Here is a 72089-nt window from a genome sequence, read left to right as displayed (position 1 = left end):
CATGATGTTTGTGCAGGAATAGAAACCTTGACTAAGACAGACCCCCTAGCCATAAAATTATGTCATTGCTACTTTATAGCTGTAATTCTGCTTTGATTTTAATTCATAATGTAAATATTGGATATGCAGAACATCTGACATGGGACCCAAAGGTGTTGTGACCCCCAGGTTGAGAACCAATGCCTTAGGGCATTGTTAAGCACAGGAGATATACCAGTTTGGAGGTAGCAAAAGTTTATATTGTCTTTAGATCTTTCCATTTGTTCAAATACTTGCAAGTTAGTCAGCAACTATCACGCATAAGCCACTGGAGTACCAGACAGCAGTTTCATCTCCAAACACATCCCTATGCATTTGAAGAGGAGAGTCAGGAGACAAAGGCCAAAAGACAATAAATCAATGCATGTCAAAGACAAAGAAAACTAAGACAAACTTTTTAAAAACCAAAATGTCTTTAAAGTTCCAAAAGCAAACAAAATCTGAAAAATGAGTTAAACAGCCAGAATCTAAACTGTCTCTGGAGATTCAAAAGCAAGCAAGTAAACAAGCCAAACTAAATGTCTAGAACAGTTTTTCTAGAGCAAACATTTCAAAGCAAATAAACAAACTAGATCCATTAAACCCCATGCTTAGAGAGCAGATCTAAAGGGGGTCCTACTTAACCAGCTCAGAAACTCCAAAATGGATAGTCAACCAAACCAATGGATGTCTGGAGACCCAGGAAGTACTTACCAACATCAGCGGAGAAGGTAACATCAGGCTGTCTGGACTCCAAGAATGGGTCCTTGCTGGAACCTGGCTTCCATTCGTGTGATTCCTCCAAAAGAAAGATCATTCTCAGAACCCAGATTGGGATCCCTAATTGTCAATGCAAAAACCACAGCTCTAATCTTAAAGGGAATAAGAGATAGTTTATTCTGGAGTAGGTATGAGTGACCGTTATTGGCTTACAGACAATTCCACTCGGCTCCTCCTGGGAGCCTAGCAACAGTGACTTAGCAACAGCTTACATCATCACCTGCTTCCGGGAACAAGCCAGGTGCCTCAGCTTATAAGAAGACTGCTACCCCACACTCTCTCTCCTTCACTCTCTCTTTCTTGTCCCCACATGTTCCTGGCTTGCCTCTCCCTCCTCTCCTTCTCTTTTTATCTTTCTCCCCTCCTTTTTTTGCCCCTTTCCAGCCCTCCCCCTGCCCCTAACAGATCTTCTTTATACGAGGCCTGTTGGATGGTGTGATTCCTCAGAGGGATACCTTGTCTAGGCTCACTAACTGTCCCGTCACTGCCACCACAATCATACCGCAGTATGAAACATAACAACTGTGGTGGTTTGAATATGCTTGTCCTAGGGAGTGGCACTGTTAGGAGATATGGCTTTGTTGGAGGAAGTGTGTTACTGTGGGGGTGGACAATGAGACCCTCCTCCTAGCTGCCTGGGAGACAGTCTCTCCTGGATGCACAGTCAGTTCAAGATGCAGAACTCTCAGCTCCTTCTCCAGCACCTTGTCTGCCTGGATTCTGCCGTGCTTCCTGCTGTGATGGTAATGGACTGAACCTCTGAAACTGTAAGCTACCCCCAATCAAATGTTTGTCTTTATAAGAGTGGCTTTGGTCATGGTGTCTCTTTACAGCAATGGAAACCCTAACTAAGAAAACACAGCTCAGGAACACAGAATTAGGTTAATCAGGGCACGTTTAAAATACATTGTCTATAAGCCTTAGATGCTGTTTGGTGACACTCCTTAGCTTTGGGGTTGATAGGTGCTAGTGGTTTGCTAAATTAATAAACTCTAAAGTGTTTTTATCTCTTAGTCACAGGGCATTAATTCAGACGCAGAGGTAGACAAAGGGTGTCTGTTTTGGAAGCTAGAACTAGCTCAACATAAGCTAATTACCCTTTGGGACTGGAACATTCCAATCTTCCCTCAGTACTAAAATTCTAGTCAGTCAATCTCTGGAGACACAGCTGCTAAAGTTAACATTCACAGGATGAAGTTTATTGGTTCACCCAGTTTTCTGGAGCATCCTTATATATGTACAAACATGTAGAAGACAGTCTCAGGGTAAAAGCTGAGAAAGTCAATCCGGAAAGTAAAACATGAAACTGATTCTAAACAAGTTTCCTTCCTAGCATCTCCAGGCGATTTTTCAGGAGAAAAGAAAAAAAAAGTGTGTATTTGTGTGTGTGTGTGTGAACATTTAAGAATGAATATTGTTATATTAGTCTGGATTTCCTAGAGTAACAATTTATAGAATGACTCTCTCTCTCTCTCTCTCTCTCTCTCTCTCTCTCTCTCTCTCTCTCTCTCTCTCTCTCACACACACACACACACACACACGATTTATTAGAAGGACTGACAGGTTGTAGTCCATCTAGCCCAACAATGGCTCTATGTGTATGTCTGTATACTGAAGGTCTAAGAATTCAGTAGTTGCTCAGTCCATGAGACTGGATATCTCAGCTGGTCCTCAGTATATACCATAATCCTGAAGAAGTGGGCTCTAATGCCAATGAAGGAGTGGATTTGCTAGGAAGGGAGGTAAGAAACAGGGATACATACGTACATACATACATAAATACATACAGAGAGAGAGAGAGAGAAAGAGAGAGAGAGCGCTTCCTTCTTCTATGTCCTTTATACAGACTGTCAACAGAAGGTGTGGTCTAAATTAAAGGTGGGTCTTTCCACCACAAAGATTTGACCTTCTCACTTCAAATGATCCAATTAAGCAAAACAAAACAAGACAAAACAAAACAAAGCAAAGCAAAGCAAAACAAAACAAAAATCCCTCTCAATTGTATCCAGACATTTTGAGTTTTAGTTAATTCCAGATGTAGACAGGTTGATAACCAAGAATAACCATCACAGAAGGTGTTCAAAAGGAAGGAAATATTTAAAGATAAACCACATTCTGGTATTCTAGCCAGTTTTATGTGTAATAATTACTAACTTGCAAGTATTTGGGAAAACTGGAGAAACATTTACTCCTCCAAACTGTTTTACTATACTTGCTAAAGAAAGCCGTGCTTATTTATTTTTCATAATATACTTAGTACCAAATTGGCTTATAAGTAAGTGCTCATGTAAACTAAAGTTGTAAACTTGACCCAGATTTATTTTGGCTCCTAATAAAACTGAAATTTAAAAGAACAAAATAATGGTAAATGAGAAAAAGTCTATTTAATTAATGCAACCACATAGGTAAAATAGAGACAGCTAATGGCTCTAAATCTCTTTGAGGAACAATTAACTTGAGTTTTTAAGTTAGAATTTTAAATCTACTTTTAGGGACAAGATATACATACTCACATAGTTCTGGTCTAGATGCTATCTCCTTGATCCTTATTTTAGTTCTGGTTCTACCACATGGCCCAAATTGCTTGAGACATATATGAACTTTAAGAGGTGTTTGCTCCTGCTGCAGGATATGTTCTTCCTATGAACAATTGCACTTCCTTGAAATACTTAACTCTACTCCAAACATCAAGAAGACAATTTATGTCTGTGCTTTTGTATATGTTTCATATGTGTATGAAAGTGTATGTGAATACAAACATTAAATTATTCTAAGAAAAATTTTTACCTAACAGTTTTTTTAAGACCCTGATTTTAACAACGCCAATATAAATGCCACCTCTTAAGTATTTTTTTAATTGTCATTTCAAAAACCTACTTGGAGGCTTACTAATACATCTTTAGAGTTTAAATAACCTTAATGTTAAGTAGCCTAATTAACCCCACAATGATATATTTAAAATTTTTTCTCCTGTTTTTAGGTTAAAAGTGAAAATGATAGTCATAAATGATAAACTTTATCCTACTTTGGATGCTTTATAAACACTAATAAAAGCAAATACTTTTTCTAATAAAAAGTGTTTCAAGGTACTAATCATAATAATTGAAACATTTAACAAGTAATTAACTTAAATTTATTTAAGAAAACAAAAACTACAAATATAATTTACCTGTGTTTATAATTGTTACATATCTAAGATATGATGTGTGTGTGTGTCTATGTGTGTGTATGTGGTTTAGAAAAAGCCCCCTGAACTTTCATTTTTAAATGACCTTATTAAAATTGTTATCTGCATTTTACTGTTTTGGTATATGGATTTTAAAAACCTATGATTAAGTTTTAGGGTTTTTTCCCCCTCATTGGACAAAGCCTTTTCTTTTTGGAGGGTCACTGCTTTAACAACAACAAACAACAACAACAACAAGATCTGTTTAGAGAATGATACATACGGTAAATGACAGTTTCTGAAAAAAGGTCTGTGTCTGGCTATGAATGACAAATTCCTGAAAAAGTCTGGATTTGCAGAGAAACTGATGTTCCAATTGAAATTTCAATACTGTGGAGAGACTGGAATCTTGCAGTTTTACAGGCTGTTTATCTGAGATAGTTTTAGCCTTCCTGAAGAGCCTTCTGTTGCCCTACTCAGACTCTGACATCTTTTGATTATAAATAAGACCGTTTAAAATTATTGACTTAGTATATCATTAGCTCCCACCAACCCCAGAACTAAGCGTGATATCAGATAGCATCTTGGCCAGTAGATTAAGCTCCCCCATCTCCTTGTACCTGCCTCTTTGAACCCACTAATGTGTTTTAAACTTGCTTTGATGTATGACTGTCTTTGTCTTGTAAAACTATAAAAATGTCATGAAACTACTTCTCCATTGGAACAGTTTGTAATGACACAGATCTGTTCTCTGGAGACATAGCCACTCAAATGGATCCAAAATAAACTATTACTTATTCCTTTTAAGATAAGAGCTGTAGGGTCTTATAAAAAATTATTTTATGTCTATAAGTACACTGTAGCTGTCTTCAGACACACAGAAGGCATTAGATCCTATTACAGATGGCTGTAAGCCACCATGTGGTTGCTAGGAATTGAACTCAGAACCTTTGGAAGAGCAGTCAGTGCTCTTAACCGCTGAGCCATTTCTATAGCTGTAGTTTTTATGTCAACACTACTTAGAAAACTCCTCGTGAATTAAACTTGTAAAACTTGTTTTAATGGACAAATATTTAAATTTGTTTATAAGACTTGGTCTATTAAATAAACTAATAATGTAAACTAATATTGTAAAAGACTTTTAACTTTGGTTACTAAAATTCAAAATTACCTACAGAGTCTTTCTCAAAGGGAGGGAGGGAGGGGGAAGTGGGATGGGGGACAAGGCAGGGAGGCAGGTTGGACAGGAATTCATTACTTAAAAGAAAAATAAAATCACACAGAAGATTAATTCTTATTAAAAGAACTCGAGTGTATCCAGATAATTTTAACCCATTTCCTAGAAGACAGTAAGCTTTCTCTCATCGTCTGAGAGCACAGGCATGTGAACTTAAAGTAGCTGGATGGTACTCCTCTTAGCTGACAATTGAGTACTGAGTACCCCAAGAACCAAATGTTTCTCTCAATGTTTATATTTCTTAGATTTAATTTTTTAATGATATTTAGTTGTTCCAGCAATATATCTTTAAGTGATAAAATAATCTTGGTCTTAGAGAAGTTACAAGTGAAGATATAATGTCCTTTCATTTAATCATGCCTTGTAGTTATGACTGCTAGCTTACCCTAAGCCCATACGTTATTCCAAATCTAACATTTAAGAGATCCAAGGTTTTTACTGTCCTATATACACTCATTACACAGTATAGTTTGGATAAAATTTTAAAATCTAGTTTTTAAATATAACTTTAATTCTCTTTACTCTAGCTGTAGATAACCAAAGGTTTAGAATTAGACAAAAGATAGCAATCTTAAATAACAACCCCTATGTTGATTTATACATTAAGTATTGATGTTTCTAGTTTTAACTATTATCTAAAAAGTTCTATAGTGCAATTATCCAGCCTTTTAAAAAATCATTAAAGAATGTTTGTATTTTACAAATAAAAAGGGAAGACAATACTAAAGTGATTGGAGGTGTCATTTCCAGCCCCTTAAATATGAGTAAGATAGCTCATACAGTACAAATAACTATAAACACAGGGAAATATAGTCAATCTAGGTAAATATGTACATTTTGGTTATTTTAAATACATCTTTCCTTCATTTGTTAGCTTCACTCCATTAGGTCAAATTGTGTCTTTAATTATTTGATTGTAGATATAGTCATCCCAGTTCATGTGCTATGTCAGATAAAGAGCATAAGAAAATCATTCAGATCTGCATCATGAGCAGATGGTTTAACATCATCCAGGATTTTGTTTCTTAGTGGCCTTTACCTGTTACAGGATATTTGATTATTGTATGTAGAAATGCTAATTATTAGCAAGATGTCAAAGCTTAAATAGGTATAGCATTATTCAGTTGCTGTTAGGTGTGTTCTGAAGAGATGCAGTTTAGGCGTGCCTCTAAAAGCCTCCATAGATAAGAATGCTAATGCATGGAAAGTCCCTGTCCATGTTCAGGCAAGTTGCTTAGGAGAAGGCTTGTGTTTCTTGATGTATGACCCCTGACAAAGTCAGCTGGGTGCTCTAGAGCTAACCCACCATAAACTTGAAATGACTTAGCCACTACTGACTTGGCTTGGAGCCTCCCCATCCCCATCCAAGGGTGTAGGGGAGGAGGCAGAGACTTCTTTTATATGTAATTGGACCTTTCATAGTCTGTCTGTCTGTCTGTCTGTCTCTCTCTCTCTCTCTCTCAGAAAAGAGCAACAGAAAAGCAGCTGGCAGGACACAGGCAAAGCACTATTCTAACAAAGAGAACTGAGGAGCCCTTTTGGGTTTGGAGGAGCTCAAGAGAAAGGTAGACTATAGGATAAGGATTGTAAATAGATACTTTGTATGTAATTAAGAAAAGAAAGTTACCTTGCTGAGCCTGCTTTATCCTCAGTTTACACTTCTCCTGTCTTTATTGGTATTAATATCAGATAATTTAAAAGGTTACATTACCTATTACCTATTCTTTCCAGAAGATGCTGTCTTGCTCTACTCAGCCTCTACATCAGATCCTAGCAATGAGTTGCTTAGCTATGTGGGAACTTATGATATTTAATAAATAATATGTGACCCCACTCAAAAAATATTTGGTTGGCTAACAAAGAGGACTGCAAAGGAGAGTTTCCAAAAAGCAGCTTTATTTGCAGAAACTGAGTGACTAGAATTTCAGCACTGTGGAAAGACTGGAATGTGGTAGGTCCAGAAGCTAAATACCTTATCTTGGGCAAGTATTAGTCTTGCCATGGTGTCAGAACTAACACCCTGTGACTAATGGATAAATATTTATTAATTTACCAGACTGCAAGCTTCTACCAACCTCAAAACTAAGCAGGTTATTCAATAGTATCTTGGGCCTATAAAAAAGATTCCTCAATTTCTATGTACCTACTCCTCTGCTATAACTCCACAGTATTTTAAACTTGCTTTGATTTATGACTTTTTGTTCTATAAAGCTATAATACTTCATGAAACTGTTTCTACATTTGAACATGAATTTGAGGTAAAGTCTGTGTTCCTAGGCCATGGTCACCCAAAATGATTTCAGAAAAACTGTCTTTTATTCCCTTAAGGTTAGAGATGTGGTTTTGAGTCAACACTTTTGACCCAAGAAAGAGGAACATTTCTCCAGTTTCCGTGTAAGGCCATTGATCATCATGAGGTATTCTCTCAGACACCTCCACATTAATGGTTGAAAGTAACAAAAGCCTCTCATCTTCAGTGTCTTTCTGATCAGATGCTCATAAATTTCCTATGCTAATGGCCCTGCCCCTTGCTGGCTTCAGCATCTGGGAGAGCAGACCCCGCACCTTGCCTGGGGCAGTGTCTTAGAGCTGGCCCTGGTAGACAAGTTAGTTAGCCTCTAGTCCTCTAGTCCTGTAGCATTCCAATCTCTCCAGAGTATTGGAGTTCTGATATGTCAACCCCTTTCTGTAAGCAATCGTCCTTTTTTGGAGGGGGCTGGGAGTGTTGGTTTTTTTGAGACAGGAATTCTCTGTGTAACCCTGGCTTTCCTGGAACGGGTTCTATAGATGGAGCTGGCATTAAACTCAGAGATCCTCTTGCCTTTGCTTCCCGAATACTCAGTTTAAAGAGGTCTGCCACCACATCCAGGCTCCATCAGTCTTTTCAGGAGCTCTTGTTCACAGGAAGAAAAGTTTAAAAAGGCGTTTGTTGTCAGTTTATAGATGTGAGCTTTAGAGAACGAAGCAAGAGGTCCTGAGAAGCAGGGCACCAGCAAACTGCTGGCCTAGGGTCTTTGTGTAAGACTCATGGCAGGAACTGAAGTGGGGCAATGAGGAGGGGGTGGGTTGGCCACTCCAGTTGTCCCAATCATGACCCTGTCCTATTCTACCTTTTAGTCATGTTCTCATATATAGATTGCAAATATGTTCATTTGAGGGAAGAAAGCAATCAAGAAAGCAGAAATCCTTTCTTAAATCCCTGTCTTCTGGCCCAGGCATTGCCTTTCAGCTGCAGTGTTGAAATTAAGCCAAACATGGTGTCTTGTATATAGCAGCAGTTTCTTGCCCAGAAAAAAAAAATAATCAGATGAAGAAATGGTTGTTCCTATAATAGTTTATATGAAATTAATCATCATGTCTAAGATTCCTTGGATTGATGAGAGAGAGAGAAAGGGAGAGGGAGAGAGAGAGAGAGACAGACATACAGAGACAGACAGACAGACAGAGAGACATAGAGAGACAGACAGACAGAGAGACTGAGAGAGACAGAGAGAGACAGAGATAGAGACAGAGATAGACAGAGACAGAGAGGCAGACAGAGAGGGGAGAGGCTTTCGTTGAGTTTCTGTTGCATCTTGGAGATGAAAGGGTTTACTTCATCTGACAGATTCCAGTCTATCACTGAGGGAAGCCAAGGCCAGACCTTAAGGTAGGAGCTTGAAGCAGACGCCACCAAGGAATGCTGCTTGCTGGTTTGCTCCCAGGCCTGCTGAGCTACCCTTTTATAAAACCCAGGTCATAGTACTTCAAATGGTGGGCCTGGGCCTCCTATGTCAACCAGTAATAAAGACAATGCCCCACATATGCCACAAGCCAATCTGTATAGGCAAATTCTCAATTTATATTCATACTTCCAAGGTGACTGTAGCCTATGTCAAGTTGACAATAAAAACTAGACAGTATACTAATCATTTTCTCCTTTTATTAAAAATACATTTTTCTTACATAATATATCCTGATTATAATTTCTCCTCCCTCTACTCCTCTCAGTTTCTCCCCACCTCTCTTCCCATCCACATTCCTTTTTGTCTTTTTTTTTTTTTGGTTTTGGTTTTGGTTTTTGAGATAGGGTTTCTCTGTGTAGCACTGGCAGTCCTGGAACTCACTCTGTAGACCAGGCTGGCCTCGAACTCAGAAATCTGCCTGCCTCTGCCTCTCGAGTGCTGGGATTAAAGGCGTGCGCCACCACGCCCGGCCTCCTTTTTGTCTTTTAACAGATAACAGTCGTCTAAAGGGTAATAATATTGTACTGCATTGTATTGCATTGTATTGTACTGTACTGTATTGTATTGAATTATTTTAATGATAAAACAAGACTAATGGATAAGAATAGGACAAAACAAACAAGCCAAAAGAAAAAAAATGAGACCAAGAAAAGGCATAGCACAAGAAATAGATATACACACATCACATACTCAGGAATCCCATAAAAACACTAAGCTGGAAGTCATAATAGATGCATAAAAGGACCTAGAGAAGAAACATGGAAAGGCTCCAATACAACTTTATGAGACAAGGAACCTCCAAAGATGCCTTTGAATTTGTTTTCTGCTGGTCATTTACTCCTGGGCATGCAGATTACTCTCAAAGTGTAGTTTGTTTCCCCAGTGAGATTCCCTTGGGGAAAAAAACCAGACTTTCATTTTAAAGTGGTTATCAACTGGAGGTTGCTAGTAGTGGCTTAGGAATGGGGTCATGTGTTCACTTTCTTTTCAGCTCTAGGACCAAATCTGGTACAGACCTCTGCAGGCCCTGTGCATGCTGCCTCAGTTTCTCTGAGTTCATATGTGTGCAGACATTGTTAGTTTACAGGGTCTTGTTTTCTCAATGTCCCTTACCTCCTCTGTCTCTGTCTTTTTCTCTCTTTTGAAAGATTTATTTATTTATTTATTTATTTATTTATTTAATGTTTGTGAATACTCTTTAGCTGTCTTCAGACACATCAGAAGAGGGCATTGGATTCCACTACAGATGGTTGTGAGCCACCATGTAGTTGCTGGGAATTGAACTCAGGATCTTTGGAAGAGCAGTCAGTGCTCTTAACTGCTGTGCCATCTCTCCAGTAGTCCCCCTCTGTTTCTCTTCTTTCTTTCTTTCTTTCTTCCTTTCTTTCTTTCTTTCTTTCTTTCTTTCTTTCTTTCTTTCTTTCTTTCTTTCTTTCTTTTGTTCTTTCTTTCTTTCTTCTTTCTTTCGTTCTTTCTTTCTTTCTTTCTTTCTTTCTTTCTTTTTTTAATACAAACATAGACTCTATTAAATGCTGCTCAATCCCCAGTGAAGATCTCTCATTATAAAACAGTTTTCCATACAACTGCAAGGCAAGTGGCTGGAATGGTACTGGTAACAATAAGTGTGAAAAATACCTGACAGGTAAAAACAGACAAAGCTTCTACATAGTCAACTCTGAGGACACCTGCTGCAGTTCCTTTAAATAAAGCCAGGTAGTGATAGCTAGCAGTCTGCATCACACTGTGGGAGGGACTCAGAGCTCCACCCTGCAGGCAGGCAGGCCTGGGGACTGGCAGGGTGAGGACTGGGAAGGCCCTGCCTCCAGCCTTGGAGGAGAGGAATGAAGGAGGCGAGCCTCGGGTCCACCCATGGCCTGTGCTGCTCCACACACGCTCCGGGGTGCTGCTGCTGAAGCGGGGATTTGGGAACATCAGGATTTTGGCTTACTTCCCCCCCAACTTTAATACTTTGTGCTTCAGAAGCCTGGAAATGTCAGATGTTGTAAAACCCAGAGTATGGCAGTGTCTTTAATGAGGCTGGGCTCTTGTCCCCCGCCCACACCTCTCTAGGAGAGGTGAGGGAAGGGCAAAACCTCTGCTTATCTTACGAGACTCTTTCCTCAACTATACTCAAGGTGTGCAGCACCAAGGTGTGCAGCACGGTGAAAACACATGATAAAGGAAGTGTGCAGAAGACGGCTTCATCTGTGTGTGCAGCACAACTGGGCTCAAGTCGCAACACACGCTTGCCACTCCCACGATCACCTCACTCAACAGAGACAGTGACACAATCCATGATTAGACAGAGTTTACAATATACTGTGGCCGTGATACAGCACAGGGCTATGTTTTAGTCCATAATTGTTTTGCTTTTACGCTTGCCAGGAAAAACTGGCCTCCTAATTATATTATACTGATGAGGTCTGCTCTGAAGTTTGTTTTTTTTTTTTTTTTTTTTTTTTTTGGTTTTTCGAGACAGGGTTTCTCTGTGTAGCCCTGGCTGTCCTGGCACTCACTTTGTAGACCAGGCTAGCCTCGAACTCAGAAATCCACCTGCCTCTGCCTCCCGAGTGCTGGGATTAAAGGCGTGCGCCACCACGCCCGGCTCTGAAGTTTTTATATATTCAAAAAAAAAAAAATGTACAAAACTACCGCCCAGCAGGGGGAGCTGATCTTTATTTGGCACTGGTAGTGCTGCAAATACTGTGCATGTTGTAAGATTATTCTGTTTCTCTAGAGCCTTCTTCAGCTGCAGCTCTTCTAGTTTTTTCCATAACTCTTCCCGTTCCAGTTCTTTCTTCTCTTGTGGGAAGCCACATATGCCATTACAAGGTGGTGCTAGCTACCGCTGGCTACTGCGCATAAGTCTGGGTAAACAACCAATGTGTAAAAGTTTTTCACCAAGTCACTGCCTGGCCCTGGGCATGATAATGAGGCTCAGGTGAGGTACTGAGAGAGAATCACCAATCAGATGAGAGACATGCAAATGAGGTATGATAATGAGGCTCTGTGAGGTACTAAGAGAGTATAACCAATCAGATGAGAGACATGCAAATGAGGTAGAATGCATAACCAATCCGGGTGTGAGACACGCCTCTCCTAGACCTATGTAAGTAGCACCAGTTCTAGGCTCGGGGTCTTCTGGCCTATGCAGTCAATGCTCTCCAAATAAACGTGTTGCAGAAGGATCCTGTTGTGGCCTCTGCTTTGCTTGCAAGTAGGGCGCTCACATTCTCTCTCTGTCTTTCGGCTTTGGCTTTGTAGGAACTAGTAACGTCGTCAAAAAGCTTGCCTTTCATCTCCATGAGGGTTTTCAGCACATTGCACACCAGTGCTACAATAGGCTGATTCCAGTGTTCTTTGGACATTTTATACAAGCTGGCAAACATGATTGGTAGGATTTTATCAATATTTTCTTCAATCAAATTAAGAATATATTCATTATTCCAGAAGTACAGTGCTCTTTCTGCAACCTGGAAATGAGAGCTGGAGACACACTTGGATATCTGCTTAAAAAGCGGCTCTTCCATTTTTTGAATTATGTTGGTTCAATGACATCTAAGATATCTTCAATTTCTCCTAAAACATCACCTCTTTCTGACTGCATGTTTTTGGCCAAAATTTCAGCAGTCCTCTGATCACCGGCTCTGTCAGCGTTGTGTCTTTCTCCAGGAACTGCACAACACAGTACGCCAGCTGTGCGTGAAACAAGGCCAATCCTTTTGCAGTATGCATAGGAATAAGAACCTTCATTAGAAACTGCTTATGCTCTGCTTACACTGGCAATGCAAAGCCATTGATGATACTTTCCAATATTTCAAGGAGCTCACCCACACCATTGAAATGTCCCATTTCATATATAAACCTGAGGAAAATGTTGTTAATCTGCTTTCTGATGAAAGCTCTCAGGCCAAGGAACTTGCCGTAAATCAGGGTTAGGGTTAGGGTTAGGGTTAGGGTTAGGGAGCCTCCTTCCGGGGCTCTTCCATCGCAGGTCAGCCCGAGCTGCCGCCGAGAGCTCGTTCTCCTGTCAGCGATGGCCCCTCATCGCCCGGGGTGGCCACCCGCACCCCGATCCTTGGATCCTTGGAGCGTTGCCCTTGCTCAGCCTCCCGCGCCCACCGGCCGCCCACGGAGCACGCCCGGGAAGCAACTGCTACAACTTGAGAGGGTGGCTGGCTCGGGCGGGGGGTGGGGGTGGGGACTCTGTGCGCGTGCGTGCGCGCTCCCGCGGCCCGGAGGTCCTGGGGGGTGGGGGGTGGTGGAGGAAGGCATTGACTGACAACTTCTGCAGGGTCCCACTAGCCTCCCGAGTCTCCAGGCGCCCCCCTCTGTTTCTTAAACTCTTGCTGTCTCCTCTTTCATGGGGTTTCCTAGTGGACTGTCAGTCAAAGAAGATATTGCTTGGTAATTCCTACAAGTTTTGTGTCACCATTCTACTAGCATATCTTGTAAGCAGGGTACCTTTGTAGACAGTGGTGCTGTGGCTGGCTTGATGCTTACAAATCTCTTTTGACAGATTATAGAGTACTTTCCTGTAGTATAGATGCTGTGTTGATTTGAATATGCTTGGTTCATAGGAAATGGCACTATTAGGAGTTGTGGCCTTGTTGGAGGAAGTGTGTCACTGTGTAGGTGGGCTTTGAGGTCTCCTCCTATGCTCAGGCTCTATCCAGTATGAATGAGACCTGGCTGCCTGCATAGAAGAGTTTCCTTCTGGCTGTTTTTTGGATCAAAATGTAGAATTCTCAGTTCCTTCTTCAGCACCATGTTTGCCTGCAGGCTGCCATGCTTCCTGCCATGGTGATAATGGACTAAACCTCTGTATTTAAATTAAATGTTTTTTTAATTAATAAGACCCAATTAAATGTTTTCCTTGATAAGTCTTGGTCATGGTGTCTCTTTATAGCAATAAAACCTTAACTAAGACAAATGTCAAAAAGTGTAGAGGGTCTTTAAGATCATGCAGTAGTCAAAATTAGGGACATGATACTCAGGGGTCAGTTAGTTTTGGATCCTGTTCTTTTTGTATTGGGTTGTTTTTTGTTTGTTTGTTTACCAGTTGTTATTATCTGTTGAGATGAGTTGGGATCTCGCTGACCATATCACTTTAGAAGCACTGAAGCCATTTCTCCATGTTGACTATCCCCTTTGGAGAATGAATGTTGAATAGAGTCAAACATCAGGGTTTCCACAGCTTCTCTGACCAAGGAGACAGAGCTGCAGGACCTTAGGAGAGATTCCTCATGATTTCCTGGGACCTGGTTGACCTTGCAAGGCAAAGATCAGAATACAGTGACTTCCATTTAGTTCTGCTGTCCACATTGGTACAGACCTCCCTCTTAGTTACTTTTGGTTGCTGTAATAAAAGACCATGACAAAGACAACTTACAGAAAAAGAGTTTATTTTGTTTTATGGTCCAGAACGGTAATGTGATGCTTCAAATGAAAATGGCCCACATAGGCTCATCTATTTGAATGTTTGGTCTCCAGTTTACAGAACTATTTGGGGGGACTAGGAGGTATGGTCACTGGAGGTGTGTCACTAGGGTTAGCCTTTCAAGTATTAAAAGCCCACACTATCATAGTTAGCCCCCCTTCTCTCTGCTTCATGCTGGTGAATAAGGATATAAACTCTCAGCTACTGCTCCAGTGCCATGTTTGCCTGCTGCTGCTGTGTTCTGCACCATGATGGTCATGGACTCACCCTCTGAAACTGTAAGCTCCCAATAAGCTCTCTTATTAGTTGCCTGGGTCATGGTGTGTTTTCACAGCAATAGAAAAGTAACTAAGAAAGTTAAATGTTCATATGATGGTGACAGGCAGGGCAGCAGGAGCAGGAAGCAGAGAGCTCACATCTTGAACAACTGCAAGCACAAAACAGTGAGTGAACCATAAGTAACATGGAGATTTTAAACACTCATATTCTGCCTCCCATGTCATATCTTAGAACTCCCCAAACAGAATCAGTAACCGAGAGTATCCAAACATTTGAGCCTGTGGGGGACACTGCTATTCAAACTACTGTATTCCACTTCCTGGCCATATCATAATATTTTCTAGGAGCAGAACGTTCCTCAACACTTTTTGTTTCACAAGTTGTATGCTTAGCTAAGTGGGATTTTGCTCTGAGGACAGCCTTCCCTTTGTTCCAGGGCAGAGCAGGGGCTTATTTATTTGTTTGTTTATTCATTTCTTATTTTAGGTGCATGGGTGTTTTGCCTGCATATATATCCGTGTGAAGGTGTTAGAGTTACAGTTTGGGAGCTTCTATGTGGTTGGTGAGAATTGAACCCCAGTCCTTTGAAGGACATCCAGTGCTCTTAACGGCTGAGCCATCTCACCAGCCCCAGAGATGCTCTTGTTAATAGCACTTATGCTCAGCTCTTGGCTGTAATGCTTAGTTCAGTGGTGATCATGTTCTCTTCAAAACTACATTTGTATTTCCTTTTATTCCACTTGCTCCTTTTCATTTATTGCTAATAATAACCATATTGCAGACTAAATATTATGCTTTCTTAAATTGTTTCCATAAAAAAAAAACATAGTGTGTTACTTTAAATTTACTCTCAGACAATTTTTAGGAAAAGTGCAAAAGGCAGCCAAATTCTTTGCCAATCTCACAGGTGTTGTCTCTAGCTCTGCTGCTGAACTTGTTCCCTCTGAAACCTCATTGGGCCTCCATAATCCACATTGCTACCAATATTACTGTCTTTCTGTTTCCTATAAGGATGGCCCAATAACCACTGCTTACATCATTCAACTGCTTTTATTTTCCACAGTTCCAAAATTTCTTCATTCCTCCAGAACCTAATATGGTTAGGTTCACTACAGCAACGATCGATTCTCTGGGTTGAATTCCTATATTATATTTCTGTAATCATTTAAAAACTATTTCTTAACAAAATCGGGATTTACTTTAAATGTTTAGTTTTACTTAAGCTTTACCTAAATGGAATACTAAAGTTAAAAATAAAAGATTGATGTAGCCTTCTGGATGTTGAATAAACAGATTTGGAGGCTGTAAGAGTTTGAATGAGGATGGCCTCTGTAGATCAGAGGTTTGAACACTTGGTTCAAACACGTGCCACACCATGACTGTGGCAACTTATCCAAAAACAAATAAATGTTTATTTTGGCTTATGGCCCTCAAGTTTGGAATCCATAATGGTGCGGATGGCATGGCAGCAGCAGGAAGAGGACCATGCACATCTTGAACTGCAACACAAAGCCAAGTGTGGCATGGAATCTTTAAAATCTCAAATCCCTCTCCAGTCTATAGTAACACATTTCCTCCCACAAGGTCGCCATTCCCAAACCTTCCCAAACAGCATCACCAACTGAAGACCAAGTGTTGGAACATCCTTGTTCCGCTTATACAGAAGTCATCCTTGTTCAAACTATTAAAGCCTCCAAGCATGTCTACTCAACACTGAGAACATCAGTTACATCGATCTTGTACTTTCAACTGTAGTGTAACATTTGGATAAAGCTTAAGTAGAACCAAACATTTCAAGTAAATCCTGATTTTGTTAAGAAATAGTTTTTCATTATCTTGATTAGACAGTTTTTAAATTTTTAAATCCTTGTAAACGTTTGTAATTGTATCCTTGTAAAAGAATAGATCATAAGAGAAATATACTGATTTAAATAGAACTTTGTTATTAATAAGTTCAGCTTTGATCTCAGAAAATATTATACATACCATATGTTTCATTATTTATATACCTCATGTAACTTACTAAGACCTTCCATGACGTCTTTAGGCTTCCTAGCTTTTTGATTTTGGACGAACACTTACCATATGAGAAATTGAAGGAGCTAGAGGCAGGTGAATTTCTGAGTTCAAGGCCAGCCTGGTCTACAGAGTGAGTTCTAGGACATCCAAGACTACACAGAGAAACCCTGTTTCAAAAACAAACAAACAAACAAACAACAACCCCCCCAATTTTATACTTATATACTTTTAAACATTTTCTTCTCTTATTTACTGGCAATATAAGCCATGATTTTCTAAATGAAAAGAGTTGATACAATATAGGAAACATGTAATAAAATATAATATAATATCAATACATATTTCCATGTCTGCAATTGAAAGGTCAAACATGCAATATTTGTTCAGTCCCTGAGAGCAGATGTCTCTGCAGTCTCAATCTAGTGCTGGAATCCCAGGGAGGTCCTACAGAGCTGCCAGTTTTCAGTCTGCTCTGGAATCCCAAAGAAGTAGGTTCTAAAACCGGAGACTGAATGGCTCAGGAACAGGATAGATAAACTTGCCAGTGAAAGTGAAGGCCGGCAGGAAAGAGGCAAAGCTTCCCACTTCCATGTTTTAATATGAGCTACCACCAGAAGTTTTATGGTAGGTCTTCTGAATTCAAGTTGTCTGATTAAGGAAATCCCTCATCGGAATCTTGGATTTTAGTTGCTTTCAGATGCAGTCACATTGACATCAAAGATTAGACTTCATGCCAGGCTTGAGTTTAAAAAGAAATAGTGAGAAATGTGGAATAGCCAGGAAAATCAATAGAGCTGAGAATCAGCAGTAGCATACACTCCTCAATTCAAGAACTACTTTGGTTTGTAAGAACCAATTGAAAGCTTCCTGGGAACTAGCATCCTATTCCAGATATACCTTAATGGCAAGGACTCAACTTCCTGACAGGCAAGGTCAGTCCCTCAAAGGATCTAAATCTGGAGAAGTCAAGCTTTACTTTTAAAAAAATGTATTCCTTGACATAACAAAAATAGGATTGTCTATTTCAGATATGGCATCTTTTTTTTTTTTTTTCTGTAAGGATTTGGAGCTATCAAGTGGAGTTCCAAAAGGAAAAAAACTGTCTATTCTGACCTATGACTGATAGATAATCCCCTAAATTTCCCTTAGAGCACAGGAGACATATTAAGTAAAATAATCCATCAAAATCAGAAGCCCTATGCTAAATGTAGTGGTTGAAAAAGAAAGGCCTGATAGGCTCTTAGATTTGAATATTTGATCACCAGGCCGTGGCATTATCTGAAAGGCTTAGGAGGGTGGCTTTGTTGGAGAAAGTGTATTATTGGAGATAGGCTTTGATGTTTTAAAAAAACCTAAGGAAGGCCCATTGGCTCTTTCTACCTACTGCCTACAGAACTGGATAATGAACTCTCAGCTACCATGTTTGCCTGTATGCCACCAGAATCTCTACCATGATAATGTACAAAACCTCTATCTCATTGATTTTCCCAAAGAACCAGTTTCTGGTTTTGTTGATTCTTTGTATAGTTCTTTTTGTTTCTACTTGGTTGATTTTAGCCCTGAATTTGATTATTTCCTGCCTTCTACTCCTCTTGGGTGTATTTGCTTCTTTTTGTTCTAGAACTTTCAGGTGTGCTGTTAAGCTACTAGTGCATGCTCTCTCCAGTTTCTTTTTGGAGGCACTCAGAGCTATGAGTTTTCTTCTTACAACTGCTTTCATTGTGTCCCATAAGTTTTGGGTATGTTGTACCTTCATTTTCATTAAATTGTAAAGTCTTCAATTTCTTTCTTTATTTCTTTCTTGACCAAGTTATCACTGAGTAGAATGTTGTTCAGCTTCTACATGTATGTGGGCTTTCTGTTGTTTTTGTAGCTACTAAAGACCAGCCTTCGTCCATAGTGATCTGATAGGATGCAGGGGATTATTTCAATCTTCTTGGATCTGTTGAGGCCTGTTTTGTGACCGATTATATGGTCATTTATGGAGAAGGTACCATGAGGTGCTGAGGAGAAGGTATATCCTTTTGTTTTAGGATAAAATGTTCTATAGATATCTGTAAAATCCATTTGGTTTATAACTTCTGTTAGATTCACTGTGTATCTGTTTAGTTTGTGTTTCCATGATCTGCCCATTGCTGAGAGTGGGGTGTTGAAGTCTCCCACTATTATTGTGTGAGGTGTAATGTGTGCTTTAGTAAAGTTTATTTTATGAATGTGAGTGCCCTTGCATTTGAAGCATAGATGTTCAGAATTGAGAGTTCATCTTGGTAGATTTTTCCTTTGACAAGTATGAAGTATCCTTCCTTATCTTTTTTGATAACTTTTGGTTGAAAGTTGATTTTATTTGATATTAGAATGGCTACTCCAACTTGTTTCTTGGGGCCATTTGCTTAGAAATTTGTCTTCCAGCCCTTAACTCTGAGCAAGCATCTGTCTTTGACACTGAGGTGACTTTCCTGTATGCAGCAAAATATTGGGTCCTGTTTACATATCCAGTCTGTTATTCTATGTCTTATATTGGGAAGTTGAGTCCAATAATGTCAAGAGATATTAAGGAAAAGTGCTTGTTGCTTCCTGTTATTTTTAATATTTTTTTTGTGTTTGTGTGGCTATCTTCTTATGGGTTTGTTGAAAGGTTGCTTTCTTACTTTTTCTAGGGTGTAGTTTCCCTTCTTGTGTTGGAGTTTTCAATCTTTTATCCTTTGTAGGGCTGGATTTGTGGAAAGGTATTGTGTACATTTGTTTTTGTCATGAAATATCTTGGTTTCTCCACCTATGGTAATTGAGAGTTTTGCTGGGCATAGTAGCCTGGGTTGGTATTTCTGTTCTCTTAGGGACTGTATGACATCAGCCCAGAATATTCTAGCTTTCATAGTCTCTGGTGAGAAGTCTGGTGTAATTCTGATACATCTGCCTTTATGTTACTTGACCTTTTTCCCTTACTGGTTTTAATATTATTTCTTGGTTTTGTACATTTGGTGTTTTGACTATTATGTGATGGGAATTTCTTTTCTGGTTCAATCTATTTGGAGTTCTGTAGGCTTCTTGTATGTTCATGGGCATACATGTCCCTTTCTTTAGGCTAGGGAAGTTTTCTTCTATAATTTTATTGAAGATATTTACTGGCCCTTTAAGTTGGGACTCTTCACTCTCTTCTATACCTATTATCCTTAGGTTTGGTCTTTTCATTGTTTCCTGGGTTTCCAGGATGTTTAGTGTTAGCAGCTTTTTGCTTTTTGCATTTTCTTTTACAGTTGTGTCAATGTTTTCTATGGTGTCATCTACACCTGAGATTCTCTCTTCTATTCTGTTGGTGATGCTTGTATCTATGACTCCTGATTTCTTTCCTAGGTTTTCTAACTCCAAGGTTATCTCCCTTTGTGATTTCTTTATTTTTTCTATTTCCATTTTTAATCCTGGATGGTTTTGTTCAATCCCTTCCCCTGTTTGGTTGTGTTTTCCTGCTATTTTTAAAGGAAATTTTGTGTTTTTTCTTTAAGAGCTTCTACCTGCTAACCTGTGTTCTTCTGTACGTCTTTAAGGTAGTTATTTATATCCTTCTTACAGTCCTCTATCATCATCATGAGATGTGATTTTAAACAGAGCCTTGCTTTTCCTGTGTGTTGGGGTATTCATGGCTCACTGTGGTAGGAGAACTAGGTTCTAATTATGCCAAGTAGCCTTGGTTCTCTGTTGCTTATGTCCTTGCCCTTGCCTCTTGCCATCTGGTTATCTCTAGTGTTAGCTGGTCTTTCTGTCTCTGACTGTGTCTTGTCCCTCCTGCAAGCCTGTGTAACTCCTGGGAGACTAGTTCTCTCTGGGAAAAATTTGGGTAATTGGGGCTATGGCACAGGGTCAGCTCTGGGATGCAGATGGAAACCAGAAGGATCCTGTCCCAGGCTGTGCCTTGGTTCCTGTGTCCTGATCGCTCTGGGTGGGTCGCTCTTGGGCCAGGATTTTGAGCAGACGTTGTGGTCTTCCCTGTGCTCACAGGTGCATTGGCGCTCCTGGGAGTTCAGTTCTTTCCTGACAGTATTTGGGTATGGATCACTGTGGCACAGGATCAGCTCCCAGTGCAGATGGAAAATGGAAGGATCCTGTCCCCGGCTGTTCCTCGGATCCTGTGTCATGAGGGCTCTGGGCTGGTCCCTCTGAGCATAAGTGGTGGTCTTACTTGTGCTCACAGGTGTTTCCACACTCCTGAAAGACCAGTGTTTTCCTGGAGGTATTTGGCTATGGAGCGCTATTGCATCCCTTACATCTTTTAAGATCACCATGGATTAAAGCCTAACTTCAACAACAATAGAAACAACAGAAAATCTATAAATTCATGGAAACTGAATAACTCTCTACTGAATGATTACTGGGTCAAGGAAGAAATAAAGAAGTAAATTAAGCTTTCTAGAATTTAATGAAAATGAGGGCACAGCATATCCAAACTTATAGAGAGCAATGCTAAGAGGAAAGTTCATAGCACTAAATGCTTTCATTTAAAAAGTGGAGAAAGCTCAACTAACAGTGGCAAACCTGAAAGCTGAAAGCTTTAGAACAAAAAGAAGCAAACACACTAAAGAGGAGTAGAAGACAAGAAATAATCAAACTCAGGGCTGAAATCAATCAATTAGTAGCAAAGAATCAACAAAGAAAAGAAAAGTAACAAAGAATCAACATAACTAAGAGATGATTCTTTGAGAAAAATCAACAAGATAGATAAACTCTTAGCCAAACCAACTGTAAGGCAGAGAAGAAACAGTATCCAAATTATCAAGATCAGAAATGAAAAGGGAGATATAACAACAGAAACTGAGGAAAAAAAAAAACACCACAAGGTTCAAAAGCCTGTACTCCACAAAACTGGAAAATCTAAATGAAATGGATGATTTTCTAGACAGGTACCATTTACCAAAGTTAAATCAAGATCAGGTAAACTAACCAGTCCTATAAGCCCTAAGGAAATATAAACAGTCATTAAAAGTTCCACAAGAAAAATAAAAAAATCCCAGGGTTATAGGGTTTTAGCACAGAATTTTACCAGAATTTCAAAGAAGAGCTAATACCAATTCTCCTCAAACAATTCTACAACATGGAAACAAAAGGAACATGGCCAAATTCATTCTATGAGGCAACAGTCACACTGATACCTAAAGCACACAGACTCAATAAAGAAAATTTCAGACAAATTTCTTTTATGAACATGGATGCAATAACTGAAAGAAAAAAATCATGTGATCATCTCATTAGATGCTGAAAAAGGCTGTGACAAAATATAACATGTTAAAAGTCTTGGAGAGCTCATGAACACAAGATATATACTGAAACATAATAAAAGCAAGACACAGGGCTGGAGGGATGGCTTAGTGGTTAAGACCACCGGCTGCTCTTCTGAAGGTCATGAGTTCAAATCCCAGCAACCACATGGTGGCTCACAACCATCCGTAATGAGATCTGACACCCTCTTCTGGTGCATCTGAAGACAGCTACAGTGTACTTAGATATAATAATAAATAAATCTGAAAAAAAAAAGCAAGACACAGCAAGCCAATAGCTAATATCAAATTAAATGGAGAAAACCTTAACGCAATCCCACTAAAATCAGGGACAAGACAAGGCTGCCCACTCACTATCTATTCAATATAGTATTTGATGTTCTAGCTAGAATGATGTTCTAGAATGTAGAATAGAATATAAAATACAGTGTTACTAGTAAGAGTTACTATAACTAATATAATTATATTAATTACATATATATGTTATATTAGACAAAGGACACTACAGTGATAAATAACCTGAATGCATTTTTGTCTCTTTGAAATGCAATAGAAGTAGGTGTGAATATTCAGAGATTGGAAACTCATTTGTGAACCATAAACAGGGGTGTCATAGATATTACTAGATCCGCCATTCTGTACAGTTAGTATAGTTCACAACATGCTAAGCCAGTGAGAGAGAGGTATGAGAAGAGGAAATTGAGTCAATCAAAGAAACAGATAAAAACAAAAGCAAAATTGAAATAAAGGAAATGGGGGGCGGTGCATGGAGAGAAACATTTATCACCAAGAAAACAGGATGGGAAGAAAAGAGGGATTCTGTTTGTTTCTTTTGAGATAGAGACTTTCACTGATCTGGAACTTGGTGTGTAGGTTAGGGGCTGATGATCTGCCTGAGGTTGTTAATATGACCCCAGGCCCTCACGTTTATAAAGAAAGCACTTTACCAACTCCTCATCCCCCATCAAAAGAAGGGCCAAGGAGCATGCTCGGTGATATGGGGTGGGAATGAGGCAGTTATGGAGATATGACTGAGTAATCTGACTTTATACTTTAAAGCACTATGTGCGTTACTCTTATGTAGACATGCCATCACCTAAGAAGATAAGTTCCCATTGTCCTTTAAGACAGTAACAAGCAATTCACACTTCCTGGCCCTGGTATTCCCCTATACTGGGGCATATAATCTTTACAAGACCAAGAGCCTCTTCTCCCACTGGTGGACTACCAGGCCATCTTGAGGGAGTGTTAGATGAATAATTCCATTGACTGAAGCACTGTAGACTGTCAAGGCCATCAGGTTGGAGTGAGGAAGCCTGGTTCTGAAGCCAACAAAAAAGAGATCAGATGCTCCTCCTAGGTCTCTGTATCTTCATGCCTTGGTCTATTTCTCACTGTCCTGAGAAATCTGAGCTCAACATGAACAGCTCCTGGAACCACATAGCTGAAAACCTTGTGTCCTTCACTGTATGGCAACTTCTGACCAGCTACTAGTCTCAGATGCAATGAGAAGTCACTTTGTCTTTTATCTAGACTTGGTTTGGCCCTAAGTTGCTCCTGAGTCCTACTGACTTAGAGAAATACTTAAGGAAGAGAAAGAGGATTAAAAGTTCTTTCATCTGTATCGGAACCTTCAGAACAAGTGAGAGTCAGCAGAACCTTTGTGTGTGATAGGGTTGGCAATGAGGTTGCTAAGGCAGCTGCTTGAATGTGTGACCTGGTGTTTGTCTTATGCATGGAACACTCACTGAACAGTGCAGCTAGCCACAGGTGGACAAGCCAGGAGAGAACGAAAGACTTGGGACTAGAAAGGAGAGGGACAGCATTCTAGAGTCAGGAGAGCTATGAGACTGTCTCCCCCTTCTCCCTGCCTGTGTTTGGCTGGGCTCTTCTTAGTCCTTCACATGCTCCATGATTTCTCAAATATGCTTCCAGCATGCTGCAAATTTATTAATGCTTATTCTAATTATTATATTAATTAAATGAGGCCAGAGGTGGCCAGGGTCATAGTAGACTGTCCATCTCCTGATTATGCACTTCTAAGGGTGAAAATGTGTGGCAAAGAGGTGCTTTCCCCAAATCCAATTCAAAGTGTTATAAAAATGTAAGAAGTCAGCCAGCTAGCCAGCCAGTCAATTAGTCCTCTGAGGCTATGCTTCGATTGCTACAATACCATTCTGAAACAACCTCATACCTTCTCTACAGTCATGGGCAGAACTTTATGTCTTCTTTTTCTCTTTATGATGATCATTAGGAGTCTCCTAAAAACTAGCTCTGGATGTCCAGTGTGAAGAAGGGACAGGTGGGACAGGAGTTAGGGATATCCTCATTTTTGCCACTGAACATCTGTGTGATGTCAACAAGTCACAAAGCCTTCCTAGGCTTTAACTTTCTCATTTGAAGAGTGAAGAGGAAGATGGATGGATGATTCTGTGCATCTCAGGAGCAGTACTCTCCTAGGCTCCTTGATGGCTTTGAGCAGACTTCTGCTGAGACCCAGCTCTGGGATGTCACCTAAATTGTGACCTTTCAGGACACTAGCACTGCAGCCAACCAACAGTGGATAGAGGGTGGGAAGAGGAGTCTACCGCACTAGGCTGCTGTTCTGCACCTCGCAGTTTTGAGATCCAGAGTGTGCATCAAGAGTTGTCTGTGCCATATGCTCCAAATGATCTCAGCAAATTTGATCCCAGCACTAGGGCTTAAGAAGATGCTTCTATCAAGGCCAGGTCCAACCAGGGGTTTTAAAGCAGGGAGGGACCTGAGAGACAGACGTGTAAAGCAGGAGTTGGTGTCCCTGGGAGGACATTAGCAATCTGACCAGTTCCCAGACTGGAAGTGGTCACGTGGCTCTTGGCTTATTACCAAAGTCAGGAAGGACATTCTTTTCCATGAGGCAGAAGACTCCTGGGAGGTGGAGACTTTCAGAGGCAGCTCTTTCTTTGCTATTTGTGTGCATGATTTCTCTTTCAGAAATGCCAGGAGGCTTCATGTACGGCTTGGCTTGATAAGCCATGTTAGAATGAGAGGAATTATAAACGCTCGCCATTGTCACTATGCCATCATTATTATGGTAATGCAATCAGTAAAATATATCTGCCTCTTGAGGTCTAGTGTAATTGGATTCTGCTGAATTGATGCAATTAAAAGAATTAGGGAGCCCATTAGGTGATTTATGTTTTCTATAAAAAATTTCTCTAGTCTAACACTCCACCTCCTGGAGAAACACTACATAGTATTTAAGACTCCAGATAGTTTAAAAACTAAGAAGACTGTCTAGCATCAACAAATCGGTACAATTAAAAAAATTATATCCATAAATGAGAGGAGAAATTCTTACTTTATAGTTGATTTAGTAGCATTTCCTTAATAGCATTAGCTTCAAAGACGTGTGTAGCATGAATGTGCTAAACATTACATAATTGCAAAGAAATTAGTCAGAAAAAAAATAATGAATGCCTTTAGGTTTGTGTCCTTGACTTGCAAATGAAAACTCAGAAGCTATTTACAGAGTTTGAAAGAATGATGTCTGGACCAGTGTCTAATATATTTACTATTTCTTTCTTAGAATTTAAATTAGCTATTGACTGAAGTCATCATACATAAGAAGCATTTTAGACAGTGACTGGCATAAGCATCAATGAATTAATTTCTGTCCTGTTTTCCCTGAAGAGCTCAAGGCAAACCCTTTTTGATGATTTGGAAATAAAAACAAATGTATGAGGGGAAAGGAAACTTAGAAGAGGAATAAAACAAATGTATGAGGGGAAAGGAAACTTAGAAGAGGAATAAAATCTAAAATCAGGTGGTGTGGCTTATGAAAACTGGTACTAGAAGATATACCATTTGTACTGGCTGGTTTTATGTGTCATCTTGACACAAGCTGGAGTTATCACAGAGAAAGGAGCATCAGTTGAGGAACTGCCTCCATGAGATCCAGCTATGGGGCATTTTCTCAATTAGTGATCAAGGGGGAAAGGCCCCTTGTGGGTGGTGCCATCTCTGGGCTTTGTTGTTCAAAATGCTTCTAAAATCTGCCTTCCTCTTCTAAGTTCATGGCTCTTTCAGGGTTCTCATGGCCATCATTCCTCCCTGACTTTCACTGGAATTGTATTCTGTTCTGGGGGAGATTCCCCACCCCCTGCCCTAACAGTAGGACTTGACTACAGCTCACTTCTCTTGTTCTTTTCCCCACCATGGAATGAGCACTAGACCCAAGCCAGGCTCAAATGGATTCTCTGGAGGGTTAAAATAAGAACCAAGAAAATAGGACCCCCTATTTTTTCTGGTAGAAATATTAGGAAGGCATGAGTCTAGGGCTCTACCGCCAACTCTAACCTATAATACATGAAAGACAGCACATGGATTAACCTATACCTCATTGAGAGGTACAACAGCAGAGAGATGAGGAAGGATAGAGTAGGTATGGCTAAGGAAAGTTGGGAAGAGAGAAAAAAAAAGGAGGGAGGAAAAAATAATTAGAGAGACCCAATGACATTTCTATAATTTTAATTTTCCTAAGTGTCTTAGTCAGTGTTCTATTGCTGTGAAGAAACACCACTATCATAACAATTCTTAAAAAGGAAAGCATTTAACTGTGGCTGGCTTACAGTTTTAGAGGTTTAGTTCATTGTCATCATGGCTAGGAAGCCATGATAGCCTATGCAAAGACATTGTGGTACAGGAAAAATGAGAGTTCTATATTCAGATTCACAAGCATCGGGAAAATAGAGAGTCACTGGGCCTGGCTTGGGCTTCTGAAACCCTAATGTCCACCCCTAGTGACACACTTCCTCCAGCAAGGCCATACCTCCTAATCTCTTTAAGTAGTGGCACTCCCTAATGACCAAGCATTCAAATATTTGAGCCTTATGCGGGCCATTACTATTCAAATTACCATACTGTTTTGGTTTTTTCTCTTAAGTTCTATAATTCTACAATATAGTCTAGAAATCTCTATCCAGTGGATTAATTCTGAACTGAGTTTTCTTTTCATTTACAGTCTAAAGAACCTAGAACAAGAGAACTGAATTCTGCCTACCATTTCAGTCTTCTGGTTTCCCCGTGTCTTCAGCTGCACAGACAAGGCTGGCTCTCAGAGTCCCAGGAGCCTCAGGTTCTTATGCTGCCTTAGACTGTCCCTTTTTAGGCTGATCTCTAATTCACTGTGGCAGTATTAGGCTAACTGTAAACATCTTGGGCATTGGTTAGCCTTCGTACTGTTCTTACAGCTAGTTGTTTATGTCTTTACAACTGCTAAGATCTTATAACAGAGAAGTGGCAAGATAAACCACTTTCTTTTTTAAATTATTTATTATTGTTGTTGTTGTTGTTATTGATTTATTTCTTCAAGACAGGGTTTCTCTGTGTAGCCTTGGCTGTTCTGAGATTTGCTGTATATACCAGGTTGTCCTCAAACTCAAAAGGTCTGCTTGCCTCTGACTCCCGAATTTTGGGATTAAAGGTGTGTGCTGCCATCTCCTGGCTGCTTTTTTGTGTGTGTGTGTGTGTGTGTGGTTTTGGTTTGTTTATTGTTGTTGTTTTGTTTTTGTTTTTGTTTTTCAAGACTGGGGTTCTCTGTGTAGCCCTAGCTGTCCTGGAATTCACTCTGTAGAACAGGTTGGCCTTGAACTCAGAAATCTGCCTACCTCTGCCTCCCAAGTGCTGGGATTAAAGGCATGCGTCACCACTGCCCTCCAGGACTGTTTTTTCATTTCATTCAGAAACAACAACAGTTTAAGTTTCCACCAAGAATAGGCATGTAGCAATGTTTTAACTTAGCTTTTACAGTTTGGCTGACATTTGTTATTTTTGTTTTCTGATAATAGCCATTTTTAAAACTTTTTATTATTATTTTAATTAGGTACTTACTTCATTTACATTTCCAATGCTACCCCAAAAGTCCCCAAACCCTCCCATCCCATTCCCCTCCCCCACTACTTCCACATCTTGGCCCTGGCGTTCCCCTGTACTGAGGCATATAAAGTTTGCAAGACCAATGGGCCTCTCTTTCCACTGATGGCCGACTACGTCATCTTCTGATACATATGAAGCTGGAGACACGAGCTCCGGGGGGAGGGGGTACTGGTTATTTCATATTGTTGTTCCACCTATAGGGTTGCAGACCCCTTTAGCTCCTTGGGTACTTTCTCTAGCTCCTCCATTGGGGGGCCCTGTGATCCATCCAATAGCTGACTATGAGCATCCACTTCTGTGTTTGCTAGGCCCCTGCATAGCCTCGCAAGAGACAGCTATATCAGGGTCCTTTCAGCAAAATCTTGCTAGTGTATGCAATGGTGTCAGCGTTTGGGGGCTGATTATGGGATGGATCCCCGGGTATGGCAGTCTCTAGATGGTCCATCCTTTCGTCTCAGCTCCATTCTTTGTCTCTGTAACTTCTTCCATGGGTGTTTTGTTCCCAATTCTAAGAAGGAGCAAAGTGTTCACACTTTGGTCTTTGTTCTTCTTGAGTTTCATGTGTTTTGCAAATTGTATCTTGTATCTTGGGTAGTCTAAGTTTCTGGGCTAATATCCACTTATCAGTGAGTACATATCATGTGAGTTCTTTTGTGATTGGGTTACCTCACACAGGATGATGCCCTCCAGGTCCATCCAGTTGCCTAGGAATTTCATAAATTCATTCTTTTTAATAGCTGAGTAGTACTCCATTGTGTAAATGTACCACATTTTCTGTATCCATTCCTCTGTTGAGGGGCATCTGGGTTCTTTCCAGCTTCTGGCTATTACAAATAAGGCTGCTATGAACATAGTGGAGCATGTGTCCTTCTTTTTTTTTTTTTTTTTTTTTTTTTTTTTTTTTTGGTTTTTCGAGACAGGGTTTCTCTGTGTAGCCCTGGCTGTCCTGGCACTCACTTTGTAGACCAGGCTGGCCTCGAACTCAGAAATCCGCCTGCCTCTGCCTCCCGAGTGCTGGGATTAAAGGCGTGCGCCACCACGCCCGGCGCATGTGTCCTTCTTAACGGTTGGAACATCTTCTGGATGTATGCCCAGGAGAGGTATTGTGGGATCCCCCGGTAGTACTATGTCCAATTTTCTGAGGACCACCAGACTGATTTCCAGAGTGGTTGTACAAGCTTGCAATTCCACCAACAATAGAGGAGTGTTCCTCTTTCTCCACATCCTCGCCAGCATCTGCTGTCACCCGAATTTTTGATCTTAGCCATTCTGGCTGGTGTGAGGTGGAATCTCAGGGTTGTTTTGATTTGCATTTCCCTGATGATTAAGGATGCTGAACATTTTTTCAGGTGCTTCTCCCTGGCTGCCTATTTTTAAAATTATATGTCTATGTATATATTTGAATGTGGGTTTGTGCACTTAAGTACCCAAGAAGGCTAAAAAAGAGCATTGAATCTCCTGGAGCTGTTACAGATGGTTGTGAGCCATACCATGTGGTTGCTGTGGTTAAAACTCAGGTCCCCTGCAAGAGCAGCGAGTGACCTTAGCCACTGAGCCATTTCTCTAGTATACAAGATAAGTAATTTTCTTTAACAAATGTGATGGATTGGGTAGTTTAAAATAAGAGAAAAATTAATTAAATGTATTATGTATGTATTTATGCATGTATGGTTACAGTTGGAGTCAGAGAAAAGGGCCAGACGATGGCACCCTGCGGGCTGAGGGGCAGCAATAAACCATGATGGCAATAGAGGATCTGAGATGATGAGGACAGACACTTGAGCTGAGGAAGCAGTGCTATCCACTGTCTTCCTCCTCTCAAGGATATAGGTAATGTGGGAAGATGGAGGGCTGACAGGAGATGCTTGTAGGTGATTCCCAGGGAGGTGTCTGAGAAACACTTTCAGCTACTTTCCCAAAGCTAAGTGTTTCCAAAGATGCTTGAAACAGTTGTGTAGAGAACAGGATGGACCAAACTGGGAGATGACTGAGCACAGGATGTTCCTTGTGATTCTCAGAGTGCCATGAGGTGAGCCCTCTGTGACATCACAGGGTAAATCCCTGCCTTAGTAATAGCAGAGTGCTTAGCCTGAGGATAACTCAGAGTCTAGCAAGGAGGTCTGGGATTCACACTGAGCACGTGTGTCTGCCTAGGCTTGGGCTGTTTTCTGGGATGGACTACCTGAAATTCATCGCATGAGTAGCTCACTCAGGCTCACTCAGTGTGAGGCACTTCTTCACTGGGGTCTTAAGTGGGGGAGGCAGAAATAGGGAGAGGGACTTAAAGTGTTTCTGATTGAAGACAGCTCTAAGACTGTCTTCAAGAGAGCTAAGGAGAGCTAGAAACAGATCAGAAGTCTCACAGTAGTGGGAATGGCCACTTAAGACTGTAGGAAGAACCCCTCACTCACCAGGAGGAGAGGCCTTGGAAAGAAGCCATACATATATATATATGGACCAGGACTTGAGCCCCCAGCCTAGGCCAGGAAGGAGGGAACAGTGCTTTTGCCACACCCATATTTGACCATCACACATAGCTTGTCCAGGGAAGGAGGCAGAGCATCCCTGACACTGGTGTCTGATCTTCCCTGGTGACTTCAGTCCCTGGCAGTAGCAATCTTTGCATGTGTACTCAGAGAGCTGCCACAATATGAGTCAAACAGCAATGCCAGTATCATGGGAAATGCCATGACAGCACCTTCCCCTCTCATTCTATACTCAAATACATGTTTTCATTTTGTAGGTGTGTTGTATATGTTCTTATGTTTGTGCTCATGTCTGCAGGTCCACATCCATATGTGTGAAAGTGCATGATGAGAACATGGAATGATGCCACATAACTTGCTACAAGTATGTATAAACAGTTGCTGTAAGTATCAGAAAGGGGTGTGTGTGTGTGTGTGTGTGTGTGTGCATATGCACATGCTAAAGAACTTGCCAAACAAGTACTCAGGGAGACAACACCTACAACTCACCAGTTGTAGTTACACGAGTCAGGGTACTTTATTATTATTTTTTCATAGGGTACTTTATGTGAAGAGAAAAAGCACGGTCGTTCCTCATGTTACATCTAGGCACATGGGAAGAAGCTGGAGAGAGGTGTGGTCAGCCTCTGTTACCTCATATAGCCTGTTGCCATGGTTAAAGGCTGTTGTGTTGGTGTGAGGGAGCTCAGGGATGGGCTGGGATCTGGAAGGAACTGAAGGTTTGTTGGGCTGTATGTTGGGAGAAATATATACAGATCCCCATGATGAAGTCCTGACTAAACCTCATTGTGCTGTACTGGGAGATAGGAGTGAGGAAGTGTATGAAGCCTAATGTGGTCCTTGAAGTGACCTTTAGCAGGGCCTGTGCTAAAGCAGTAGAAACTGTTGCAGTATCAGCAGGATGTGTGTGTGTGTGTGTGTGTGTGCACGCGCATATGCACATGCACATGCTAAAGGACTTGCCAAACAAGTACTCAGGGAGACAACACCTACAACTCACCAGAGAATAACCCTAGGGAATATTCACACCCAGCTTGTACCACATGAAAAGACTCCAGGCTCCAGACTAGTGCAGGATGAAGCTCTGCTGTTGTGCCCTAAGCCATGGACAACTGTCAGCTATGGCAGCCCATTGTATCCAGGGCAGGTAGGAGATGGTGCAGAGTCCTACTGTCTGGGCTTCTGAAGGGACTTTGCTTCTTCACAGTAATAATCTTGTCTTTTATGTCCAGGGGTTGCCTCTAGCATGACTGAAAGCAGGTATTCAACAGGTGTGGAAACTAAAAGGGAGTCTGGGGAAGAGGAAGGAGAGAAGATAGCCCATGCCCAGCCAGAGTTCTACCTATGCTGTGGGCAGGCAGACATGGGAGGGCTGCCAGACACTTTCCACTCAGCCCCATGTGGGCTTCTAAGCCACTGACCCCACTAAATGGGGGGTGGACAAGGGACAGCCCCCAACAGGGGGCCCTGGAGTGACACCCTGTAGCCCTGGGGTTATGGGAGTGAGGGCTGAGGGAGAGAGGTTCCCACACAGGTGAGAGTCTGTGCAGTGGTCCTTGATGAGCAGAGACAGTCTATGGTTTAAGAGCTTTATTATAGAAATGCAGGGAGAAAGGATAGAAGGTAAAAGAGAGAGAGACCGACCAGGGCCAAGAGGAGACAAAGGGGAAAGGGAGATAGAGAAGAAAGTCTACAGAGTAAGAGGGAGAGAGACAAAGAGAGAGGAAAGGAGGGAGGAGAGTAAGGGCATTAAGAGCAAGAGGAGTGAGAGAGTGAGGAGGGGTCAAACAGCCCTTTTTATGGTATGCTGTTATCTTTACTGTTGCTAGGTAACTGGGGAGGAGTCTAGCCTGAAGGTCAGAAGCTTGGGACATTGTCTATATGACTACTAACCATGCTTCTCCTGTGGGGGCTGAGGGGACGGTAACTTTGACAGGAGCCAGAGTTTCAGGAGACATGAGAGAACTCCTTCCGTCCCATGTAGGTGAATTATCACCACCGGGTCCCGGCGTTCAGACCTCAGCTTGACTGGAGACCAGACTGTTTGTGTATAGCCCATCACCCCACAAACAGGGGATATTATTCCAGCACTCTACCTAACCCTGCACACTATACATAATTATGTTTAAATTGTATGTTTGTGTGCATGGTCTGGGAGTGTATACATGGGAGTACATGTGCCTTCAGGTATAAAGGCATGCAGGAGAGAGCAGGAGCAAGGACCTGAATGGCAGTCACAAGGGCTCGATGAAGTTCTTGAGGTGTTCCTTATTTGACACAACAGGAGTTCTGTTAAGCCAGAACAGCAATAAATACAAGGGTGCCTGCGGAATGGCATGCTATATATAGACTCAACGAGAAGACACCATACACGTGCCAGGAAGGGAGGCCTCTGGAAGAAACTGTCAAGTCAGTACCTGCTTTTAAGACTCAAAACTCACGCTCATAAGTGATCAACTACTTACATTGCCCCCTATGCCATTATTTCAGGGAACATATGTTACACAGGTTCATAAGGAAGTGCTTTCCCAGGACCTTCTCTGTGTTTTCTTTTAAACATGTGGACCTTCCTAGAAATCTTTATTTTCAACTCACAGGCCATTTCCTGCATGGCCACAGACATTGATATAACATCCCTTCTTCATCTACTTAACATATTTATATTTATGGCTGTTAATGTATTTGTGAATGAATCTGTGTGTGTGTGTGTGTGTGTGTGTAGGATCATATCAATTGTTTCTTTAGTGGCATTCTCAGAAGTCATCGACTATCATGATGAGGCCAGGGAGGGAAACTTCCTGAAATGCTGCTTTCTGGAAAATCCTACTACAAGTTGTGTTTAATGGTGGTGAAGAGACAGGTTAGAGGCCAAAATTTCAATTTCATACCAGTCCAAATGGCACCTGTTTTGATCCTACTAAGGAAGAGGTCAACAATTTCCAATACTAAGAATAACATATTGTTATCACTAAGTTTCTCAAAAGATGAGAATTTTCCTTATTTTTTTTAAATCAAGGAAAAATGTGTAGTGATATAGATTTGTTCAACAATTTCCACTACTGAGAATAACATAATGTTATCACGAAGTTTCTCACAAGTTGAAATTTGTCCTTATTATGTTTAGATCAAGGAAAATGTGTAGTGATAATAGATTTGTTCACTTTAACATATGACATTTTCTTAGATCCTAATTTTCTGAGTCTTCCTGAATTTACTATAAATGTTCTAATAAAATGCTTTTGCTTGGCATAAATATTTTTCATCTTTTTTCAGTACTTCCAAATGTATTTCCTGGATGTTTGGATTTCTAAACTGTGCATGAGATTTTATCTCATCTACCATACAAAGGGTACTTCTTTTAAGATTTACAGATTCATGCTATTTGTATGGATAAACTCACATATGAAATAAAAAGGAGATTAATACCTTAATAGTGAGTTGTTGTATTTTTCTCCAAAATGTACATTCTAAGGTGTGTAAAATGTGAGCATCTCCTAAATGATTTAGGACAAGAATGGAAATCTTAGTCAGTCCTTGAGGTAGAGTGGAGTATGAAGGTTCAGAGTGGAGTATGAGGAAGAATAGGACAGGACACCATAATGACTTGTTATACGTGTCCCTGGAGAGAGCTTTGGAGTTGTGCAGGGACATAGCACAGTTAGGATGGATATCCCTGAAAACTATGAAGCTATATTTTCATTTATTTTTGGTAGTATTTTATCTCATATTCCTTTGAGTCAAGAGAGAGAGAAAGAGAGAGAGAGAGAGAGAGAGTAGAGAGAGAGTGCATACTTACTGTTGAGGTTCTAAATGCCTTTACATGTTTTTTGTTTCCTGTTTTGTTGTTTGGTTTTGTTTTTTTGTTGTTGTCTTTGATTGTTTGTTTGTTTTAATAAACCTAGTACTGATCGCGCAGTAAGCCTGGAATATTGCATAGAATCTTCCCTGTTTTAAGTTAACACAAATCATCATCTCTAATACACTGTTGTTAAATTTTCTAATGCTAAACACTTATATACAATTCATATTATTCATATGTGGGTCAAGGTTGTTATTGACCAGCTGAAAATCACAAATATTAAGTTTAAGTTACAGGTTTACAGAAAATATTCATGACTTCAGCAAATACTTTATGAGAAATAGTTCCAGCGATGATGCAACATTTATTCATCTAATTATCGTAAGTGCAAACTGAAAACAGCCAAGTCAACCTTATTAAAATATTCAGCTTTATTTACAGGGCAATGAGGAAGGAGATATTGACAGAGCATAAGGGACTCATAGTCAGTTACTATCCTGAAACGTGAAACCAATAAATCATTTGTCACATTGACGTGATAAGAAAAATGAATACTGGATACTCAAAGCACACTTCACATCTGTAGGCATATTATAGGATTAAGAACATGCAGTCTTGGTGGCTCAGATTGTCAAATATACTATCAAGTATAAGTTGTGTCAATTTCTTCATTTGAATTAAATATACAACATGCTGCCAGTTTTATTAGACATTTTGAAGGCAATAGTACACTCTTTATTTAGTTTCCTTTTGGAATGGATCGTTTCTATCTCCATGAATTGTTGCACAACATCATATTCTTCTGGCTTTCACACCTGACTTCATCATATAATATTTGAGGGTGAACAAGTAAAAGTTTAATGAAAATGTTTCTTCATTATCATATATTCAGTTACTGCCAGCTTAATAATTGACATTATCTAAGATTTGAACATTGCATGAAGGTTTTCAAAAGTTTTCAGATTCATAATATTTCTCTAGTGTGGAGCACTAACTGTTGAAAAGAATATTACCCGTGTGAAACATATGCCACATTTCCCCAGGAGAACTATTTTTCCCATAAAATTTTTTTTACATATTTTTTCTGCACTGAAATTAAGTCAAAGACATTTCAGCATTTATTTTATTTGTTAAGATTCTTGCCTGTATACATTATCTGTTACATTCTAAGAGATAGGCCAAAATAAAGGATTCAAACAGTCAATGTATTTGAAAAATTTCCCTTTTGGAAGAATTCTCCAATGAATTTTAAGATGATATTTCTTGTTAAAGGATTATCTCATTCTTTTCATTTATAATGTTGCGCTACTGTTTGAAATATCTGTTAATTTGTCAGACTGATGTTGTGGGTACTACATTTATCACATACGAAATACTTGTAAGGTTTTTTTTTAAATTTATAAATTATCTGATTAATTCTCAGTCTGCCTTTATTAGTAAAGCATTTATCACATTCACTGCATTTTTGTAAGTTTCCTCTACTGTATGAGTTCTCTGATGCATTCTCAGACTCAGCTTGTGGGAAAATCATTTGTCACATTGACTGCATTTGTAAGGTTTCTTTAATGTATGAATTCTGTGATTAAAAACAAGATAGGATTTCTGGGTAAAACATTTGTCACATTCAATACATTTGTAAGAATTCTCTCCTGTATGAGTTCTCTGATGCCTTCTCAGATTGACTTTCTCAGTAAAGCATTTGTCACATTCACTACATTTGTAAGGTTTCTCTCCTGTATGAATTCTCTGATGAGTACTAAGATGTGATTTTCAGGTAAATCATTTGTCACATTCATTACATTTGTAAGATTTCTCTCCTGTATGAATTCTCTGATGCCTTCTCAGACTGTGTTTGTCAGTAAAGCTTTTGTCGCATTCATTGCATTTGTAAGGTTTCTCTCCTGAATGAATTTTCTGATGAATACTAAGACGGCATTGTTGGGTAAAGCATTTGTCACATTCACTGCATTTGTACGGTTTCTCTCCTGTATGAATTCTCTGATGAATACTAAGATGTGATTTTCGGGTAAAGCATTTGTCACATTCACTGCATTTATAAGGTTTCTCTCCTGTATGAATTCTCTGATGCCTTCGCAGACCGATTTTCTCAGTAAAATATTTTTCACATTCACTACATTTGTAAGGTTTCTCTCCTGTATGAATTCTATGATGAACTCTCAGAGAGCCTTTGTGAGTAAAGCATTTGTCACATTCACTACATTTGTAAGGTTTCTCTCCTGCATGAATTCTATGATGAACTCTCAGATAGCCTTTGTCAGTAAAGCATTTGTCACACTCACTGCATTTGTACGGTTTCTCTCCTGTATGAATTCTCTGATGAACTCTCAGACTGCTTTTGTCAGTAAAGCATTTGTCACATTCACTACATTTGTAAGGTTTCTCTCCTGAATGAATTCTATGATGAACTCTCAGACTGCTTTTGTCAGTAAAGCATTTGTCGCATTCACTACATTTGTAAGGTTTCTCTCCTGAATGAATTCTATGATGAATACTAAGATGGGATGGTTGGGTAAACCATTTGTCACACTCACTGCATTTGTACGGTTTCTCTCCTGTATGAATTCTCTGATGAACTCTCAGACTGCCTTTGTCAGTAAAGCATTTGTCGCATTCACTACATTTGTAAGGTTTCTCTCCTGAATGAATTCTAAAATGAATACTAAGAGGGGATGGTTGGGTAAAGCATTTGTCACACTCACTGCATTTGTACGGTTTCTCTCCTGAATGAATTCTACGATGAATACTAAGATGGCAAGGTTGGGTAAAGCATTTGTCACACTCACTGCATTTGTACGGTTTCTCTCCTGTATGAATTCTCTGATGAATACTAAGATAGCCTTTGTCAGTAAAGCATTTGTCACACTCACTGCATTTGTATGGTTTGTCTCCTGTATGAATTCTCTGATGAACTCTCAGACTGCCTTTGTCAGTAAAGCATTTGTCGCATTCACTACATTTGTAAGGTTTCTCTCCTGAATGAAATCTATGATGAATACTAAGATGGCAAGGTTGGGTAAAGCATTTGTCACTTTCACTATATTTGTAAGATTTCTTTCCTGGATAAATTCTCTGCTTACTTTGAAGACTGACACTCTGAGTAAAGCATTTGTCAAATTCACCACAAGTGTAAGTGTTCATTTCACTTTTGTTTTGTCTCACAACGGGTTTATGTTTAGAAACCAAAACCTCATCAAGATTTTTATTTCTGTTGTGTTCTTTCTTCTCTATGTGGGTTCCTTGATTGAGACTAATGATAGAAGACCCCTTTAAACAGTCTACACAGTCTTTATATGTGCAAACTTCTTTAGTGGTCCCAGTTATATATCTTTTTAGGTTTGAGGATTGGAGAGTGGCATCTCTTTGGTTAGTGTTATAAGGTGTACTTTCGGAGGATTCATGAATCACATTTCTAAGCTCATTACATTTAGAAGACTTCTTTCGGATAGACTTCTTTCGGATATGCCCATGCTCATTGACAATGTGCTGTATGTCTTGATCCAAGACCGACTCATTTTTTCCACAGATGTGTTGATTTTCTGAAAAAAGTGGGAATTAGGGATAATAGGGATTACTTATATGAGGAGTAAGTATGATTCCATAATCAGTGTTCTAATGTATTCATACTCTCAAGAGAGGTTTCTCTGTTTTTTTTTTTTTTTTTTTATCATTGCATGGATCCTCAGATGTACCTAAAATCTCATCTATATCAAATGTCAAGAATTGATAATAGTCTTCTAAGTGTTACTTTAAAATGGTAACAACAACCCATATAAAAAAGGTTAACGCAGAATTGCTTCTATCTAAAGGAAATGCAGGGGTAAAGAGTGGAGCAGAGACTGAAGGAAAGGCCATCCAGAGACTGCCCCACCTGGGGATCAATCCCATCTATAGACATCAAACACTGATATTATGGCTGATGCCGTAACATGCTTCTTAACTGAAACATGATATAGCTGACTCCTGGAGAGGCTCTGCCAGAACCTGACCAAAATAAATGCAGATGCTTGCAGCCAACTATCAGATGGAGCAAAGTGACCCCAAAGTAAAGTTATGTGAAGGACTGAAGGAGCTGAAGGTGTTTACAACCTCATAGAAAGAACAACAATATCAACCAACCAGATACCCCAAAGCACTCAAGAACTAAAGAACCTGCCAAAGACTACACATGGAGTGGCCAATGGCTCCAGCAGCTTACATAATACAGCATCGCCTTATCTGTCATCAATTGGAATGGAGGCCTTTGGACCTCTAAAGGCTAGATGCCCCAGCATAGAAGAATCCTCGGGCAGTGAAGCTGTTGTGGATGGGTGAAGCACCCTCATACAAGCATGGAGTAGGGTGGATAGAATAAGTGGTTTATAGAAAGGGAACTGCAAGGGGTATATCATTTGTAATGTAATAATTAAAATAACATTTAAGAAAAAAATATTGTACTTTGCAGAAACTAGGATATGTAAGTGATCCATCTGTAATGAAATGTCAGAAAGTAGATCTCTGAACAATACAGCTCTAATTTTAAAGTTACAATAGGTTTCAGAATGATACTTTATAGTTTTGGTCAGGTATGAATTTATGATGCAAATGAAATTGTCATTAGAAACCACTATATAGTTCTGTTTCAACATCCAAAATGTTAGGATAAAGATCCGGTTGTCCCAGAACAAAACACAGAGACCAAATGTCAAACAGATAATAATAATAATAATAATAATAAAATCTCCACACAAACAATATATCCACTTGAAATCTTGTGCATTTTTTAAAATCATAAGTAAGAGAATAGTTTAAAGCAGTGGTAAGAATAAAATACTCCAATTATTATATGTATAAAAATACAATTCCTTATTCTGATTGCTTAATTTTTCTTGAAAGTGAAAGTCTTGACTGGAGCTAGATAAGTGGGGAGGAGAGACCTCAGAGAATAGAGCACTGGTTACTTTCCCAAAGTAATCAGAGAAATGTAAATGAAACAATGAAAATTATGATTTTTACTATAATTTCCCTCATTTGGGGGTCTCTAGATATTTCAGAGAGTTTATATAAACACAAAGTAGGAAAATTCAAAGAAAGAATCAGGAATTCAACAAGAAGTGCATTCTTACCCACAAATAACAGATTGTTGTAATTCTCCAACATTACTTCCATGTATAATGTCCTCTGAGCTAAATTGAGACATTCCCATTCCTCCAATGAAAAGTTCAAAGCCACGTCGTTGAAGGTTAACAGATCCTGTAACAGAAAACTTCTTAGGTGCTATGGACAAAATTGCTTTCTTATGTTAAAAAGGAACTAATTAAGATACACCTTGTGATATAAATGAGGCAAGAAGATATTGATCGACAAATGTATTCTAAAAGTTTATGGAGTTGTGTCTGAAGATATGAATTATTGCATTACCACAGACAACCTATAGAATGATTTAGCGTACTGCTTGCATTAAAAAAGGCTCTCATATTCTTCAATTTTCTTTGGTTACTGAGACCTTAGTGGCAGCAAATGAAAGGTTTGCTACCATAACCTTGTTCAAAAGTATTGTGGGCAGTTTGGAATGTATCATATCTTTTCAAGTCCTCTATTATGAAATTTGTTTCCCGGGCTGGTGAGATGGTTCAGTGGGTAAGAGCACCCGACTGCTCTTCCAAAGGTTCAGAGTTCAAATCCCAGCAACCACATGGTTGGATCACAACCATCCGTAACGAGATCTGACTCCCTCTTCTGGAGTGTCTGAAGACAGCTACAGTGTACTTTCATATAATAAATAAATAAATAAATAAATAAATCTTTAAAAAAAAAAAAAAGAAATTTGTTTCCCAGCACTCACATGGCACTAAATAGTAGATGGTTAAAACCAATCCTTTAAAAATCCAGTGATCTCTACTGAGCACTACATAGCACATATGCATACATTCCGGCAAATGTAACCAACATATATTGAAGAAAAACAAACTTTAACTTTAATAACAGATAAATTCTATAATACTCATAGACTTTTTTAGATTTATCTTTCTCTGAGAATGATTGATATAACAATGTCAAAATCAGTAAACATTTACAGAATATAAGATGTACATTTGATGTCTAGATGCCATAATGTACATTTATAAAAGATAGGCTGATATAAAAAAGAATCATAGATCATCAATTATGATGACAAAAAATATGTTTTCAAATTTTACAATATCTACCTTTATCAAATATGGAGACTAGCTGAGTCCTTGTGCAGCTGTGTCTTCCATGACTGTAGTATATCATATCTATTTGACAATCTGATGCCTAACTACAAAGCTACATCCTTTCTAGAGCAAACAGGTAGAATCAGAATATGAAATGCAGAATTAATGGATGGACTGAATGTCAGAGGTTTTGTGTTAAACAACATAAAACTGCAACAACAGAGCACTGAACATTCTGTATGACACAGAGAACCAAATGCTTTGGGAAGTTATTTTTAGAAAATATATTCAAAACCATAAAGTAGAAAAACCAGTATTTGTGAGCATTAAAATCACTTCATACTTTATCTAAGTTGGCATGAGCAATACACAGCATAACAATTTCATAACTGCCATATGGCCTTTCACTGAAGAATGATTAGTTATGGGTGTGTAAGCAAATGTCATAGGCAGCAATGCATTCCAATGAACTACAATCATTTTCTTTGCTCAAATTGTGTTTTCAAATTGATGAAGAATTATTCTAACTCTTCATGAATATTTAATAATTGATTCCTCATGGTATCACCTTAACTGAAATTTTCAATCCCCCAATTTTAACTTTCTTTTTGTCAGAATTTGACCATTTGTGTATCAGAATTTGAGATTGCATAGAGAAGTATGATTTACATTTCTTGCTTTATTTATCAAAAACTAAAATACACAGGTTATATACTGTCTATTGTACAAATGAGCCTCAAATTATAAACCTAGGGCATGAAAAAAAAATACCAAGATGTAAAGGTACTTGCTGTTTCTATATAGAAACCTAATTTAATTCTCTCAAAAAAAATATATATATATATATATATTTTTTTTTTTTTTTGATTTTTCGAGACAGGGTTTCTCTGTGTAGCCCTGGATGTCCTGGAACTCACTCTGTAGACCAGGCTGGCATCAAACTCAGAAATTCACCTGCCTCTGCCTCCTAAATGCTGGGATTAAAGGCGTGCGCCACCACGCCCGGCTCTCTCAAAATATATTGCAGCTCACTATTATACCTGACTTCAGTCTCCAAGGTTTGGTGCTGAACTCAATGTTTTACGGGCAGAATGTGCAATTCTATACACATAAAAACATTCAGATGAACATGTATATACCTACAGAAAATAGTATTGCAATAAAAATAGAAACATTGCCACAGCCCTTCAGCTTTCCCTATGTAATGCATTGCTTGGCTGAAGAGGAATAACATAGGGTGTATCAACCTGTCTTCCTTCTAACGAAAAGGAAACAAAAAATAGAAAGGACATTCACTTACACTTGAAAATTGATGGTTTATGCACAGCACCAAGGCTATCCTCTCTAGAAAAATGTTTCAAATGTATTTTATGTGATGAAATACAAAGGTGAAGACCCCAGGACCTACACTACTTCTAAGGACTGGTACAAAAACAAAAGGAAAATAAACATGTCACAGGGACAGTATCTCTCTTGAGTCCAATTTTGGATGTCAACACTAAAATGATTACTGTGTGACTTAAAATGTTAAAAAGAATTGTCAGAATACTGAAATCTGCATCAGCTCAAATCACATCAATGGAAAAAGAAAGACAGTTTTCTTCCATCATCTGTGTTTCTAGGGAGCTAATTCATTTACTATTAAGATTCAAGACAGCCGGACTTGGTGGCGCAGGCCTTTAACCCCAGCACTCAGGAGGCAGAGGCAGGCAGATCTCTGAGTACGAGGCCAGCCTGGTCTACGGAGTGAGTTCCAGGACACCCAGGGGAATACAGAAAAACACTGTCTTGAAAAAAAAAAGAAAAGAAAAATTCAAGACGGTGGGCCTCATATAATTTTATGCGACTACAAATTCTACTCTTCCATATATTGCTTAGTGATGTGAGTTTCTACATATTTACATATCCACATTCATAAGCTTGTGTCTGAAAACCTGACCATTCCTGTATTGCAATTTATGTGGGACAAGAGACTTTACTTCCAGACTAATATAACTTTATCCAACGTAGGAAATAGTCATCAATATATTTTTTGAGCATCATTTCCAATAGATGCTCTTTGAGACATGCAGTTTGATCATAATTATATGTCTTCACAGTATAAAAACCAGTGAAAATATAAAGCTATTATATACGTGAGAAACCAAATACTTAAATTTTCATTATCACTCAGGAAAATGAAGAGCATAGAAAATAATCCCCTTAGATAATATTCAACATACAGATAATAAAACTCTTGAATGTTCTTAATATAAAAGGGATTTTAAAAAGATATGAAGACAGGATACTGACCTGTGGAGGGTTTACCAGAGAGGCACTCATTCTTTTAGTTGTTCTTCTCCCAGATCCTTGGTGAGGAGCAAACATTCAAATTCTTCTTAAATTTCACATCAAGGACTAAATAATGAAATAAATGAAATGCCATTAAAGACCATGCTAAACCACATTAAAAAAATAAAGCAAAGTAATACCAGGGCTCTTGCCAATGTTTCTACTGACATGATACATTTTGACTGATAAAGAATATGAGTATAATCTGAGGATGATTTCTAATTTCAGGAGTCGTCAGGCACAAACACAGAGCACATGGATACCTGCTATAAAGTACTGATACTCAGGGTTATTAGTGAAAACTTATATTTCGGGACTAGAGTCAAAGACTAAGGGCTAGTAGATGCCAATTAATGAGAATTGATGAGGAAAATGAGGATTTCTTAGAAAAAAACTTTCTAGGTAGTGACACTAGGCCACGTAATAGGAAATGCTGACACCCAGGTCCTAAGTGTTTCTTCAAACACTGCATGTAAACTAAATAGATGTATCTCAGAATTCACAAGTTGATTTAGAAAATCCCACAATAATCTTGCAAAGAGACTAAACTATTGCAGAAGACAGAAAAGGGGGTATATTGTACAGTCATCACAAAAAGCTGGCTTTATTTGGTTCCAAAACAAATGACCATAAAATATGTACAAAGGAAAAAGTAACAGTCAAGGTGCATCAATGTCCATGGAAAAAAGAATCTTTCTGGTGGATGCAGAAAGTGAACTCTACTTGATTTCATGCCAGAGATGCAAGACTATTCCAACAGGCATAAACAAAACAAGTCATAGCACAATGTATGTACAGTGAGAGAAGGCTCGTAACCATGACGATACAGTTACAAAAAGCCTGGGGAAAAATATCACAGTGGATCACCTTGAAAGCTCTGGGTATTGTGAAAACAAAAGGAATATTCCTCAGTCTAAGGAAGATAATAGCTAACATCCTACATCTCTCACTACAAAAGATAAAGACAGCTGTCATCATTCTACTCCTTTTTTCAGAAAAGAGACCAGGATGTGCAAAGCCACCACACTACCTTTTCACAGTGCAGTAGTGCTTAAAAATAATACCTGGAAGATTTTCAATGTGTCAAATAAGGATACAGAGAAGGTACGTTTTCTCAAATTACAAGAAACATAATTCTTCAACACAAGAACTACACATATTTAAAGAGAACACTCCAATCTGATAATACACTTAATAAGCTACTGAAAATACAAGAAAATATCACTTGGCTTTATATTTTCATGGAGGATAATCTGATATATCAGGAGACTCCTCATTGTCTAAAAAGGACTTGGACATGCTGCTGTGGCATGCAACCTAATAAAAGACTTCTCTTGTCTGCTAGGTGTAAGGAATCATCATTCGCTCTCCCTACACGCTGATCTTTGTGCTGAAATACCAATCTGTCTGGCAATGTATATCTACCAGTGTACCCATGGTTTTAAATGCTTCCTCCATGAAGTCATGAGGAAAATACAGCTTCTACGTTAAAACTTGAAACTGACATTTCCTCAAATACACACCTTTTTCTGAATAGGCATAATTCTTCACTTTTTAGCCTTCCAGATAACTTTACTATGACTTGTTACATCAAATATTTTTAAAGCAGACAAAGGTCAAATAGCTATATGAGGTGGTCACACAAGGCCATAACATTCTCATCTAGTGTTCATGAGGAATGTCTCTATACATTTGGTTTCTTCAGCTCCCAGATGTACCCCCAGCTATTGTCACATCTACGTGATATAACCATGTGCATCTTATTCCAGTTGTCTTGTCCTATCCCTTATCACCAAAATAGGCTACATTGTGATACCATACAGTAGTAATAAATACTTACTCATTGATTAAATCCCTTATCACCAAAATAGGCTACATTGTGATACCATACAGTAGTAATAAATACTTACTGATTAAAATCAATGGAGCAGGGAATGACATTTTTTCAAGCCCTGAATGAAAACACCTGCAAAATCTGTTACTTTCTGGAAAAGTGGCTACTCATATTGACAGTGTTTAAGGAACATATGAATGTAGTAAATTATTAAGACTAGTTTTTAAGTCAGCTATCTTAGATAATAAATATATGAAAATATGAACAAAGGAAGTAGATAATGAAGTTTGTATGAAGGCAGAAGAAATAAGAGAGTTCTTGTGAGGAATAAATCAATATAAGAGAACTCATGTACAACACAGGAAAACTATGTACCACAGAAGTAACAGAGAACAATGTGAAACATATATACTACCCACAATACAAGAAAAATGTTTTAGAGTAAAATCTAAGGAATAAAATCTGAGAAATATCATTACTTCATCCAGCAATCTTCTGAAAACTTCACTATAAAATCCATATTACAAGTCATATTAGATGAAACATATCTATATAATGGAGAGTATTAATTGTGAATCCTGGTTTTCTGTTCAAGAAAAAGAAACTGTGCAGAACCAAACAGACAGCATAACAAGACAAAGGTTCACAGTCTTCTCAATTGAACTTAATATATTTCTAATCTACCTACAGGGGATGGAGTGAGGATTACTGTTTAGGAGTACTGTGTCTTCTTCCAGATGACTGGAGTCTCATCACAACACACAAATGGCAGCTCTCATGCCAGAGTATTCAATGCCTTCTTCCATACTCTGCAGACCCAGCCCCTGTGTGATTCACCAACATGCATGCAGACTAATCACTCATATACATGAAAGAACAAGAAAACAAAACAAATGAAAACAAGACAACTAGCTATAGACATTTGAGAAACACAAAGAAAACAGAAACAATTTTAGAAAAGGAAGAAATTTAATTTAAACTTTTCAATAATGGTGTGATTGCATAAATAAACAAAATGCACAAGCAGAATCTTTGTTCTTGGCAAATTCTTTTGATATTGAAGAACTCATGATTTAAAATTCTGAATTGCACATGGGAGGCAGAGGAAGGCAGATTTCTGAGTTTGAGGCCAGCCTGGTCTAGAAAGTGAGTTTCAGGACAGCCAGGGCTACACAGAGAAACCCTGTCTTGAAATAAACAAACAAACAAACAAACAAAAGCCGGGCATAGTGACTTTAATCCCAGCTCTCAGGAGGCAAAGGCAGGCAGATTTCTAAGTTCGAGGCAAGCATGGTCCACAAAGTGAGTTATAGCACAACCAGAGTTATACAGAGAAACTTTGTCTAGAAAAAAACATTCTGAATCACTCTCTCTCTCTCTCTCTCTCTCTCTCTATATATATATATATATATATATATATATATATATATATACACACACACACACATATGAATCACTAAATATATACATATATATGTATACACACACATATGAATGATAATCTTCAGAAAGTACCTGCATTTTTAACAAAGTACAGGTCTCAGTAGATAAAGAGAAAAAAAAAGAGAGAGAATGCTACAAACAATTTCCTAAGGATGATACAATTAAGACTGATATTTAGGTAGCATTTTAGGTTGGATAACATGAGACCCACTTCCCATCAGAGCTCAGTCAAAACTAAGAGGCGCAGAGAAACGTTAAGTTCATGGTGACAGTATTTTACCCTGATCAGTTCCTGAATTAATCATGGAACAAAAATGAAAGGAACCTAACAACTTCCAAAAGGACACGCATGAAGAAATATAACCATAGCTTCCTTGAAATCTTCTTTATATTTTCAGCATTTCACTGTAAGCTCTCTAACACAAAATTCATTCACAGACAGCCTGCACATATGAGCAAAGTTTGATAAGGAATCCTGGCAGTGAATACAAAACTGGGCATAGAGACTCTGGGTTTTATTCCCTGCACTCTGGAGACAGAGGCACAGCTTGTGGATACTGGAGGCTCCTTAGGAGAGACTCTTTTTTAAGTCCCTCAAGACTTTGAGGGCATGGGGACTCCACAAGCACAACCCAAAATGTCTGTGTTTAAGGTTATGTTTCATCTCTAACTCTGCCCAGACTAGGAAATTCAACAAACCAATTTTACACAGCACACCCAGACCTATTCTTCCCACTCAGCTCAAGCAGACTTCCAAATAGCTGCCAGGATGTTCAAGGCCTGTTCTACACCAACGCATGTTTGCTACCTGCATAGAACAGAACTGGACTTAGTAAGAAGCTGTAAAAAAGTTCCTGTCCACCATATTAGATTTTCAATGATTAACCATAACATCTCAGATGGATATCCCTGCCAACTGACCTAATGCCACACAGCAAAAGGAAACTTAGAGGCTGGAACTAAAGCAATTTGACAATGGTAATAGAACTTACCTACCCCAAATCAAAAATGCAATACCGTTGCTCATGACAAGAAGAATGATGAAACAAACTCAAGAGACAGAAGAAAAAATACAATTTGAACACCATTCAATGAGGTCAATGGACATAAAGAGGAAACAAGCACAGGAACTCAAAGAGGACAGGAACTAACTGAATGAAAGACAAGAGAAGTCCTGCAAGTGGCTAAGGAAATAATTTTGATAATGCAGGATGTTAACATTGCACCCAGTCATATAAACATCTAAGGAATCCTCAATATGAATGAAATGAGAAATGAACTCTAAGCAGGATGGTAACTCAATGGAGGGCCAATTCACAAAGATAGAGCATGTAGAAGACAAACATCAATGTTCCAATGGAAGCTGAAGGAGCTGCCTCAGTCAATCAAGTAAGTCAGGTGACACAAATGAACAAAATTCTTGTTGCATGTTAGCAGAAATATTAAAAGATAAATGTTTGATTAAAGCCTAATACAGTGGGGAAGGTCTTTCATCCTAGCACTCAGGGTGCTCAGGCAGGCAAATTTATGTGAGCTAGAAGCCATTCTTGTCTCTATATCAGGATACATGAGAGTCAAGTCTGAAGAGTGAGACTCTGTCTCACAAACAAACTAACTAACTAACCAAACAGGAAACTCAAACGAGAAATTAAAGTTATATTTACTATGTTGATATCAAAACTGGCTAAAATGTGAGAGGATGTTAGAAGACTGCTGATATAGTTCTGAATGAATATGTCTCACTTTTGAAGTTGGAACCCCAATTGGTCACAATGTTTTCAAAAATTTAGTTGTGGAACCTTACTGAATAAAGAATGACACTGGTGGTAGGCTCTGAGAAAAAGAATAGACCAAAGCCATCTTAGTTCTCTCTTCCTCCTTAATGACTGGAGGTGAGGATGTGATCTCTCAGCTGTCTATTTCAAAAACATGGCTATTTGCTGTCAGGCCTCCTTACCATGGTGGATAGTTATCCTCTGGAAGCATTACCCAACGTGGTCTTTTTCTTCAATTACTTTCCTTGATCATGGTGCTTTAGGAAAGCAGCAGATGAAAATATAGAAAAACATATTATGATTGGATTTAAGGTTCCCTTTTAGAGGAAAGAACAAATCATGTCATATTCTGAAAGCTAATCAAGAACAGAATATATGTTAGGTCATAAGAATTATAAGGCCATTTTAAGAAATGATATCATCTAAAATCATCATAGTCTATATTGTGTCTCTACTTTTAGTGAAAAGTAGGTGACATAATGGCCTCACATTCAGCAAATATTGAGATATAATAAAGTACACATTTGAGGTCTGGATGCAGGAATATCTTTAAGAACACTTAATAGACATCTTTAAGAACACTTTTTTAATAACAATATTGATCACAGTATCACATCTCAGATCATAAATGATGGTGACTAAAAATATCTACAAATGTCAGCTTTGATCAAATGTGGACCCTGTATCTATCCTGTATGCAGTTGGGTTTCAACAGTCAGACTCTAGTCTAAAATGCTCAGTTGAGATTTGAAGGCCTATATACAATGCTGTATCCTTTCTAGACCAAAGAAATAGAGTATGGGGGTCAAAATTCAAGGATTACTTAAAAGAAATAATTTTCTTTGTATCTAAGCAGATAAAAACTGTAAAATCAGAGTATAAAATGGCCATTAGAAGCAAGACATAGAATAATATACCTTGTGATACAATTCCATAAGCATATTTTCATGAAGAATTGAAATATGTATTGAAGAATTAATTTGAGAATATTTAGTGAAATAAATAAAAATATTAAGCCGGTCGTGGTGGCTCATGCCTTTAATTTCAGCACTCAAGAGGCAGAGGCAGGAGGATTTCTGAGTTGGAGGCCAGCCTGGTCTACAGAGTGAGTTACAGGACAGCCAGGACTATACAGAAAAACCCTATCTCAAAAAAACAAAACCAAAACCAAACCAAAACAAAACATTTTGTTGCATTAATATTATGCACCATTTTCTAATACATGACAAAAGTAAAACAGATAATAATTTCATAAATTCCACACAGGTTTACCTTCAGAATACTTAGAAGTATACGAGTAAATAAATGGGTTATGTGACAACACAATGGTAATATAGAGTGCTGTTTTATAATGGAAAGGAACGTTTTAGGTTGTATAATAATTATACTAATTATTCATTAATTATGGATACATTATTATTCATAAATCTATGACTGTCCAACATGAAGTCTAAGTCTTTTGACTCCAGGATTATTCTTTGCTTTATCATTTGAGCTTACTCATCTAACATTATTATAGGCTACAAGGATCAGAACCATTTATGATTCTTTGACTTGATCACTATTCTTATCTTTATTATTTGAGCTCATTCATCTAACATGATTATGGATGGCACAGATTACTATTATTTCTGACTCTTCCTTCATTTTTTAATAAAAAATAGAACTCAGGGTTATATTCAGGTTCTATCATAAAATTGTAGCAGAAATGTAAACCTCTGGGCTGGAGAGATGACTCAGGGGTAAAGGGCACTTGCTGTTCATGAAAAGAAACACAGACTAATTCTTTCTTTCTACACACAAAACAAGGTATGATTTTTGTCTGAATCCTGTGTGATGCATTTTGTGATGACTTCTGGGCTCCACTGGTCTCATATAGGCATGCAGAAGAACACACCTATAGTTAAATAAAAGTTTAAAGAAATAAATAAAAGTCTGTCTGCCAGGTCTGTCATAGAAATGGAATGGAGTAGGTTCAACAGTAAAAGTCTGACGGCCAGGTCTGTCATAGAAATCGAATGGAGTAGGTTCAACAGTATGTGAGATTTCTCAGGTTCAGATGGCTCCTGTAGGCATAAGGCTTGTACTCCCTGCCTATGTTATTGGGGAATGTTCTCCCTGCCAAGGTTTATGTCTACATAACCAGAAACAGTAAGATTCCATGAAGCAAAAATTTGTCTGTTATTCCTCAGAAAAATGGTAATGCTATGGCCTTCAGGTCAGCCCTTAAGGCTGTGGGAAAGAACTATGAAAACATGAGTTGAAGATTATATAATTTAAAATAAAAGCTATTCTTTAGAGCTTTTCTCTGTGGGACTGTGAAAGGCAGCCTGTGTTCTAATTGAGCAAAGCTTACTTTGGAGACCCAGTAGAAAACTCTACAAGGGATAGAACAGTGAGCTACGTTCCCAGACACAGGTGTCTGACAACACGGAACCCACAACTCAATAATCCTGTGACTATCTGTCATATTGACAATGTCCCAAGTCCCTGGCATTCTGGCTAAACTGCACCCTCACAGTTACCTGACAATAGCCAAGTATGCTCCCCACAGTATACTGCAACAGCTAGGTAGATAACCCAGCCCGCTATAAAAGGGGCTGTTTGGCCCCTCCTCTCTCTCTCCTTAAGCTCTTAAATCTCTTAATTCTCATCTCTAGCTCTCCTCCTCCCTATCCTCTCCTCCCTCTCTCCACATGGCCATGGCTGGCTTCTACTTCCCTACTCTTCTTCCTCTTTCTGACTTTCTACAGTAAACACTTTAAAACCAGGGACCATCTCTCTGCTCATCAAGACCCGCTGTTCTTCAATGATTGGAATAGGCCTGACCCTAAAGAGCCACGTGTCACCTCCAGCAGCAAAGCCTCTCAGTGTTTCCAGTCACCAGACAAGACTAAAGACTCTCACATCCTGGGAAACACTGAGTGCCTTATACCCCTGCTCCCTTCTCCCTTCAGACCCCAGGATGACCCAGTTATCCCCAGGGCCCTCACTTTGTTCTCAGCTCTTCCACAACATACAGTGACATCTGGGATGTCCATGACAGAGGTCCTGTTGTCTGTGGCCTCTGTGAGGCCCAGAGACAACAAACTGCTCCCTCTCTACCCCTGCAGACTGGAGACCCATGGCTTCCCACAACCAGACACCCAACTGGGCCTCATAGAGAGTGCTGTCCACTTGCCCAGAGCACTGGAGCTCTGGTGAGACAGGGGATTCCCCTTTAATTCCCCGCACCCACTGCCCAACATTCCTCAACTATGCAAAATATGAACATGCAATATGATGTGTATAAGGGGCTCCAAGTACCTAAAATTACAGAGGTAGCTACACTAATGAGTCAGTAAAGGGGAAGGGATGGTTTAAAAAACAAGACTCATGGTGTGAGGAATAAAGGAGTACCAGGAAGTGAGAGAGTGATGATCTCAGACAAAATTTGACCCACTTAAGATTCTGGTTTGAGTTTGAAAATGCAGGCAAGTTTCAAAGTCCAAGAACAACCTAGAATAGATCAAGTTCTAATGAGGAAAATGTTAGGTCCAGGTATCATGGGACACATCTTTAACACCAGGATTCAGGAGCTAGAGCAAGACACACCTATGTGTACAAGATCTATCCACAGAGATATTTCCAGGCAGCCAAACTTAGTCTGTGAAGGAGTTGAAAAACAGAAAGGTAATTTCTCACTTAAAACTAGCCTCTATATCTAGATTTAGCAACCAGAAAGCACACACAAGCAAACTACATAGGAGCTGCTATGTTTAAAAAACAGTGCACTTCATTTCTTTTTATAAACGTTATAGGTTACTACAGAGCAATAGGGATAAAAACTGCATGTACTGGTACAGAGACAGACAGATTGATCAATGGATAGAACTTAAAGCCCAGAAATTAAACCACACACTTACAGACAATTGATCTTTGACAAAGAAGCCAAAAATATATAATGGAAAAAAGAAATCATCTTCAATAAACAGTGCTGGTCTAACAAGCAGTCTGTATGTAGAAAAATGAAAATAGATCCACATTTGTCACCTTGCACAAAGCTCAAGTTCAAGTGGATCAAGGAACTCAACATAAAACAAGATGCAATCAAGGAAATAGAAGATAAAGGTGGGGGGTGACTGGAGAGATGGCTCGGAAGTTAAGAGCACCGACTGCTCTTCCAAAGGCCCTGAATTCAAATCCCAGCAACCACATGGTGGCTCACAACCACCCATAATGAGATCTGACGCCCTCTTCTGGTGTATCTGAAGATAGCTACAGTGTACTTAGATATAATAAATAAAATCTTAAAAAAAAAAAGAAGATAAAATGGGAAAGAGCCTCAAACTTACTGTCACAGGAGGAAATTTCCAAAAAGAACTCCAATGGCTCAGGCTCTAAGATCACGAATTGACAAATGGGACCTCATGAAACTAGAAAGCTTTTGTAAGTCAAAGTTCATAGTAAATAGGACAAAGTGCAACCTACAGATTGGGAAAAAATTCTTCTCTATCCCCACACTTGATACAGGGCTAATATCCAATATATATAAAGGACTCAAGAAGCTAACCACCAAGAAACCAAACAACCCAATCAAATAATGGGGTAGATACCTAAACAGAGAATCCACAATGGAACAACTGTGGAAGGCTGAGAAACTTCAAAAGCAATATTCAAAGTCCTTAATGATCAGAAAAATATAAATCAAAGCAACACTGAGATTCCACCTTCCACCAATCAGAATGGCTAAGATCAAAAACACGGGTGACAGGCTGGCGAGATGGCTCAGTGGTTAAGAATGCCGACTGCACTTCCGAAGGTCCCGAGTTCAAATCCCAGCAACCACATGGTGGCTCACAACCATCCTTAATGAAATCTGATGCCCTTTTCTGGAGTATCTGAGGACATCTACAGTGTACTTACATATAATAAATAAATAAATCTTAAACAAAAAACAAAAAACTCGGGTGACAGCACATGTTGGCCAGGATGTGGAGAAAGAGGACCAATCCTCCATTGCTTGTGGAATTGCAAACTGGTCAACATTCTGGAAATCCATCTGGAAATTCCTCAGAAAATTGGAAATAGATATACCTTAACACCCAGCTATACCACTCTTAGGTATATACACAAAAGATGCTCCACCATGACACAGAGGCTTGTGTTCCACTATGTTCAGAATGGCCTTATTTGTGATAGCCAGGAGCTGGAAACAACCCATATGCTCCACAATGGAAGAATCGATACTTAAACATGATTCATTCACACAATGGAATATTATTCATCTATTAAGAACAATGACATCAGGAGGTTTGGAGGAAAATGGATTGAACTAGAAAATTCCATCCTGAGTGAGGTAACTCAGAACCAAAAAGGACATGCATAGTATGTACACACTAATAAATGGATATAAGCCAAAAAAAGTATATAATACAACGTAAATAATTAAAAAGGGTTAAATGCTCAAGGAACCTAGTGAGGATGTCTCAATCCCACTTGGGAGAGAAGAAAGCAGTCATGGGGGAAGAAGGAGGGAGGGACCTGATTGGGAGCAGGGACAGAGAGGGGAAGGGGAAACATGATAAGGCATTATGAGGTATGGGGGGAGGACAGAAGCCCCGAGAACCAGTTTAAAAAAATGGAAATAGACAGCCTCAGGAGGTAGGCTGTGGAGGTCCATCTCACATGTTCCAAAGACCTAGGAGGTGAGAGACTCCCAGGACTCAAAGGGAGAGACCTTGGATAAAGTGCTCTACAGTGGAGAGGGGGAACTTGTAGAGTCCACCTCCAGTGGAGGGGCAGGCATCAAGTGGAGTGATGGAGTTGCAATCCTATACACAAAACCTCTGATCCAGAATTGTTCCGGTTTGAAGGATATCCAGGGACAAAACTGCAGAAGTACATGAGAGAAAGGAGGTCCATGGACAGGCCCAAATTAGGATCCATATCAAGGGGGAGGCAAAGGGCAGTGACACTGTTATTCATACTGTGGTGTGCTTATAGACAGGAGCTTGGCATGGCTGCCCTCTAAGAGGTTCAACAAGCAGGTGAGTCAGATGCAGATTCTAGCACCCAACCAATGGATGGAAGCCAATGACCCCTGTGGTTGAATTGGGGAAAGGCCAGAAGAAGCTGAGGAGGAGGGTGGCCCCATCCATATGCCAGCAGTCTCAACTGAACTGGACCCCCCCAAGATCTCTCAGAAAAGGGCCCAACAACCGGGACATATACAGCAGCTGATATGATGAACATGACAAATAAACAGTGGATGACTCCCTGGTCTGACCTCAGTGAAAGAACATTCACCTAATCCTCCAGAGACTTGAAGTGCCAGGGATTGGGGAGGCCTGGTGGAATGGTGAGGTGTGGGGACATCCTCTTGGTAGGGTGGGGAGGAGGGATGGGATGGGGTGCAGAGAAAATTTTAGAAACTTTATTTAAAAAATCAAGTTAAGGGTCTTTAGTGTAAAAATGACAATTGACTTGTATATAACTTCTATATGCAATTTTATGAATAGTGTTACTATGAATATATTTTATGCTGAGAGCATATTGCATAAAATATATTGACATACAAAATCAAGGAGGAGACATGGTAGAAACTCACTGATGGCTGCCAGGGAGAATATATATACACAGGGATAAAATGAATCATTTGAGGGTAATGTCCTTGGAACGATTCCCTCATTATATCAATCTGTTAAAATACTATCACAGTTGGAACATCTTCCTGAATAAGCATGGATCTGCATTGTGGCATTGTTCCAGGTAGTTCTCAGGTTCCCAATCAGTAATAAATATGAATACAATGACAATCTTCGGAACCTAGCTGTTACAGATTTCATCTCTGGCCACCACTCTTGTAGGTAGGTTCACATGAAAGACAGAAAGTGTGATAATGGTCTCCTGGCATACATACCAATACACATACAAACACATGTATGCACAAATACATAAATATGTTTATGCATTAATAAAAGCATAAGAATTCACTTGGGCCAGGCATGGTAGCACACGCCTTTAATCCCAGCACTCGGGAGGGAGAGGTAGGTGGATCTCTGAGTTCAAGACCAGCCCGGTCTACAGAGTGAGTTCCAAGACAACCAGGGCTACACAGTGAAACCCTGTCTCGATAAACTAAAAAAAAAAAAAAAAAAAGAATTCATTCTGAACATGGAGATACTATTACTGAAGAAAGTTGTCATAACCATGATATCAGTAAATATTTAGTCCTTTTTATGTATTTCATTGACCTTATATTTCTCTACTGTCAAATATTTCTCTTGGCATTTAACAGGTATATGAATGATCTCTTTCAACACCCCGGCCTCAGAAGTATAGATTGACGATGAGAAAAAGCAGATTATCGAGTACCATGGAATGTCAGAAAATGAATGAGAATTGACAAGGGAAATATTGATTTCCTAGGAACAATAAACACTAGGCCAGGGAATAATCAAGTGCAGAAACCCAGGCTCTCAGTGTTCCTTCTAGCACTTTCTCAGGAATAACCAAATGCTACACCAAATTCACAAATTTCTTCTGAAAAAACCCACAAGAAATTTGACCAGAAAGTGCAGAACACAGAAAGTAGGGGAATATGGTATAGTCATCATACAAAGTTGACCTTACCTGGGTCCAAAAGCAAATGACCACAAAAACATGCACATAGAAAATAACAGTATGGGTGTGCCAGTGTAAGTTTTAAAATGTTTCTCTCTAATAGATGCAGAAAGTAAACTCAACTTGATTTCATGACAGTGACTCAAAACTGTTTCAACAAGCACAAACCAAACAACTCAAGGCATAAATTATGTACAATCAGTGGGAGAAAGCTCACTGATAGATATATGTCAATATAGCTATGAAAGGCCTAGGGCAAAATATCACAGTGGATCACTATGAAAGCTCTGAAGAATGTGGAACAGAAGGAACATTACTGAGTCTAATGAGGATAATAGCCAACATCCTAAGCCTATCCCTACACACACTGAAGACAGCTGTCATCATTCTACTCTACTCAGTAGACAAACAAGGATGTGCAAAGCCTCCACAATAACTTATCACAGTACAGCAGTGCTTGCACAGAGCAAGTAAGACTTAGAATGTTTTCAGTGTTCAAATAAGGATATGAGGAAGACAATTTTTCTCAAATTTCAAGAAATATAATTCTTCAACTCAAGACATGCAAGTATCCCAAGAAAATAATCCAATCTGATAAAACACTTAACATGCTATAGAATAATACAAGAAAAATACAAAAAAAAAATATATGATTTGGATTTATACATTCCTAAAGAATAATCTGATAAGTGAGAAGACCACTCAGTGCCTAAAAGGATCTTGGATATGCTGGTTTAGCATACAAACTGCTAAAGGGGGCTCTGTAGGTTGATGGGTGTAAATTGTCATTAATGGTTCTCCCTAGATGCTGACCTTTGTGCTGTAATACCAACCTATCAATGTATGTTGACCAGCGCAGTAGTGACAGGTAGGTAACAGAAACTTTACTGGCTTGAACTGAGGTCAACCTACAAAGGAAATACAGACATGGCACTGGAAGCTGGTCAAAAGTTGCTCTAAAGATCACAGTCTGAAAAGTGAATTTATAACTGACATACTGCTATATGTAGAAATATGGAAATACATTTAAATTGTTGAGGCTTTCAGCCTAAGTCAGACAAACATGGTTTGTAAAGGAAAACTGCCAATTCAGAGAGAGCTGAATAAAAAGCCAGCAGTGGGGTAAAGGCAAGACTGTAAAAGAAGGAGGAAGTGGAGTTATAGAAACCCATGCTGTCATTTACCATGGAACATGGAATTATGAATATATGACAGCATGGATACCCATCCAAAACCTTCCTCAGAACATACATGAAACACAAGGATAGGATGAAAACATGAATAACAAGGGATGAGACAGAGATAGAAGAGATGGTAACTGTGTAAGCACTCTGGGACACTTCCTGTGCAAAGGCCATTCACCTGAAAATGCAAGCACTAGGAGATTTAGTTAGCACAGATTAGAGTAAACTCTAGGAACTCTGTAATATCTGCAATACCAAAGAAACCAGGTAATGCAAATCCTCTACCAGAATGTTTCTCTGTGAATATTCTAACAATTGTAATATACATGAAATAAATATAATCCCTAATCCTTGTGATGGAAAATTTACTGACAACAGGAATTTCTGTAAAACAGAAATTGGAGATGCAGGGAAAAATACATTGCTGTCATAAATTTACAATACTCAAAACTTGATGCCCTGGGCATTTGCAGACAGCATCAAGTGTGTAATAAAAATGGGCATAGGAACACATGAATTTTCAGGGAGAAATGAGGACATTTTTCAAAGTATGTCACTTCATGACTCTTACCTGTGACATACAGGCTGAGTATCGTTGTCATTTCTACCAGCAACAGACCATAAATTCCTGCTCCAGTGACAGATGTTATACTTTAAATTCAAAAGGAAGAAATACATAAAATAAATGTGTGTCCTGGAATTGTTTTGTCTAATTGTATAACAGGAAAAGCACATCTTCCATTTCATGGAGACTGAACAAGAGCTCATTCTAGAATGGGAAGAATAACCTATGGGTTTACCTACTTCCACCATGAAGTCAATATGAACACTAGGGCTTCGACTTTAAATCTTGCCACTGACATTTCCTCATTTACATACCTGATTCTGAATAGACACAATTCCACAGGCTTGAGCCTTCCAGTCAGTTTACTATCACTTGTTTCTTCACAACCTTTCTTTCTTTCTTTCTTTCTTTCTTTTTTTTTTTTTTTTTGGTTGGTTTTTTTCGAGACAGGGTTTCTCTGTGTAGCCCTGGCTGTCCTGGAACTCACTCTGTAGACCAGGCTGGACTCGAACTCAGAAATCCCCCTGCCTCTGCCTCCCGAGTGCTGGGATTACAGGCATGCGCCACCACGCCCGGCTTTCACAACCTTTTCAAAGTAGATAAATTCAAATAGCAACATGCAGTGTTCAGACATTGGGACTCTTGAGTACTAGAAGGCCATCGCATTCTAGTCTAGCATTTCCTAGGAAAGTCTCTTAAATATTGGATTCCTGTACTCCCACTTGTATCTTCCTATTGTCACATCTAAGTGCTGTAACAATGTTTATCTCTTTAAAGCTGTCTTTTTTTTTTTTTTTTGGTTTTTTTGATACAGGGTTTCTCTGTATAGTCCTGGCTGTCCTGGAACTCACTTTGTAGACCAGGCTGGCCTCGAACTCAGAAATCCGCCTGCCTCTGCCTCCCAAGTGCTGGGATTAAAGGCGTGCGCCACCACGCCCCCCTAAGCTGTCTTTTCCTATCCCTTACCATTAAAAGAGATGATTATATTAGCATACAGTAGTACTAAATATTTATCCATACATTGAAATCAGAAGAACATGGAATCATATTTTTCAAGCCCTGAGAGAAAATAACTGGCAACTTTAATGTGAAATCCAGAAAAGTGGCTACAACTATTGACAGTGTAAAACATACATTTGAACATAGTAATATATTAAGACACCTTTTTTACTCAAAAAACTACATAGAAAATAAACTAATGAAAATATGCACAAAAGAATAAGACATAAAATTTTCATGAGAACTTAGGAAATACGACATTTATTGTGAAGAATGAATGAATGAATACAAGAAAAGTAGGAAATATTCCTCATGTACAACATAGTAAAGCTCTCTCCCATACAAGGAATGGAGAAAAATATGAAGCATATTTTGCCACTCACAATGCCCGAGTGATTGCTTCTAGATTGCAAATGCTAAGGAATGCAATCTCACAAAGAACAGATTTTCATTGACCAATCATCAAAGAAGTTCACAATAAAAATTTTGGTAAAAGTCAGAATAGATAACACAGCTATCTACATAATTAAGTCTATTATTTGTGGATCTTGGTTTTCAGTCCAGGAAGAAGAATTCTGTCAAACTAAAATGACATCGTATTGTATAGGGATATTCAAGGCTGTTCCGACTTAGGGTTTGGTCCAGTACAAGGCACACAACTTTCCTCACTGTGGTTGGAATACAAGCAAGCCTTTAGGATTCGCGTCAATCCCAAACAACAAAAGTACATTTACTAAGAAAAAGGAGGTTCGCATTTTTAAAGTATTGTCAAATTGAATGGCAGAACATGTGAAATATTAGAGAAAGATCTTAGAGACAGGATATGTCCAACACTCCTCAGGTGAGAGACGAGGGGTAAGCTACTTGAGGAAGAGAAAGACAGTACAGGAAGAAGAGAATGGTAAAGGAATACAGTAGAGTGCATGGGCAGCAGTACAGTACAGTTGAGAGAGTACAGCCACAGAGAAGGAAAAGGACACAGTTTTACTGGGAGAGTTTTACAGACTCAGGCTGAAGAGAGAACATGCTAGGCACAGGTAAAGACAGAATGAGCAGGAGAAAGAGAAGGAGCCAGAAGATTTAAAAAAGATTGCTACAGTTAATTTAAGGCCAAGCAGAGCAATTCTGTGTCTGAGAGAAGAACCAGGCTGAATGAGTCACCTGGGAGAGTAGTTTGAGCCTGAACAGCGAGTTGAACGAGACAGTTAAGAGTTGAAATGAGGTCAGGCAGTGGTGGCACATGCCTTTAATCCCAGCATATTTCTCAGTTCGAGGGCAGCCTGGTCTGCAGAATGAGTTCCAGGGCACCCAGGACTCTACACAGAGAAACCCTGTCTTGAAACCAAAAAAAAAAAAACAAAAAAAAAAAAAAAACAAGAGTTGAAATGAACAAACAAAGCGGGAGCTTATTCAGCAGGAAATTTCTGAGGGTGAAAACACTCTATGACCAGATAAGATTGTTTGGGGGCTAGAGGCTTCCAGGACTAGGCCAAGGTAAGTAGACGGAGGCAGTAAGCCTACCAGACAACAATTATAATAGGAAAATACAAGTTACTTTTAAGATCCTGTGGAAAATCTAATACCACTCACTATAAAAGCTTTCTAGAATGTAAGAAGAGAAGAAACACACCTCAGAAAACAAATGGAAAGAGACTTGAAACTAAACCAAACAGTCCAGAAAAGGCAGGAAAGTCATTATTCCATCCTTTTTTTTCCATTTTGTATTATTTTCTTTATTTACATTTCAAATGTTAATCCCTTTCCTAGAATCCTCTCCAAAAATCCTCTAACTTCTCCCCCTCCCCATTCTAAAGAACCCATCCTCTCCTGTTTCCTGGACCTAGTGTTCCCCTATACTCTGGCATAGACCTTTCACAGGTCCAAGGGCCTCTCCTCCCATTGATGATCGACTAGGCCATCATCACCTACATATGCAGCTAGAGCCATGAGTCCCACAATATGTTTTGTTTGGTTTTTTTTGTTGTTGTTGTTGTTTTGGGTTTTGGTTTTTTGTTTTGTGTTTTGGTTGGTGGTTTAGTTTCAGGGAGCTCTAGGGATACTGGTTAGTTCCTATTGTTGTTCCTACTATGGGGCTGTAAATCCCATCAGGTCTCTGGGTAATTTCTCTAGCTCTTTCATTGGGGACCCTCTGCACTGTCCAATGGATGACTGTGAGCATCCACTTCTGTATTTGTCAGGCACTAATAGAGCCTCTCAGGAGACAGCTATATCAGCCTCCTGTCAGCAAGCTCTTATTGGTATCCACAATATAATAAGGCCAAATTAAACAAACTGCATCAGTGTGAACGCAATTCAAGGACTTAAAATCATGTAGACTGGACCGAAGATGTGATTCAGAAAGCAAGTGCATCTTCTGGAGAAGAACAACTCAGATCAGACCATCCACTCTGTCAACAAATATTGTGGATGGACTCTCTGGTGGTAGCATTCAGTGTCCAGAAACTGCTATGCAAACTGGGGCAGGAGGCAGAGTTATCAATGGCCATACCCAGATTTGTATCCTGTGTGCTACAATCTCAATCTGCCAGGCAAGGCATGGCCGCCAATATCATAGTGGCAAGGCTATCTGTGGGTAACAAAAGGCTTTCCTGTTCAAGCTGAGGCTGGCTCCTCAGGAAAAACATACATAGACTAAACAGAGAATCTGGCTAAAATCCAATAAGGAAGGTCACAGGCCCTGGGAGGGAATCCAGGATTGAGATCTGCTTCATGTGTAAATGGCCCTTTTCAAACACATTAACTGATGCTGATTTCAGTCTGAGTAAAAGAAACTTTGATTTCAATGGGCAACAGCAATTTCCCAGCATCAAAATTAATTAAATATTGACATGAAGTGACAGCTGACAGCGCTGCCTACCATGGGAAATCCATATCATCACATCTAATATTCTTAGTGAAATCTTTCACTAAGACGCATCACTGAATGCTGTATTTACATCAAAGAGTGCATATGCCTCAATGTGAAACTAACGGAGACTATAACTTTGTTAGGTTAATGTTAATATTTACAGCCATATGATGGTGCTTTATAACGTAAATTTTCTTTTTTTTTTTTTTTTTTTTTTTTTTTTTTTTTGGTTTTTCGAGACAGGGTTTCTCTGTGTAGCTCTGGCTGTCCTGGAACTCACTCTGTAGACCAGGCTGGCCTTGAACTCAGAAATCCACCTGCCTCTGCCTCCCGAGTGCTGGGATTAAAGGCGTGCGCCACCACGCCCGGCTAACGTAAATTTTCTAATTCAATCAAATCTCCACCGATCGCCATATGACAAATATCTACAAAGCTCTCTGAGGATGCCTACTCAGTTCCCTGGAGAAAGGGAAATGAAATGGCAAATGGAGGAACAGGGGAGTTAAGAAAGCATGAACGAATTTGAATTACAGGAGCTTTATAAAGGCTTTTGCAAAGACAAACCTCCCAGTATACAAACTCCAGATGCAGCCAAGGATCTACAGGGATACTTTAGAAAAATATTCTGGCAACCAGAAAATTGATTAAAACATCACCATAAACTCAATTCACAGGAACTCAAACTTCCTGACAATGGTAAGATATCCACAACAGAATTGTGAAGAGTAGCGACAGAAAATGCACCCCTGCTCCACAAGCCTGCCCTGCTCCTGCCCATTTACCAGCCCAACAGCTCCTCTGACCTGGAAGGCTACAGGACCAGATGCTGAATATCCTAGGAGGCCAGCACAGCAACTGCAGCTTAAGGAAGTTTTCAGGTTCTGCAAATACTAGGCACGAGTCTCCCTCCAGGACTTCCGGACCACGAGGCAGCCAAGGTACAAGGAGAATGCTGAAAAGGCGGGACTTCCTGTCATTTCTGCCTGGCTCCTCAGAGCCCCTCCTTCTGAACCCGCCCAATATTCAGCAGCTTCCTGCAATTCTTCTAAGCCCACCTACTTCAGGACCTTTTAATTAATTAGCTTCCCATTTCTTCACAGCATTTTTTATTGTTTTGGATTTTTGCTTGCTTGCTTACGGAATTCATTGATTGATTGGTTGGTTCTTTGTTTTTATTTTGTCTTTTTCTTAAACTTATTTAATCATGCATGAAGCCCACCCTCCCCAGCAGGAACCACTCCTCCAACTCTGTTGCAGGCTGCCTTTCACACAACTTCTCTGGACCTACTCTGCACAGCTTCCCCACAATGTTGCTGCCAGACTAGACCAGAGCTGGATGTACTAGGACACTGCACGTAAGTTCTGAGAGTTTTACAGAATCAGGCTGAAGAGAGAACATGCTAGGAACAGGTAAAGACAGAATGAGCAGGAGAAAGAGAAGGAGCCAGAAGATGAGAAAGATTTCTACAGTTCATTTAAGGCCAAGTGGAACAATCCAGTGTCTGAGAGAAGAACTCAGCTTGGAGAGGAGTTTGAGCTGGAAAAACCGAGTTGAATCAGCTAGTTAAGCATTGAGAAGGAATAAGAAAGGGGGAGCTTGCCAGGCTTGGTGGCGCACGCCTTTAATCCCAGCACTTGGGAGGCAGAGGCAGATAGATTTCTGAGTTCGAGGCCAGCCTGGTCTACAGAGTGAGTTCCAGGACAGCCAGGGCTACACTGAGAAACCCTGTCTCGAAAAACCAAAAAAAAGGAGATAGAGCGACTGGGCAGGGACTGGGGACGGGGCCGAGAGAGAGCTAGCGAGGGAGGGCGTGAAGCCAGAGAGAGCCAGAGAGGAAAAAGGGCGGCCACTCGTGTGTGAGCAGCCGCGGACGGGAGTGGGGAAGCTGGGGGAGGAGGTGCAGGGAAGGAAGGACGAAGGCCGAGAGGACAGGGCGGCTAGCGAGGTGGCGAGGGGAGAAGGAGGAGCTGTGGGAGGGCAGGGGCTGAGCTGAGGGAGTGAGGGAGAGAAGCGGACGCGCCAGGGATGGGAGGGAAGGGGGGTCACGCGGGGGCGCGCGCGCACCGGGAGCGCGTTCGGAGGCGAGTGGAACTGGATCAGGTTTGCTGCCAGCGGCGTGAGCTTCGGCCGCGGTTTTACAACAGCTCCACTCGCGCCGGACACAGGGAGCAGTGAGCACACGTTCCTCGCCAGCGGACCCGTCGGACAGGATTCCTCGGCCCCAGCCCCGCGGGGAGGGCTAGTTGCACATAGTGATTTAGATGAAAGAGCTATCGAAGCTTTAAAAGAGTTCAATGAAGAAGGCGCATTGGCAGTGCTTCAACAGTTTAAAGACAGTGATCTCTCTCATGTTCAGAACAAAAGTGCCTTTTTATGTGTTGTCATGAAGACTTACAGGCAGAGAGAAAAACAGGGGACCAAAGTAGCAGACTCTAGTAAAGGACCAGATGAGGCAAAGATTAAGGCACTTTTGGAAAGAACAGGCTACACACTTGATGTGACTACAGGTCAGAGGAAGTATGGAGGACCACCTCCAGATTCCGTTTATTCAGGTCAGCAGCCTTCTGTTGGCACTGAGATATTTGTGGGGAAGATCCCCAGAGATCTGTTTGAGGATGAGCTTCTTCCATTATTTGAGAAAGCTGGACCTATATGGGATCTTCGTTTAATGATGGATCCGCTCACTGGTCTCAACAGAGGTTATGCGTTTGTCACTTTTTGTACAAAAGAAGCAGCACAAAACTGTATAAAAACAGTTAAACTGTATAATAATCATGAAATTCGTTCCGGGAAGCACATTGGTGTCTGCATCTCAGTTGCCAACTTTTTGTGTGAGCTTTTTGTGGGCTCGATTCCTAAGAGTAAAACCAAGGAACAGATTCTTGAGGAATTTAGCAAAGTGACAGAGGGTCTCACATATGTCATTTTATACCACCAACCTGATGACAAGAAAAAAAAACAGAGGCTTTTGCTTTCTTGAATATGAAGATCACAAAACAGCTGCCCAGGCAAGACGTAGGCTAATGAGTGGTAAAGTCAAAGTCTGGGGAAATGTTGGAACTGTTGAGTGGGCTGATCCTATTGAACATCCTGATCCTGAAGTGATGGCAAAGGTGAAAGTGCTGTTTGTACGTAACCTTGCCAACACGGTAACAGAAGAAGTTTTAGAAAAGTCGTTTAGTCAGTTTGGGAAACTGGAACGAGTAAAGAAGCTAAAAGATTATGCTTTCATTCATTTTGATGAGAGAGATGGTGCTGTCAAGGCTATGGAAGATATGAATGGTAAAGACTTGGAGGGAGAAAATATTGAAATTGTTTTTGCTAAGCCACCAGATCAGAAGAGGAAAGAAAGAAAAGCTCAGAGGCAAGCAGCAAAGAATCAAATGTACGATGATTACTACTATTATGGTCCACCTCATATGCCTCCCCCAACAAGAGGTCGAGGGCGTGGAGGTAGAGGTGGCTATGGATATCCTCCAGATTATTATGGATACGAAGTTTATTATGATTATTATGGTTATGGTTACCATAACTATCGTGGTGGATATGAAGATCCATACTATGGTTATGAAGATTTTCAAGTTGGAGCTAGAGGAAGGGGTGGTAGAGGAGCAAGGGGTGCTGCTCCATCCAGAGGTCGTGGGGCTGCTCCTCCCCGTGGTAGAGCCGGTTATTCACAGAGAGGAGGCCCTGGATCAGCAAGAGGCATTCGCGGTGCGAGAGGAGGTGCCCAACAACAAAGAGGCCACAGGCAGGGAAAAGGGGTCGAGGCCGGTCCTGACCTGTTACAATGAAGACTGACTTGCTATGTGGGATTACACCAGAAGCTTGCAGAGGAGTAATGGTAAGGAAAAATCAAGAAACCTTAAATATCTCGGATGTATAGGAGCATATTCTATTGCAGAAGACCCGCCTATGAAGATCATGGAATCAAATACGGGACATTGAACTAATACTTGGACTTTGATATGAATTTCTTTAACAATTTTCTCTGCAGTGCAAGTTATTAAACTAAAGCTACTCTATTTTCCAAATGTGTTCCAAAAAATCCTTCATAACTTCTAGCATGGTATCTTAATAAAGAATAAAGTTGTTCTCTTTAAAAAAAATAAAAGAAAGAAAGAAAGAAAGAAAGAAAGAAAGAAAGAAAGAAAGAAAGAAAGAAAGAAAGAAAGAAAGAGAGAGGCTGGGCATGGTGGCGCATGCCTTTAATCCCAGCACTTGGGAGGCAGAGGCAGATGGATTACTGAGTTCAAGGCCAGCCTGGTCTACAAAGTGAGTTCCAGGACAGCCAGGGCTTATACAGAGAAACCCTGTCTCGAAACCCCCCCCCCCCAAAAAAAAAGAAAGAGAGAGAGAGAGAGAGAAAGGGGGAGCTTATTCAGCAGCAAATTTCAGAGGCTGAAAACACACTAGGCCTAGATAATACTGTATGGAGACTAGAAGCTTACATGACTGGGCCTAGGTTAATACATATAGGCAGGAATCCTCCCAAATTACAGTGACAGTAGGAGAATGAAACTTACTTATACAGCCCTGTGGTAAAAAGTAGACACTGCTCAGTATGAAAGCTCTCAAGGATAGAAGAGAAGAAACATACCTCAGAAATAAGGGAAGCAGACTCAAAACTAAAGCAATCAGTACAGAGAAGGTCAAAAATAATTATTCCACTCTAATGGGGATTAATGCAACACAGAACATCAATAAGAACACAGGTCAAGGACAGAAAAACATTTAGAGTGGACAGAATAGGTGATTCAGAAAGCAAGTAGACCTTCTGGAGAAAACCACCTCATATCAGACCATTCACTCTCAGCAGACATCTTACACACCCTGGTGGTAATTTCCATAGTGACAAAAACTGCGAGGGAAATTGGGGCAGGAAGCAGAGTTATCAATGTCTTACTCAGGTTTGCAACCTGCTTGCTACAATCTGAATCTGCCAGACAAGGCATGGAATTTTTTTTTTTTTTTTTTAAGATTTTTATTTATTTATTATATGTAAGTACACTGTAGCTGTCTTCAGACACTCCAGAAGAGGGCGCCAGATCTCGTTACGGATGGTTGTTAGCCACCATGTGGTTGCTGGGATTTGAACTCTGGACCTTTGGAAGAGCAGTCGGGTGCTCTTACCCACTCAGCCATCTCACCAGCCCCAGAAATTTTTATGATACTGGCAAGACTATCTGTGGGTAACAGGTTTTCTGTTTCAAGCTCCACAGGAAAAAAAATCCATAGATTACAGTGAAAATCTGCCTAAAAATCCGGTAAGGAAGGTCACAGGCCCTAGGAGGGAATCTACTGATGATATTTGCTTTGTGTATAAATTGCCCTTGTCACACCCATAGCCTGATGCTGCTTTCAATCTGGATAAAAGAAACTTTGATTCCAATGGGCAGCAGCAATTTCCCACGATCAAAATTAATTAAATATTGACATCAAGTGACAGCTGACAGCACTGCCTTCCATGGTAAATCCATATCATCACATCTAATATTATTCTTTTCCAGAATCATTAAGGAAATAGAATTTGGCAAAATCAAATTCATGTCCTCTTTGTACTGGCAGGTGAGCCCCACTCCACCCCTTGTTCAATACCTCTAACATACCTGGATCCTTTGTGAGAGTCTCCTTGACCTTAACTATCCAGTGCTCTTAGTGTTGATTTACAGTTATGGAGATTTGACTGAGCATATGGAGACCTGAAAATGAGAAAATATAGTTTAGAATGAACATGGAACTGTTCATGGAACAAAAATGAAAGACGTCAATGCCCGAGAAAAGGATAAATATGAAGGAAAGAGAAGATATCATGAGAATACCTATTTTTCTCCGAGTATTCCAGTTTACCCTAAAGATGTGAGAGTCAGCCACAGTTAACACACATACAGCATCTTTTTCCAAGCAATACAGAAGAGGAAGAGGGAAGACTGGAAGAAAATTATTCTGACCCAGAATCCAGACAGTAATCCAGTAAGTAAGTGATCAAAATTATTCAAAAGATGTTGTCTAATTTTGTCTTAATCCATAGTAAAAGCCTGGTGGTGGCACGCCTTTAATCCCAGCACTTGGGAGGCAGAGGCAGGCAGATTTCTGAGTTCGAGGCCAGCCTGGTCTACAAAGTGAGTTCCAGGACAGCCAGGGCTACACAGAGAAATCCTGTCTCGAAAAAAACAAAAACCAAAAAAAAAAAAAAAAAAAGAAAAGAAAAGAAAAAAATCCATAGTAAATTTTCCACTTATTAAAATATCTACTCCTGAAATCATCACCGCACAGCACAATGGGCAGAACCTTGGAAAAATGAAAGGAATTCAGGAAGAATGGCTACCTGGGGTATCTGTTAACATATCAATTAAGTCATAGTTTGATAGGTGCTTTCTTGGCTGCTGGTTATCTCTAGTCCTGCCCCTCTATCCTCCAACACATCCTCAATTCCCCTTCCCACACCTGATGGCCTGGTTCAGTCTGGACCCAACCAGATATCTCTGAATGCTTTCTCCCTCACACTGAAACCTCAAAAATAACCTCACCACCAGCACAAGAACCAGGTATCTTCTTGAAGTGCTGCGGGTTGCATGTCTTAGGAAAATAATAAAGCCTCATAGGAAACTACAGTTGCCTATAAAATGCCTGTAGCATGTGACCAAAGTCTATCTCTTGGTCACGATGTATTATTTGATAAAGCTGGCCCACATGGTGGAATTGGATTTTCTCTGGTGACACTCAGGGTTAACAGAACCTACTATATATCTTCAAGTCTGATAATCTGTCTAACACACATTCTCTATGAATGATTATTATTCACCTTACTGCATTTTCTTTTCAGGGTCTTCTTTCTTTTCTTTTCTTTTGTATTTATAACCACCTATTGAATTCAATTTTCATATCCTATGTTCTCCTCATTTCCTTAAGGAAATTTCTCATCACAAGTACCTTGCTGCAATCCTGTCTTCATGTTTTATTCAAACCTAAGGTATGACATTAATAACAAAGCATATGTAGACACATTTCTCAATGATGTATTTACATCAAACTATGCGTATACCTCTGTGTTCAGCTAACGGAGACTATAACTTTGCTTCGTTAATGTTAATATTTACAGCCATATGATGGTGCTTTATAAGGTATATTTTCTAATTCAATCAAATCTGTACTGGTCCCCATATGACAAATATCTACAAAGCTCTCTCGGGATGCCTACTAAGTTCCTTGGAGAAAGGGAAATTAAATGGCAAATGGAGGAACAGGGGAGTTAAGAAAGCATGAACGAATTTGAATCCGAGGAGCTTTATTAAGGCCTTTACAAAGACAACCCTCCCAGTATACAAAGTACAGAAAGGGCCAAGGATCTACAGGGTTGTTTTAGAAAAATATTCTGGCAACCATAAAATTAATTAAAACATCACCATAAACTCAATTCACAGTAACTCAAACTTCCTGATAATGGTAAGATATCCACAACAGAATTGTAAGGGGGGCAACAGAAAATGCACCCCTGATCCACAGGCCTGTCCCGCTCCTACCCATTTCCCAGCCCAACAGCACCTCTGATCTGGCAGGTGACAGGACCAGCTGCTGAATATCCTAGGAGGCCAGCACAGCAACTGCAGATTAAGGAAGTTTTCAGGTTCCGCACACACTAGGCACTAGTCTCCCTCCATGACTTCCTGACCACGAGGCAGCCAAGATACATTGAGAATGCTGGAATGGCGGAAATTCCAGTCACTTCCTCTGGGTTCCTCAGAGCCACTCCTTCTGGACCCGCCCAATACTCAGCAGCTTCCTGCTGTTCTTCTAAGCCCACCTCCTTCAGGACTTTTTAATTAATTAGCTTCCCAGTTCTTCAGAGCAATTTTTGTTGGTTTAGATTTTTGCCTCCTTGCTTGCTTATTTAATTCATTGACTGATTTTTTGATTGATTGATTCTTTGTTTTTATTTTGTCTTTTTCTAAAACTTATCTATTCATGCAGGAGGCCCACCCTCCCCAGCAGGAACCACTCCTCCAACTCTGTTGCAGGCTGCCTTTCACACAACTTCTCTGGACCTACTCTGCACAGCTTCCCCACAATGTTGCTGCCAGACTAGACCAGAGCTGGATGTACTAGGACACTGCACGTGAGTTCTGAGAGTTTTACAGAATCAGGCTGAAGAGAGAACATGCTAGGAACAGGTAAAGACAGAATGAGCAGGAGAAAGAGAAGGAGCCAGAAGATGAGAAAGATTTCTACAGTTCATTTAAGGCCAAGTGGAACAATCCAGTGTCTGAGAGAAGAACTCAGCTTGGAGAGGAGTTTGAGCTGGAAAAACCGAGTTGAATCAGCTAGTTAAGCATTGAGAAGGAATAAGAAAGGGGGAGCTTGCCAGGCTTGGTGGCGCACGCCTTTAATCCCAGCACTTGGGAGGCAGAGGCAGATAGATTTCTGAGTTCGAGGCCAGCCTGGTCTACAGAGTGAGTTCCAGGACAGCCAGGGCTACACTGAGAAACCCTGTCTCGAAAAACCAAAAAAAAGGAGATAGAGCGACTGGGCAGGGACTGGGGACGGGGCCGAGAGAGAGCTAGCGAGGGAGGGCGTGAAGCCAGAGAGAGCCAGAGAGGAAAAAGGGCGGCCACTCGTGTGTGAGCAGCCGCGGACGGGAGTGGGGAAGCTGGGGGAGGAGGTGCAGGGAAGGAAGGACGAAGGCCGAGAGGACAGGGCGGCTAGCGAGGTGGCGAGGGGAGAAGGAGGAGCTGTGGGAGGGCAGGGGCTGAGCTGAGGGAGTGAGGGAGAGAAGCGGACGCGCCAGGGATGGGAGGGAAGGGGGGTCACGCGGGGGCGCGCGCGCACCGGGAGCGCGTTCGGAGGCGAGTGGAACTGGATCAGGTTTGCTGCCAGCGGCGTGAGCTTCGGCCGCGGTTTTACAACAGCTCCACTCGCGCCGGACACAGGGAGCAGTGAGCACACGTTCCTCGCCAGCGGACCCGTCGGACAGGATTCCTCGGCCCCAGCCCCGCGGGGAGGGCTAGTTGCACATAGTGATTTAGATGAAAGAGCTATCGAAGCTTTAAAAGAGTTCAATGAAGAAGGCGCATTGGCAGTGCTTCAACAGTTTAAAGACAGTGATCTCTCTCATGTTCAGAACAAAAGTGCCTTTTTATGTGTTGTCATGAAGACTTACAGGCAGAGAGAAAAACAGGGGACCAAAGTAGCAGACTCTAGTAAAGGACCAGATGAGGCAAAGATTAAGGCACTTTTGGAAAGAACAGGCTACACACTTGATGTGACTACAGGTCAGAGGAAGTATGGAGGACCACCTCCAGATTCCGTTTATTCAGGTCAGCAGCCTTCTGTTGGCACTGAGATATTTGTGGGGAAGATCCCCAGAGATCTGTTTGAGGATGAGCTTCTTCCATTATTTGAGAAAGCTGGACCTATATGGGATCTTCGTTTAATGATGGATCCGCTCACTGGTCTCAACAGAGGTTATGCGTTTGTCACTTTTTGTACAAAAGAAGCAGCACAAAACTGTATAAAAACAGTTAAACTGTATAATAATCATGAAATTCGTTCCGGGAAGCACATTGGTGTCTGCATCTCAGTTGCCAACTTTTTGTGTGAGCTTTTTGTGGGCTCGATTCCTAAGAGTAAAACCAAGGAACAGATTCTTGAGGAATTTAGCAAAGTGACAGAGGGTCTCACATATGTCATTTTATACCACCAACCTGATGACAAGAAAAAAAAACAGAGGCTTTTGCTTTCTTGAATATGAAGATCACAAAACAGCTGCCCAGGCAAGACGTAGGCTAATGAGTGGTAAAGTCAAAGTCTGGGGAAATGTTGGAACTGTTGAGTGGGCTGATCCTATTGAACATCCTGATCCTGAAGTGATGGCAAAGGTGAAAGTGCTGTTTGTACGTAACCTTGCCAACACGGTAACAGAAGAAGTTTTAGAAAAGTCGTTTAGTCAGTTTGGGAAACTGGAACGAGTAAAGAAGCTAAAAGATTATGCTTTCATTCATTTTGATGAGAGAGATGGTGCTGTCAAGGCTATGGAAGATATGAATGGTAAAGACTTGGAGGGAGAAAATATTGAAATTGTTTTTGCTAAGCCACCAGATCAGAAGAGGAAAGAAAGAAAAGCTCAGAGGCAAGCAGCAAAGAATCAAATGTACGATGATTACTACTATTATGGTCCACCTCATATGCCTCCCCCAACAAGAGGTCGAGGGCGTGGAGGTAGAGGTGGCTATGGATATCCTCCAGATTATTATGGATACGAAGTTTATTATGATTATTATGGTTATGGTTACCATAACTATCGTGGTGGATATGAAGATCCATACTATGGTTATGAAGATTTTCAAGTTGGAGCTAGAGGAAGGGGTGGTAGAGGAGCAAGGGGTGCTGCTCCATCCAGAGGTCGTGGGGCTGCTCCTCCCCGTGGTAGAGCCGGTTATTCACAGAGAGGAGGCCCTGGATCAGCAAGAGGCATTCGCGGTGCGAGAGGAGGTGCCCAACAACAAAGAGGCCACAGGCAGGGAAAAGGGGTCGAGGCCGGTCCTGACCTGTTACAATGAAGACTGACTTGCTATGTGGGATTACACCAGAAGCTTGCAGAGGAGTAATGGTAAGGAAAAATCAAGAAACCTTAAATATCTCGGATGTATAGGAGCATATTCTATTGCAGAAGACCCGCCTATGAAGATCATGGAATCAAATACGGGACATTGAACTAATACTTGGACTTTGATATGAATTTCTTTAACAATTTTCTCTGCAGTGCAAGTTATTAAACTAAAGCTACTCTATTTTCCAAATGTGTTCCAAAAAATCCTTCATAACTTCTAGCATGGTATCTTAATAAAGAATAAAGTTGTTCTCTTTAAAAAAAATAAAAGAAAGAAAGAAAGAAAGAAAGAAAGAAAGAAAGAAAGAAAGAAAGAAAGAAAGAAAGAAAGAAAGAAAGAGAGAGGCTGGGCATGGTGGCGCATGCCTTTAATCCCAGCACTTGGGAGGCAGAGGCAGATGGATTACTGAGTTCAAGGCCAGCCTGGTCTACAAAGTGAGTTCCAGGACAGCCAGGGCTTATACAGAGAAACCCTGTCTCGAAACCCCCCCCCCCCAAAAAAAAAGAAAGAGAGAGAGAGAGAGAGAAAGGGGGAGCTTATTCAGCAGCAA

General features: G+C 40.0%; 1 protein-coding gene and 2 pseudogenes across 1 annotated transcript; 2 read left to right on the top strand and 1 right to left on the bottom strand.

Annotated features, from left to right (window-relative positions):
* Positions 1 to 35922: 35922 nt before the first annotated feature.
* Positions 35923 to 47968, bottom strand: LOC147004142 (uncharacterized). Its single transcript, XM_085838692.1, is given in 5 exon segments — positions 35923 to 36027; positions 36029 to 37689; positions 39256 to 39382; positions 42619 to 42723; positions 47892 to 47968. Coding segments are annotated over 4 exon segments (1917 nt in total). The 5' UTR covers positions 42694 to 42723; positions 47892 to 47968; the 3' UTR covers positions 35923 to 35973.
* A 15171-nt stretch (positions 47969 to 63139) lies between these two features.
* LOC147004141 (heterogeneous nuclear ribonucleoprotein Q pseudogene) lies at positions 63140 to 64837 on the top strand (annotated as a pseudogene).
* A 5064-nt stretch (positions 64838 to 69901) lies between these two features.
* LOC147004140 (heterogeneous nuclear ribonucleoprotein Q pseudogene) lies at positions 69902 to 71599 on the top strand (annotated as a pseudogene).
* The last annotated feature ends 490 nt before the right edge of the window (positions 71600 to 72089 follow it).

Source organism: Mus caroli, unplaced genomic scaffold (assembly GCF_978045245.1).
Source record: "Mus caroli unplaced genomic scaffold, Mus_caroli_1 scaffold_6, whole genome shotgun sequence".
Classification (NCBI taxonomy): domain Eukaryota; kingdom Metazoa; phylum Chordata; class Mammalia; order Rodentia; family Muridae; genus Mus; species Mus caroli.
The sequence above is the reverse complement of the archived record's forward strand: the minus strand, read 5'-3'. Positions and strand labels throughout refer to the sequence as shown.